Raw genomic sequence first — 72,089 nt, 5'->3', positions numbered from 1 at the left:
ACCCTACTTGGAAAATTTCATGATATCATGGGTGTCACAGCCAAGATAATGGAATGGGAATTTCTGAGCTGAAGTGGCAACAGAAGTTGCAGCTTGGTGAGTGGGAGGGTTACATTTGCTTTGTGGATGATGCTGATGATCCATGGCATGGTGAGATGCTAGTAGCTTGTCCAAGAATGACCAATCACCACTGAACCTCTCTCCCTGTTGTTGCATAAGATTCAGTCCACAGCCACTAGTGGTGAGCCTCAACAAGTTTTGAGAGCACTCAAGGATGTCCATGGCATTCATGGATGTGCCCAAGCAACTACTGCTTGGTGCAACAGCTGATTCTGGACTGAACAACTGTGGAAGCTGCATTGTGCCATCAAAGTTGTAGTCATATAATCCTCCTTGCATATGATGTTTTGGCTCCAGAACATGGCAAGGACCACTTGTTCTCATGTGGGTTAAGTTCTCTTCTTCTTCAATTTCTTGCTGGAAACCTCGATTTTGGTTTTTCTTTTTGAAAACCCTGCATACCACCCATCCATCTTCCTGCTAGAAATACATCACAACTTTGTCATTATATCTGGAAAGTAAGTTGGATCCATAGATCTCGTTATTTGAAGTATGTCTTCTCCTTCACAAATATTTTCGACAGTTTCATTCGTTGGAATTTGTTTCAAATCAATAACTTAAGGATGTTCGAAAGAGTTCTTAGAAAAGCTTCTTCTCGTCTGTAAAAGTTCTTCACGGCCTTCTTATAAACTGTTATTTATCATGGTTATGAAATAATCTTTCATATATAAAACACCGATTGCAGTTTCTTATCATAATGTGTAGTTTTCTCACCTGAACATCCGCATCATCTTCATCAAGGCGATACTCATGCATGATCCAATCAGTCTTCTGGCCGTGAGGAGCACGACCAGTGTAGAAAACTAGGGTTTTCCTCATGCCAATCCTCTTGGAATTAGTGTGGTATATGGATTTGTCTCTTCCAGTTGCTTTCCAAAAACCTGCTGTAGTTGCTCGATTTGTTCTTGTTCCTGTTGGGTATTTCTTATCCTTGTGGCTGAAGAAGTACCACTCATTCTGAGGCCCTGACCCAATCCTACATTTGTCTGCATGCAAAGAAACATCTATATGTTACCTAGTTCATGTTGCAAAAAACTCAAAAAGTACAATAAATTTCATAGTTCAAAAGTTCTTTTGTTTACTTGCCACGATACAATAAAACCCTAGATAGAATAACAGTACAAAGACAAGGATATATGAATGGTTTTCATCTGAACTAATTTAAGAATATTATTTATAAAGTATAGATCAGCTATATATCCCTTGAATTGGTTGCATCAATCATATACATGATGTGTCATGAAGTATATATATATATATATGCTGTGTACCTTTGAGGTCCCAAGGCTCAAGTTTGTTGAGATCCACTTCTCTTATGACATCAAGGTCAATGGCTTCATAAGAAACTTTCTTCCTCAGGTAATAGTAGAGAAGCTCTTCATCGGTAGGGTGGAACCTGAAGCCAGGAGGAACTGTTAACTGTCCATTGCTTGGCATCATTTTGTACTGTCTGCAGGGTTTTGACTCTGCTAAATGCAAAAGAAAAAGAGAAAGAACACTTTGTATTAAGAAGATAAACAATTAAATATGATATAAAATTACACACATTTGTTGAATAAGGGGTACGTGGCTGATAAAGGAATAGATGAAACTGTTTATTCTCAAAAACAAAAAAAAAACAAAATCTCAAGAAGGTAGGAACTACCAGTAGTCCATGATGTAGAAATTTAAAAATGATGGCCAAAGAATGATAATCTCGAGATCACGTAAGTTCTTCGTCTTCATTGTCAAAAAGGTACTTTATGAATATAAATTGAAAAAATAAATAAAATTTAGAAGGAGGAACTCAAAAAATTATATAATATTGTCCAAGATCACTGTTTAGCTACAACCCTAGGTAGTTCTTTAGATCAAAACCAAAGACAAAGTAGAATAATAATAATACGATGAAAAATTTCTATATAGAATGAAACTAATGGGTGTATTGCATATACGAGACATTTCCTGACACGAGGAATTTAAATCTGAGTATAAACCCTAAGAAGAATCTATAAGAAAAGCTAGTTAACTTTTCTGACCATGTATGTCTCTGATTATTGAGAAATTTCAATTTTAGAATATCTAGACCTTTTACATATTCCATGATGTTGAACTGCTTAGAGATTATGAGAACAGTAACAAAAAACAACTCTTTTCTGTCCATGCTTCGTTCCCTGTAGCCATATCACCATGTGTGTATACATTAGCTACAACACAGTTCCTTAGAAACAGCAGTAAGATAGGAATGTGTATGCTGATATTCATTGATTCGTTTGAAAAATTAACAGAAAAGAATTAACTGACATCGGGTTACGTGCATGGAAAGGATTAGGCATAGTTCCAAGAAGAAAATGAAAAAGAGAAAAAGAGAAAAAGAAGGAAAATGGAATAAACCTTCTGGATATTGTTTTGTATGCAATTATATATCTCAAAAACAATATTAGCTCTCAATTTAACATAACTCCTTTAACTGATAACTAAGTGGAATGACATTAAAGGAACCAGTGAAGACCCAACTCGTTGCTTCTCTCTGAAAATTTTCATTTTGAAACACACAAGCAAAAATGTTTTCAAACTAACCTAACTAAAACGAGAGCTAGATGTCTGAAAGAAACGTTTGTGAATTAAGCAAGGGTCAAGAGGTATAATCAAGCACTGATAAAAGATCGAAAGAGGGTTTCTGAAATTATGCAACAAAGGCACAAACAAAAGATGACCTGAGAAAACGAAACAAAAGGAAAAACAGCTAATTAATAAAGCTAAAGGTTTCATGACACACAAGGAATAGTGATGCCAAAAGAAACAGAAAAGAAGCATACAAACCTTTTGTGGTACGCAAGATGAAACCCTCTCAAAGGACAAAGGAAAGCAGACAAAGAACTACTCAGGAAACCAGACAGCTTGGAGGAGTCTTTGGTTGCACTGTTTCTTAGCTTCAAGGGCACGGACGTGGGTTTTAAGAGAGAATGAGAGAGAGAGAGAGAGAGAGAGAGAGAGAGGGAGAGAGAGAAAGATGATAAGATCAATGCAAATGCTAGCTTCACAAATAAGGCCTGACAACCAAGAATGGGCACAGAAATATATAAAAAATATATTTTATTCATTCATAAATATTTAGCATAAGCAAAATGAAGATTAAATTATTAAGTGGTATACATTGAGCTAGCTGTGTTATGATGATATGATGATATCAGAAAGTTACATAAATAAAATGCTAGAAGGCTATAGAGCTTGTTCTTGAAGCCTCTTGTTATGTTATAAACTATCAAATGGGTAATTTATTTTGTTTTCAATATGCAGATATATGCATTGCATTGTATGGGTAAGAATAATATACAAAAATAGGCTTTTGGTAAATGTTCGTTGAATGGGAGACCTTCTCCCAAGTTTCGCCTCATTACAATGAAGAAAATCTTCTTAACTATCAATTACTATATCTAATGACAGTAACTTCTTTGGTTTTTTCCTCACTCTCTTATTGTGTGTGTGTGTGTATATATATATATATATATATATATATTATATGGTGCAAATGTAAAACACAAGTATTTTGTTTTATATATCTTTTGGGTCCATTTAATTACGAGATGAAAATGAATTTGTCTTCAAATTCAATCACGCGGACTAGTCAAAGTCAAAGAAGAATGATGCAGATAGAGGGCATTTTCTGCTCATTCCAATATTCCTAATACATGCACCTTAATGTTATTAAATGATATAATAGTTATTCTTACAAGACTATAGTTTGGCATTTTATTGTTATAAAGAAATGCTATTATTTTTCAATATCATGATTCAAAATGATCGTGTGCATCTTTTTCGGCTGGTTACCAAGCCAGTTTATGTTATGTCTATCAATCTATACACACACACACACAAACATATATATATATATATATATATATATATATATATATATATATATATATATATATATATATATATATATCAAATATCTATTCTGTCAAGATTTTAAGAACACTTCAAACCTTTAAAATCTACAATCTTCAATCTCCAAAATATTCATCTTTTTGTGGGTAACCGTTTTTAAAAAAAACACTCAAACATTCAAGTCAATCTATACATCAACAAGCAATAAAAATAATAATTAATGAACAAAACATTAATCCAAATACAAGTTACTTTCTGAATTATTATAATTAATCATAAACAATTATAAATAAGTATTTTGTGTGATATTTTACTGACTAAATAAGGATCGACTAAATAAGGATAGACTAAATAAAAATTGACATAGTAATCTAACATACGTTCGGTTAAGGATATGATTAAGAAATACTTAATAGTATATAAAAAATAAAGTTACTTAATTATGATTGTAATTAGTTTGTAAAGCTGCAGTGAACTAATCAAAGGATGAGGATCCAGTGGCTATCCTTGAATCATGTCCATAAAAGTGAAGAATTTGCCTCAAATTCAGTGTAAAGTATCAAACTTAGGAGTTCTAAGTCATACAATTTGTACAGATAGTCGTTATTATGAGCATACGCAATATTAGTTAATTGATTGATTGATTAATTAATAGCAATTTAAATCTTTTGGGTTATTGGGATGCAGCAATGGCTACCTATGGATGGTGCATCAGTATTCTGGATCCTAGGTGGTAATAAAAACAAGAGTTAATTAAGCTAAAGCAAGCTAAACGAAAATGACCATTTAAGCCCTACAACTTCCATGGATTTTCTTGCCATAATATTTTGTCCTAATTATTGCTATTTTAACTTCTACATTTGCTTATTTTCTGGTTCTTTCATACAATATATATTTAAATTATCATGTTCCATTGAGAAAGATGGCAAACTTTGGTGGTTACGTGAGACCACATTTGTTTGCTAGTACATAATACAAGGACAAGACAACATGTTCTTGACCACACCTTTGTCTTCAAATTTCTGATCCAATGTGTATTGCCTTTTGTCATACATGCTGACAGCATCTAACTATTACACACATCACGTTAACCATTAACAACACAGTTTGTTTAGCATATGTATATGAATCCGAAATGAAGCAGAAAATATGTGGTGAAATGCATCAAAATTCTCTCTATACAAACAAATGTCATCATTTTTTATAACATACAGAGACAAATCCTTGGTCCTGTGAACCACTTATTCCCAATATCTTCAAAGTGGGTCATGTGGAATTTTCATACTTCTTCTAATTTCATTGACATATATTAATGCACAATCACTTTGTAGTGTACCAAAACTCTTAGTTCAACCATAATCAGAATACTGCAAGTATGTTCAAGTTATTCTGTGAAATTTCTCTTCGAGACAAGATGAGATTGCTGAAGTTTTTTATTTCTGAAATTCTTGTGTGGGGTCACAGGCATGGAATAGGGTTTATCATTGTATTATTTGAACAAGCTCATGAGAAGAATTATTAAAGGAATTTGAAAAACAAAAGGGTGTGTGTATATATATATATATATATAAAAGAGAAAGCAAAATTCCTGAAAGTCCGTGGCTTATACACGTGCTGATCCAACATAGAATACAGAATTCTAGGTCTCGGTGACATAAAAGGTGATAAGAAAATAGGTGCAAAACCGGGATCTGGAAGGCTTTGTTTCACAGTCACAAAATTCACCAAAGGGATTCCCACGCAACCTTCAATATTGCACATGAAAAAAAGTCACACTCTCAGCTACACAGATACCTGGTCAACCACGCAGACGAAGTGTAATGAATGAACCAAATCAAAATAACACTTACCCTCTTTAAACCCCTTCACTGTTCCTATGGCTTCCGATCTGTGTTCAACCATTTATAACAATTTTCCTTCTTACTTGCTTTTTAATTGTAAATATTATACTATCTACACACATGCATCTTGCTTCCTAGTGCTGGTGCCGTTACCTTTACGAACACTGCATGTAACATTAATATTTTTGGCTTCATCAACGGGTATGGGAATCCTATGTCATGCTGTAGCTCTGGATAATGGAGTTCAAGATCACATAACTAGTTTTTGCTGTGAACTCAGTAATGGCTACCTGGTTTGAATTTGAATGATTATTGCTGAATTGGTGAATGCAGGTGTGGATTAGATCAATTTTGACCTAATTATGAATAGGTTAAGAAACCACTATATGTTGTTTGTCAATCATCTATTACAAAATCTAATTAATATAACAAATTTTACTTCTATTTTCGTGGATATCTAATTCATCTATCTAATTTTTTTATATAAGAAAGATAAATATGTTTTTAATTTATTAAATATAATGTAAAATTACAATTCCTCTTTGTTTTAAACTTTGATACCTTTTTATTTCAATTAACTTAATTTTTCATCCAATTAAATTAATTTTTTTGTGTCGAATGTATTTCGGACATACATTTAAGTTGTTTAAACTCTTTCACGTGTCTCTACTTCAATATCATTTATAAGATGTTATTTAACAAACTCGAAAAAATTTTAAGTTTGTAACAGACATAAATTTTAATTTTATAAGTTTTAAAGACTAAACATATTTAATCTCATAAAATGAAATTCAATATAAATTACACACATTTTTACATCCAAACACGGAAAAAATTCAGAACTTGCAGCTTAAAAATCTATGCTTAGGCCTACGAAGTTTAGAATTTGGATTTAGATGCTTCATAATTATTAAAATATATTAGATGATTCTTTAATAATATATATTCATTAAGAAAAAAAAAATGATGATTCAAACACACCAATCCATTCATTTTTGTTTCATAACTGGGATGAATTGAGTGGTTGAATTATGCCTAGATAGATTAAGATGGTTAATATATAATAAAGAGGTTGAATTTTTACTTCTACATCATGATTAACATTACATCATGACATTATTGTGAACAAAACTATTAACAATACTTAGTACATGAGTAGAATGACTATATATATACGTGCTTAAAAACTAATCATGTTTTTTATAAACAAAGATGATTATGACTGGTAATAGGTAGTCAAACTTTGTGCAAAGAGTGTAGAAGCCATCTGCAATATAGATAAGCACAGAAAGAGAATCCTGAAAAGGAAAACTATAATCTACTTAATATTTTAGTATCGAATTATAGGTGATATTACTTTGACATTTAATTTTCTCTTAAACTTCATATAATATTATTTTATTGTAATATTTTGTTTATAATGATTTTTATTATATTATATATAATATTTTAATATAAAACCAATTCTAAAGTGTACATAAATTGGAAAGAAGTGTCAAACAATACCTTTTCTAAATTATAGTTTTTGGTACTAGTAAACTTTAAATCTAACTTAATCCTACCAAACTGGCTTATAAGATAAGGTTTACAGTAACTTATATACTCTGAATTGATCTTATCTTTAGTCGATGTAAAACTTTCAACCCAATTAATGTCTTATAGAAACCATATTACTAAGAAAGTTTAATTTCTTGAAAATCACTTGGACACATGATTACATCTCAATACAAGAGAAACATATGTAGCTGTTGATTGCAATGCAGCAATGTCATAATTCAGAAAAAATAATAATATAATGAATCTACAGCTACCAAAAATAAGTAGGAAGAAGGTTTACACAGTAGCTCATATGTCCCTGCTTTGCCGCTATCTATAGTAAACAAAAATCCAATAAAAAGGTATAGACCGCCGCTTCTTGACTTAGCTTTTGGAGACATTGGAATTGAAAACCGTATTCTCAATCTCACGAACACTTGGTTTCTTCCAGGATTTTCGCACCCATCATATCACAAATAACCACATGTTTGACTCAGATCATCAAAGCCACTATAATATTACTTCATTAGTCACTAATTCTGATCTAAAAAACTACTAATATTGAACTTGCAATCTCTTCTTCGTATTTGATATTTGACGCCCAACCTCAATCATTTTCCCCGAGGACATTGTGTGTGCATCAAGTCTTGGATTTACACTCTTACTCATCTACTTGCATATGGTGCCACCCTGTGTAATACCGTGCTATACATATGTTAATAACGTGTAATACAATTTAGACCTAATTAATTCGACTTTTTTAAGCAAAAAAAAAATTCTAAAATAACACTTTACAAAATTTCAATTGAGCTAAGTAGTACCAATCATCTGTAACATTCTCATAATATTATATATAATCATATACTATATTTCTAAACATTGTAATTTGAAGGATTTGAGAACAATACTACCATCATGTTCTAACAAAAAATGTCACAACCCTTTACTGTGTTGACAAGTTTTTTGTCTGAATAATTTTGAATCAATTTTTATTCATACTAATCAAATAATACAATTGTGAATTTATAGACTGAAATTTCGCTTTCCAATCCCTAACCTTAAAGTTTGCTAATTATTACAAATCAAGAACACGATAACTCTCTTTGACTTTTCCTCTCTAAAACAAAAATACTTCAATACCTATTTAAGTTTTTTCAATGAAATTCTTTCCGTAAATTTAATTTTCTTTTCATCATTTATTTTGATTAATTTTTTATAATCATTGAATAACACATATGAGAATGACTTTGTAAAATTTTGTGCAACTTGATCCCAGCTTCCCACGTCCACTAGCTTCACATTGCCTTCTCTCCCGTTGGATGAAGTGAAAACAAATATCAATATGCTTGTTCTTTTTATGATCGGTTGGTTGTTTGTCAACTCAATTACACACTTGTTACCAACACTAGTAAAAAATCGGGTTTTTACAGCGCACATTATGCCACGGTTCAACGAAAACCGCAGCATAATGGTGCGCGGTGGCAGTTTTGTAAATAAAACGAACCTATATGCCGCGGTTCTACTGGGAACCGCGGCATATACCCCAGTCAACCATTGCCTTTGACGCCACGTATGAATAAAAAATTAAATAACAGAGTATATGCCGCGGTTGTGCAGAGAACCGCGGCATATACCCTGCCAATTTATTGCAGGTGCTGACTGGGTCAGAGAATTCGAAAAGTTACAGGGGGTATATGCCGCGGTTCTCTGGGGAACCGCGGCATATACCCCTGTAACGTCTCAACTTCTCTGCCAGTCAGAGAATTTCAGAAGTTACAGGGGGTATATGCCGCGGTTCCCCAGAGAACCGCGGCATATACCCCCTGTAACTTTTCGAATTCTGTGAAAGGCAGTTGGGGAGACAGTTGTGTTGAACACGTTTCAGGGGTATATGCCGCGGTTCTCTGGGGAACCGCGGCATATTCTCCTATATGAAATTAATTTAATGTTTATTTGAAATATTTCGAGGTTTATGCCGCGGTTAAGTAGTGAACCGCGGTAGATTCCCCCGTTCAGAGTTAAAAAACAAAACTTGGAACAGTGCATCGTCTTCCTCGCGCGTTCTCTCTGTTTTCGCGTTTCTTCTTCCTCCGAACCACCCTTCATCTCAGATTTTGCGTTTTTAACCGTTTAAACTCAAAATTGTTCGGTCATTATTCGTTTTTGACGATAAAAACGAGTTTTAGCCGTTCAAAATCGTGATTTCCTGGCGTTTTTCACCCTCTCCGCCGCCGTTGTGTTGCGTTTTTCACCCTCTCCGCCGCCGTTCCTCTTCCAGGTATTTATGTCCATTTGCATTTTTAACGTGATTTCTTCATTAATTTTTGCATAATGCTATAGTTTTGGTAATGTATGAAGTTTCTATAGTAGTGTAACAGACAAAATGGGTCATATGAGTGTGGATACTATGTAATGTATTGGATGACCCATATTGTTCGTTCTCACATCACAAGAAGCTGGGAAACGGTAATATTTAACTTTAACAAATTTTGATTTTTTAACAAATGTTGAATTCATATACACTAATTAAAATGAATTGTCTTTTGGAGAGATTCAAGACTACTACACCAGTTCCTGAGAAGTCACTACTATTCATTAGGAACGCTGCTGCGAAGTATATAGTTAGATTATACAATAGCTCTTAGATTTAGATTTAAACAATGCATTTGATTAGATAGAATTTTCTTAGACTCTCTACTTTATTTGATGTTGAAATACATTTGAACATGTGTTTGTTATGTTGAAATTGAATTTCTGTAAATGTTTTTATATGCAGGTCTGTTTTTGTGGTAGTGGATATCACAAAAACAGACCTGCAATTTTAAAAAACTGCAGGGGAATATGCCGCGGTTCTAACCACAACCGCGGCATATAGTGCTTCGTTTTTTTTTAAAAACGAGACATATGGCCGCGGTTCCCTAGACAACCGCGGCATATTCCGCAGCCTATATACCGCGGTTCGAACCGCGGCATAAAGTGTCTGACTTACTACCGCGGCTGAATATGCCGCGGTTCAAGAACCGCGACGTATAGTGAAAATCAACCGCGGTAAAAGCCCCTCGCTGCACTAGTGCAAATTGTATCATAGTCTCATCTTTCTGTTTCAGCTCTGACTTGTTTAGCATATTTTTAAATCATAATGCATGACACACACACATAGTGTTGCTACGTACTCAACTTCACACGTTGAAAGTGTTACTATTTGATAGATTGGGTCTTGGGAGCTTAAGCCGTGAATCAGTGAGAATGGAAGCTAATGAGATATGCAAGTTTGGCAGCGGATTCAATGGAAGTTAAATGGATGTTTAATGTGGAGGAGGTGTTGTTTGGTGATATGGTTCTAGCTCAGACGGCCCACAGGAAGCTAGAAGGGTATTAGGGGAAGCACAAGGAGTGACTATCGGTGTAGAGAAAAGCTGGATCAAATACATCAGCATAATTGTTCTATATTCCAAAAGTGATTTCGTTCTGATGGGTGCCTTTTATAATGTATTTAGGCCAACCCAGCTGTGATCTAAGGAGGTTGGTAATCAGCCTTGAAGTGAGGATCGGCCGCCACGTATGCAGGCATGAAGCAGGTGCTGGACACATTGAACACGTGATGTGATTTGTGGAAGGAGTACGCCAGCGCTGAGCGGTCAGAGAGAGCGCTTACGCCACCCGATTGCTTTTTCTCAAGGTTTTTTATCCTTCTCCATGGGTGGCATGGGTTTAGTTGGACTTTCTTGCTGGGCTTCTAGCTCCCATTTAAAGTGTGCAAAAAGGATTTGTCCTTCTTGAGATAGATCTTCAAGGTCTCGTTGAATCTTTTTAATCATTCCGCGGGTAATGGGTCTTTAATTTGGTATTGGGCTTGAACCTCATCTATCATCTCCTCTCCATTTGAAAATGTTTTGTCTTTAAATCTAGTGGATTACCTTTATTATGAAGATATTTTTTATTTTGTTTGTAGAAGAGGCTCCTAATAGTCTTGGGAGTAAGCCATTTGAAAATGACTTTATTTTTGTTGGATTCCACAAAAGTTCCTCCTGGATCAAATGTCAATCTACAATAAACATCAAACATATTTCTAATTAATTTTATTTGACCCAATAGAATATAAAGACAAATATGTTTAGAAGAAGGCTTCTTAATATTGAAGTTTTTCCTTTTAATAGAGTTAAGATGCCTTACTTCTTCTAAAATTTTATTTTTGTCTAGAATTAGTTGTAACCACAAAGGTAACAATAACTCAAGTGAATTGTCACATTTTTTGAAAATTGTAACATTTTAAAAGATGGAGAGACAATTTCATCATACATATATTTAAGTTTAAAATATGAAAGATATTTATAAAATTTTCAATTATTATTAGTTTAATTTTTGTTCTTTTGTGATTTCATTCAAGTGCTATATTATAATTTTTATTAGTGTATAAAAAGGATTTCACTAGAATTAAAGAATGGGAGGAAAAAGACATTTAAAATATTCTTAAATTTGAATATCTATTTTCTTTTTGTAATATTTTAAAAATATTTTTAAATTTTATCAACTTTGCTTCATTAAGGTTTGAAAAATTAATAAATATTTTGGTTTTCATGATATTTTATTTGGTACTCCAATTTCATGATATTTTATTTGGTACTCCAATTTAAAATGTATATAATTATAATTTCTTTCTAAATATTTGAGGAAAATACATTCTTTCAATATAGAATATTTGATAATATTATATTTCCTTTGTAAGAATTTGTTATAATTTTATAAAAATTAATTAATTGATATTAAAACAGTACGAAAGCAAGTAGGCATAAGTAAGGGGTATACCCGTTACCTGATACGGATATAGATAAGACAAAAATGTCATACTCGGTTTAGGAATATGAGGATGAAATTTTTTTGCTTTAGGGATGGGTATCAGAGAGCAAACAAGGGTATGTATGGTTGAAAGGTGATTAAAATTGTAAATAATGTATGAATAAGACGTTCCTATAAGAGGGGGGGGGGGGGGTTGGAGGGGTACGATATTAGGTGGGGGACGTTGCGCATTGAGTAGGGATCCATAATGTCAAATTATCCTAAATTTACTAAGCTCACAAACTTGTATAGAGGACGGAGTTTAGGTGGTAAGAGTTGAGGGAGGTTCCTACATCGAGATCTAGGATAAGAGACCCCTTTTTTGGTAATGCTATAAGTGAATTTACTCTGTCACGAGGGATTGAGACTTAGTAGATTTGGGTCGGTTATGATATTTTACTTCATGATTGCACGACATGTATCTGACTTTACAAGTATTCGACGTTGTATAAATAAATCGTATTTGAGTCTAGAATAAGTGTCTATGAGTCATTTACAATGTATTGATTGTTGATACGAATATAAAATTTATTTTAGTGTTTAAATGTGATATATATTAAAGTGTGAATTTTAAATGCTCAAAATTATCATTAACTTACCTTGTTCTAGTTGGTTGTTATGTTTCTCATATTTATTTATGAGTAAATGAAACTAATTAGCAATGAGATTACGAAATAGAACAATTATTTGGAGTGAATTCTTTTAGTAATAGATCTGTATGTATATAGTATATGTGTTGTGTGGTAATATTCTCTCTTTTTGTATTAATATTTTGGGAGACTAATTGCTTTTAAAAAACTTTAACTCAAAGTATTGTATATATCTAAGTATGCTTTTGCTGGTTTAATCAGGTTTGCATGATATTAATAATGTATGGACTCTAAATATACAATCGTTCTATTTGTAGAAGTTGTTACAATTTTGGATGTTAATGGTTCATATAGGTATTTTTATATTTATTTAGATATTTAACTACGTGTGCATTTTTTGGGTACATATGATAAAAAAAACCATAAAAGGTAATCAAATAAGAAAATTATATCTTTTAAGATTTATTATAACTTTATTTTTTATCGAATATAATAAATATTTAAAAGTTTAATGAAATTACATGTCATTTTTTTATGAGGGGAATTGGAATAAGATATATTGGTTGAAGTGATTTGCTTGAACACTATGATATGATAGTTGGTGGAGTGTAGTGGAATAACTCGGTTCTAAGTTCTAGCAATGCTCCCCAACCTAGTGCTGGTGTGGTCCGTATAATGTGATTTTTTTATAATAATGACAAAATATTTATGCAAATTGTATTACATAAATCTTATAAGTTAAACCGTGCATTTATTCAATCAAGAGTGTGTGGATACTCATAAATAATTTTAAAATATCAAATAATATATTTTAAATTAAGAATATAAAAAAAAATTGTAATTTTTTTATTCATAAGGACATTGACTCATGTTTCTGATTTTAAAGAAAAGAAGCATAGAAAGTTGTAGATTCAATCATAAGATTGAAAAACTACTCCAGTCTTTATTAAGATAGTTTGGTATAGATAATATATATTACAGAACTGAGATAATATCTGTCATGCAAGTTAACATCATCTAGGATTATTGTTTAGACAAGATTATCCTTAATTAATCACGTAGGATTGATTAATCAAGCAGTTAAAAATAATCAATCTAATTAATTTAAGCTCACTCAAATAAAAATTTATTAAAATAATATAAATAAATATTATTCACGAGATAAAAAAAAATCATTCAATTATTATTGTATTTAAATACTTTCTTACTAATTTGAATGTGAAAGTGTTCTTTCATACACCATTAACATCTTCATTCAAAATCAGTTCATCATCAATGAACAGAAGACATTTAAGACTGAAAGGTGCAACGTGTAGAATCTATTTCAAACTTACAAGAACGTCTCAATCTCTTATAAGTAGAAATAATTATAGAAACCAAAGTGTCATTAATCAAAATGTATTATGCATGAAAGCTAGATGATAATACAGAGACAGCAATGATGTATTCATATATAGATAGGTCCTCACCAAGGGCTATTTTCCATTGACTTGTGTGGTACTTATGGCCAAAAGCATGCTATGTATTTTCTCTCGATCATGAAGAAGATCAAGAAACCCTAATAGAGGTGTTCACCACACTATGTCGTAGTAGCTAATTTATTCATGGTTTGCACGTTTTTTTAAGTAAAATGTGTGGAGATATGATTTCATGGAAAACTAATGATTCTCGAGCCATGCATACCTAACATGTAAGGATGGAAAAATGAGTTTATGTCACATTTTATATGTAAAAAATCAACGACAAACGGGTTGTTGTAAGTAGTCACCTAATGAAAATAGACCAAATCTAACCTACCCAAAAACTAGAAAAACAAAAAGAAAATAATTATTTTTATGGATTTAATTTAAAAGAAAATATTTGGTTAAGTAATGCAAAATATATTTATGGTTTAATCTAAATTTCATTTAAATATGAATTTTTTTGTTGAAATTAGAGAAATTAAATTTGTAAAATAATAATAATAACGAGCATGTATTTTAATATTTTAAATGTTAATCTTAAAAAGATTACATGATAACAACTTTTAACTTAATTTTTGAAAATATCTTCTTATTTATTGGAAACAATAACAAGCTCAATCAATTAGTCACATTGGTGTATCAGTCTGAACGAGCCAATTATACGAATAAACGGATGATTGACGAGAACGAGAGTAAAAATTGGATTAAGAGATGTGTCGATGAAGAAGAAAAAAGGATAAATAATTAGAATAATAAATATTGATATGTTTTATTTTTATTATGATAAAAAAGGAAACTTACAGTTTTGTTATTAAAAAAATTAACTCCATTAATTTAATTAAACTCGATTAATGATTAATGGAATTAAAATATATTTTATATATAATAATTATCATGAAAAGAGTAAAACTTACATAAATGATTGATAAAACTTCAACTACTATCCATAGATAGAATAAAAGTAAAAGTTTTAGAATACAAATATTTTAGAAAAAATAAACTTATTCTGAATTGTTTTTTTATCAAATATTTCTTTACCTTGTACCTAGTAGATATGTTCATGGAAAAATTATAAACACTTAAAAAATGGAGGAGATGAGCTAGAGTAAAAAAAGGAAACGAAAAAAAAAACGAAAATAAGAAAGAAAATGAAAATAAAAACAAGAAAGAAAGTGGGCCCTTAACTCGAAGACTTTGTAAATAGATAAAACGTATTAAATTACAAGTGTTTGATAGAACTATCATTTTAGAAGATAAATGTAAATAAAAGTAGACATGTTGATAAAATATCTTTGTATAAAATTTGACTTTTATCGTCACAATATATTTTTCGTGTATTTCTATTTTTAATTTTAATCACTTTACATTCTTATAATATGTTATTTATAGATAAATTCTTTTATTTATATTTATTTTCAAATTTCTTTTAAATCTTACCACAATTTTATTTTAATTTAAAATAAAGTAAAGATAAACATTTTAAATAGACCTAATATATTTAAAATAACATAAAAATAGTTAAAATACAGTATGAAAATTATTTAAAAACAATAATTTATGAAAGTTACTAACGCATCTGTTTATTAAATATTATAAAATCCTCAAAACTCAATGAATTTGAATTATTCATCTTTAACTATTATTCAATGCCAGATATTTAAATTAACAAATCAAGTGAATAATGCTAATATTAAAAAATTTCATATCAATCGGATAGATATTACAAAAGGAAATCGATAAGAAAGAAGTGAGAGGTCATATAATTAAATAAGAGAGAACCGAGGACATAAAATTAATTGAAATAGGGACCAAATTTTGTAGGGACTATCCATATTTACTAAGATTTCTGTCCACCAAATAATTTTTTTTTCTTCTTTTATATTTGGGTTCAGAGTAGCTATTCCTTCTAAATGGAAAATTTTGGAAAAAAAAAACAATGAAGGAATTTAAGTTCAATTAACATTTCTATAATCACTTTTAAGAGAAAATAAGGAACATAACTTCTCCCATGAATTTTTTTTAACCTTTTCAAAATTAAAAGATATAAGTTAATTTTAGTTTATAAAAAATTCAATTCATTTTACCGTTTTACTTTTCTATTTATGAAAAAGCCATTAAAGAATAGCCTACCCTTATAAAAGTTTCAAGAACTTAGCTTATTTGTATTCTGTTATTCCTCCATCAAAAAAGCAAATTTGAGTAACTTTTGTAAGAATTCAACGTAACTTTTGTGGTAATGACAAATTATTATAAAACTCTCCATTTGAGAAATGTTTTTGAGTTTAAAAGATTTACTTTTTAGATAAAAAAAATATATTTGTTATTTTATTTCTATGATTTAAAACTTTTATTTAAGATTCTAGCATCTTAAACTTTATGTACTAACATATACTTCAATAAAAACAGTCTTATAAATTATGACTTATGACCACTACAATAGAATTAGGAATTAATATTATTTTGATATGCGATCATTGCCATTAGTGTATATGCTAAAACATTGTATCATTTATTTTTGCAGTATTCTTTAATTTAATTTATCTCGTGTTTTGGATAATAATTTTTATCTTTCTTACCATCCCAAGAAGGCAACTAGGTTGGACTTTCTATCATAGCTTTGGAAGTATCATTCAAGTATTTACGTCGTCGGATACTATTCCTTAAAGACTACTACTTAGGTTGTTAAATTGTAGCCATCTTCTTAGGACGATGAGATTTAAATAGGTGTGTAAATTTGTTTACATTAGGATCACATTGAGATAACTACGGTTTCATTATTATTCTCATTTTCAAAACAAAAGTTTACTTTTATTCATACTTTTATATGTAATAGAAATTTTTTTCTCTTATCCTTATTTATATCAACGAATGATATATTCACTCATGTAAAACGGTTTTTTAATACTGGTTAAAAAAACTTTTCTATATTGATTTTAGAGTAGATATAAAACAAATAATATAGAAAGTTTTCATTTTTTTTTATAAGGATTCAACAAGTGATATAAAAAGTTTCTTTCTCTATTTAAAATTGAGTTACATATGAATTTTTCTGCAAGTAACGAGAAAAATATTTTTTATTGATTTTCTGTATGAATATTTGGTGCCTTAGGGCGGGAACATTTGCAAAGAACGAGATTTGTAGGTAATGGTATCATATTTGTATGTAAGTAAAAAAAAATTACCTACTGATTTAACATACAAATTTAAATATAATTAATTATTTAAAATAAAAACAAAGGGTTATTTACACGCTACCTGACTTGAAATTTTCATTGCCATGCTCTCTCAAACCCTTACATCTCCATCACTCACTTGAAAATCTCTATCTCACTCGAAAATCACTTAGTCACACTCTTAATTCTTGCTTCTTCGTAGAAAAGAAACCATTGCCGATTCGATGTTCAAAACCCTTGCCGAGCTCCAAACAAGGTCAAAATCCTAGCCAAGGTCCACTGCTCACACCTCAACCACTCACAGTTCCACAACTCACGCTTCCATTGCTCGTGCCTCCTCTGCCTTACCCAATCCCTTGCTGAGCTCGGTGTAGGTTGCTTGACTCGTGAAAACTCACATCGTTGTCGCTGCATGAAAGAGTTTTCCAGATTTAGGTGCTAAAATGAAATATGATGGGCTGTGTGTGAGAAATTTGCTTCTTAAAAGTCCCTTATTCAACTTCACTTTCTACACCAATTATAGGTTTAACTGATATAAAACAACTTGTAATTTATTACAACTTTGTCACCGTATCATTTTCTATATCGGTTCTTGGTCCAATTGATATAGAAGATTCTGCATTATTTAAAAATTGTTACCGCCTCATGTTGTATACCTAGTGGATTAGAACTAGTATAATACATTGTTGTGAAAAAGTATATTTTGCACTAGTAATTCGTACATTGTTTTGATTATCTCTTTACTGAAATATTAAGTACATAATCTTTTTATAAAAATAAAAATTACAACAAAAGACATTTTATCAAATATTTAATGTTTAAAAAATATATATTTTATTTCTTTCCATGTCAGATATAAAAAAATATAATTATATAAATATAAAATAAAAATTAAATAAAGATTAAATAATTATAAAAAAGTTAAAAATTATTAAAGGCATCTTAGAAATAAATTACTGAACTAAAAATTAAAGAAAATTTAATTAAAGTTTTTTGGATTACCTGATTAATGTGTTTTAAAACAAGAACATGTAGGAGAATGAGAATAAAGATATTCATCCTGTCCCCATAAATATTACCTATATCAATATTCAATTAATACGAAAAAATTTCGTGAGATAAATATCACAAACGCGAATTCATTTGTCTTTCCAATATATCAATTGTAGTACTGAATTACTTTATTTCTTTTTCAAAGTACATCTAAGGAAGGATATCATTTGTATATGTTTACCACGATATCATTTGTTTCGGAAGACTCTTAATTAAGTAATTTGGAAGTAAAATGCATTCTGCATTGCGAAAAATCAAGAATTATTCTTCTTAAAAAAATGTTCAATTTGAAAATAACATTTTTCACTTTCACGTTGCTCGAGTAAGCTGATTTTTGGATTATTTGGAATAATTTTTCTGGAATTTTCGTAATATAATTCTCAAAACAGAAATTTTAGAACATTCTGGAATAAGCTTTTCAAAACAACATTTGAAAAGAACTTTCCAAAACAACATTTATGAAACACTTTCCGAAACAAGTTTATTAGAAATAGCTTTTGAAAATAAGTTTTTCAGAATACCAAAAATGCATTCTAGAATGAACTTTTTTTCCACAATGCATTATCTCTCTTCTTCTTCCTCTGTAATAGCAATGGTGCAGATGCAGTGAGAAAGGGTATTTTAATTTTTTTTTCTGTTCATATTTGGTGCAGTTAGTAACTATGAAGTACAGGATTATTTTGTCCAATAAGTGATGTATAGTCCATCTTTGATTGTTGGAACCAATTGCTTTCTGCACTCAATCAAATATGTGGAATGTCAAAAGTGACCATATGAATTTTTTAATATAAACCTAATCCTCTTCTATTGTTGGATCAAATGGACGAGAGAATGGTTGGCGCAATATGCGAAAGGCTGAAACGGACACTGTACCTAGTTGGTGAGATGAGGTGCAATTGATGGGGTGCACGAAGCAATTGCTCCCCTTCATGAAAACATCATTCCACAATAATTCTGAATTATACAACCTAAAATTCTAATTTTAAGTTCCGAAATGTAACATTTACAAGTTGTTTCCAAAACACCAATATGTAAAATGTAATTATATTTTCAAATAGCACAATTCAAAATATATTTTTAGACTGTAGAATTCAAAATATACTTTTAAATCAAAAAATACATTTTAAAGTTATACCATATAAAAATATAATTATGACTTTCTAATTATATAATTTAAAATATATTTCAAGATTATATAATTCATAATACATTTCAAAATCCAAGAAATATATAATCATAAAATGAATTACAAGGATAATTTGGACTATTCCATACTTCATATAAGTGTTGGAATAAATTATGGGGTTCCAGGAAAAAGAAGTCTTTTTGGATAGTGTTTTCCTCCACTTCCATAAATCCCCCCTGCACCTCTCTCTCTCTCTCTCTCTCTCTCTCTCTCTCTCTCTCTCTCTCTCTCTCTATATATATATATATATATATATATATATATATATATATATATAAAATATTTTTGCCATTTTCGGATTGACAATGTGAAATAACTTTTTAATTGTGTAATTCAAAAATTAAAAATAACTTTTATTATGTAATTCGAAAACTATTCCTTTCCTTAACATCTTTTTCATATGTCTTTATTCTCTTAAAATTCTCAGTTAGTCCAAATATTATGGAATGCCATGAATTCTTTAAAACATTTAGTCCCCGTGTAGCATTATTTTCTTTTTAATAATATCTCAGAAATTATGCGTATGATTAATACTGATAAACTTTGAATTAGTTTGAAAAAGGTTTGATTACCAAAATATTTTGTCATTAGCTATGGAGAGGTAAGATAAAATGGAAGAAGCCAGCTCACAAAGGTCTCCAATTCTTCACACTTTGGCTCAGAGGAGAAGGGACACTAGCCGACCAAGAGTTCAAATCAGGCAAAGGTCCTGTTAGTGCCATAAAATTTGCACCATTTTCCTTTGGCATTCTCTTCCAACTTACCTGATAAATTCAAAACACAAACTATAAACATCTTAAAAGATTATCTTAAATATTTGAATTCCAAAATATCAATTTTGACACTCCACAAAATTGATAGAGACAACCACATAAAGAATTAACATCACTCTCTACTCAGAACTTTAAAACAATTAATGGATCTTTACTACTTTCTCATTTTTACCCAATGTGGGACTTAGACTCATATTTAGAATTCTAACTACACAAAACTTCATGTCAGGAGTCACTAAAAAGATATCTTTTAGCTTCACAGCACAGAAAGCACTGGTGTTGTGTAATGCATGAAATAATGAAGAAACAACAACAAAACAATGAGATCAGAAACAGAAGAATTACTTGTCCCGGAAATGCTTTGGATAGTGCTTTCATAGCTGGATTTGATAACCATGATTTACCACTCCACAAAGTTTCAGGATGAGTACTTTCATCTCTGGCACTTGGCCCACCACCAACACCACCACAATTTACCATGAAGCGACCATTGGCCATCAATCTCTCTTCTAATTGCAACCATGTATTAACCTGATGAATGCATTAAAAACTCTGAAACATAATGCTAAAATTACTTGAGACAGTAAAATTTCAATTTTTATCATTCTGTCCTTCTTTATCATGAAAAAGAACAAGTTAACAGATTAAGCAGATCAATGTATGAATTTACTAATATATAATTAAGAAAATTTCAATCTTAATCACTTGTTTTACAATGGTTTAATGATTCATTTCTGCTTTCTAATTCCATATCATCAGTTTAACAGGAATTTCGTTTTAAGTTTACAGATTGTACGTTTCCATAATACTCCATTATATTCTTTGATAACTACTATCCATCCCACAATGATCACAGTTTTAGCCTTCTAAAAGTTTCCAAACTATTTTCCCATGAAACATTAATGCTTTTTCCTCAAATTAATTATTTTATCTCAGTCAAATTAATGATTTATTGAAAAAATGAGGCCATTTTAGAAAAAATTGTTTCACTAAGAGATATACTTGTTGTTCTTCATATGTATGAAATAACCTTAAAGTGCAGTCATTGTAGGCCTGAGAGAGTATCTAGCCTCCATACACTATTTCTACATATTGTACAGAGATTTTATGAGCCTAACATGGCTTAGACTTTCACCTTAACTTTGGATTTCGATTTTTTGGCAAGTTCTTCACATGATCATGCACTTTAAAAACTTCATGAGAACGTTTTGCGTGGTTGTGTGAAAACTTCAAAAATTATCCAAATTCCATTAACTCTCCTCTTCTTGTGTCATAGAAATGCAAAATCCAAAACATACTGTAAATTTGGGCAATAAATGAGATAATGGCAGGACTAAGTAAAAATATTCAAAAGGATACCAATTCAGTTTTATACTTTTCATTTTCGGAAGCTTAAATTTGACACTACTATTGCAGAAAGAGCAAGGTACACGAGCTGTTATTTGACAAAGAAGAGCTTCAGAATCACCTAGAACATGCATATCTATGTGGAGGAAAACTGCATACCTCTTGTAGCTGAGGCAAAACTTTTCCATCTGCGAACAAGTCAACTACAATGCCTGATAATTGAACAAATATAAGTTAGCCAATAATTATAAAATAGTATCCCCTTCAAAAAAATGAGGAAACAAGAGATATCATAAATTGAGCTGAATTGTTGAAATATTGCAAGTGGATGAGAAAACAAACAAGGTGCAGAGTTTCTTTACTAAGAAGTATAGGTAGAAAATAAAAGTAGTATGAGAAGCTAGATAAACTAGGCAATATGCAATGTGAATGACTCACCAGCATATCTTTCGTGAAAATCCTTTGAGGGAACGAAGACATCACCAACATGAATATTTAAAACTCCACCATCTTCTGTTGTCTTCTCCAAATCAGATAAGCCAAAATAATCTCTCACTTTATCAATCAACTATAATATTTGGGTTTTGAAGAAAAAAAAGGGGGTTAGAATGCATGCATCAGGGATCAAAATCAATTAGTGAATATGATTGTAGGATAATAAGGAACGAAATTTAATAAAAAACGTTGATCATAAAAGGTTTAAATAGAAAAGACATTTTTCACCTAGAGTGTACTGAGATCTAGTAAGACTTCCTTTTAACCTAAATATAAAAGAAATAATAAACATTAACAGACAAGGAGAGGACAATATCATAGATTTTTGGTATCCTCAAAAATATACCATAAGATCCTAGAAAGTAGTTCAATTCTTATTTATTGTTCTTATAAATATAAGCAATGCTTATTTTTTTCATGCCTACAAATATCAGTAATCTGATAGCTGAGTGCAAATACATAAGCATTTCACTCAAACTCTGGCTATTTTTTTCTTAGCACTTTTTTCAAGACAGAATCAGAGGCCTATTCATTGAATTATGATTATTGTTTCTGCAATATACAAGTAGAAATGGGATGTTGGTTATTTCGTTTAAGTTATCACTGACTACGATGTTTCAATTTTGATAATCAAGTTTCAGTAGAAATTGTAGTTTCATAGAATTCTACAATGTCAATAGCTCTGGATCACTGAAGTATAGATATAAATTTAATACAGAAATAAATAACCAAAGGGGTAATATATTACAATTTGATCAATCTCCCAGCCATCAAGTTGCAGTGAAGGCCATAAGTCAAGCATCAGATGAGCTGCAGTTCCACCACCCTGCAGGATATAAAAGCAGTATGAGATTACTTACAAGTTCACTGATATTTAGAAATTCCCAGTGTATAATATGTGCCTTCTTAAAATTAAATGAATTACCAAACCTAAGATAGCAATGGGACCTTTCGGAACAATAGCTGGCAAGCTCGCGAATTCATCCTGTTTAATACAACAAATTCAGTAACCCCTGGCATGAACAATTGATCAAACAATGTGCACATAAATGCAAAAAGTACAATGCAGATACATAGCATACAAGTAACAAAGTCAGCAATGATATAACTTATGCACCTGGATTCACCTTAACACTCAAAGAATATGACAACCGAAGATAAATCTGAAAATGATTACACAGTTACTTTCAAGCGCGGTGGCACCCCACATAGAACATTCATATTGACCCTAAAGTAATGTTACTAGATCTATAGTTTAATAGTTTGACTAAATATTCAGTCACATTGCGTAGCATTATTCACAAGCAAGGAATAAATAAAATTGTATATAACACTACAGAACTCAATGGTCATATGATGGCACCAGTTGCTCAGCATGAGAAATGATTGAATTTCATTTTTGATAGGTTTCACTCGACAACAAATGCAAGATCAGAGGCCATGATTGATCTTGACATAGCATTAAAAATGCTTCACCAGTTTCTTGCATCAAATAACAAATTAGACAAACTTTTGCTATTAAATATGACAGGCTTGATCCAGAGACTAGTTTAACACCTTCTTGAACCCTACTCTTCTATTATCAGAAGCTTATACAGCAATGTCAACAAGTTTTCTCAAATTCAAAACTCCTAGGGAGTAAAGTTAGTAGTTTTTATTTAAAATATGTCAAATCCAAATCAATACGATGAGCTGAACAAAGAAAAATTATATAAAAACCAGTATTAGTTTTCAACCTCGTGAATATGTCTATAAACTGCAAGCAAAATATGAACACAACTACACAACATTCTACAATCAATATGAGCGTGAATTTGATGTATGAATCACACAATAAGGGCGAGGAGTGTTTTTAACATCATTTCAAACTTTGACACTAAGCAACCCAAACATCATTACTTTGTAAAAAAGAAGTTTTACTTTTACAGAACATACAACACCCATTACCGTTTGGACGTATGTCTCAAACACACACGCATACAACAAAACAAGCAATGTCAAGGTAGCATACATACCCAATAAGAACATGTCCATTTTGACCCATGGTAAAGAACACTGTGAACACTGTCTGCAACAAAAGAAACAAATTCTGACACGTCAATTACCCTTGGCACACTGCTGAAGGAGACTGATCAAAAACAAGAAATAATAAAAACATTTATAAGGAAATGCAAAACGGCATTTGAATACTTTTCAGACCCAGATGATCCATGAAGTAAAGTTTGAACTTTTAAAAGCAATTCAGACGGAGAGAAGGTGAGAGGAGTACAAGATGAATCAAGGAGTAACATTCTAGCCTTTGGGGTGTCCACTATGAGTATGTCATTGTAATCAGTTTTGATAGAGGAGACTAGTTGAATGTTCTCTTCTTCACCGGGTTGTACTTGTTGTTGAGCAGCAACAGAAAATGAGAAGTGTGAATTGGATTTTGAATGATGGGTTGAGAGGAGAAGAGAGGGTTTTGGTGTTGGGATGAGAGAGTGAGTTGCAGCAATGGAGAAAGCAAAAGACTTGAACTTGATGTCTATGCTCAAATGGGAAGGAGGCAGCAAATTGGTCAAGGACAATGCATACCCTCTCATTGTATTCTCTTGGTTCAGTCTCAAACAAAGGGATAAATGAACTCAAAATTCCACCACCTTATCCAAATTCCAAATTCTTCTTTGCATTTTTCACCTTTATTGTTTGATTTCACTCATTGTTATCTTATTTTAAGGTCTCTACAATTATATTATTTTTAATTATTCAAAATTTAATCACCGTAATTATTATATAATTAATAAAATAGAAATATATTGTTTAGCTTAACTTCATCGTGTATGATTAAGTTGAACAAAATACTGAGATTTAGTGCGTTTCAATTATTTTTCTTTTGAAAATATACCATTTTAAAATTTTTAAAAGCTTTTTGAGTAGTTATTGTTTCCAAAAATGTTCACTTAAATGATATATGCGATGGAATCTAAACTTAAGTTGTTATTAATTTATTTGTACTTTTAGTTTTATTCTATAAGTGATTTTAATTTCCCTAATTTTACATTTTCTCTTTAATTTTTTTTATTTCTCAGTGCATATAAAATTCAAGAAAATATATAAATATTAAAAATTAATTTTAATTTTTGAAATAATAATAATAATAATAATAAGAAGGAGGTTAAATAGTTTTTTTTTCTTGGATATTTTTTCAATATAATTTCAATATTTAAAAAAAAGTTAATTTAGTTTTAATTTTACTTAAAATGAACGGACTTGGTATTTTACGTTAAATTAATTTTGACTCTTCGCAGTAAATAAACCTTCAGCTTTTATGTCGGTTTTAATTTTAAGTAACATATTATTTACGATTATATTACTGTCTAATTTATTATTATAGGTAGATTAAAACCATAGTAATAAACCATCTTAAAATCATATTTTTACAATAAGAAGTAATATCAATTATATTATTATTATTAACTATTAATTTTTCACCTTTTTACATTACACAATCTTAGTACTTCCTCTTACTTCGAAGAGTGTCTTCCCCACTAGGTGAAAGTTCTTTTCTCCTCTTACTTCAGTCCCTGGGAGCAGCAAGTAATGCATCGGTGCGAATCCCACATCGGTAGGGTACAAAGTTTTCAAGTAGTTTATATTTACAGAGCTCCAACGACGGCTTGTCCCTTCGGGGACATCCGATAAAATTGGAACGATACAGAGAAGATTAGCATGGCCCCTGCGCAAGGATGACACGCACAAATCGAGAAATGGTCCAAATTTTTTTTTATTTTAAATTTTCAACCCTTTCTACCACCTTTTTTAATTGATTGTTCACTCTTCTGATGATTGCACAAGAGATAACCTAAATTGCTCTCTAGAAGTAGTACTATGACGGATGTGACAAGATATATTATTAGTTTACGATATTAGAGTTAAACTACATTTTAGTTTGCTGAATTTTGGTTCCAAACCATAAATGTTGTAAATTAAGTGTTCATCATGTTAGTGGCTACTGTGTTCATCATCATGTGCTGCAATGTCAAGATTGAACACAAGCTTTTTGAGATGCATGGAACTTGTTTGCTGCCCAAAATGCTTCTGTTTCCACATTTGCATGGTGCGAAATGATAAAGGTTAAACGTCTTCTGGAATTCATTGATGAAGAAGAATTTTAACTTCTTTTCTTAGATTTTTATCTTCAATATTGAAAGTAAAACTTGAATCTTTGTTTATTTATGGTTTCCAGTGTATGGTGATTACTGTTACCATTTTTGTTGTTACGAGTTCATCTTGAAAACATAAGGAAGGTAAACAAGAAATAAGAGATAATAGAAACTTGAAAAGAATTTTTATTATCTGAAAGAATATGATACACAAGCTTTGGATGAAAGCTTATTTATACACAGAGCAACAAGAAGACAGGTTAACAGAGCTGTGTAAATCAGAAAAGACAGAAAAACAGAATTACGAATGATTACTTTCATTATTAAACAATAATCTAACGCTATATAAATACATAATATTACAAATGATTACTTTTATTTTTTCGTTCTTTTATACGATACTGTGAACCATCCTAAATTAATATTTTTATTTAAAATAATATAATTCATCAAATGTATTTTCTTATTTGTTGTGAAATATTCTTTTTCAAATATTTTTAAATATTAAAATTAAAAACTTTTTGAATGAACTTTCCAGAATACTCGTTTTCCAGCTTCGCACAATTCACAGTATCTATAATCCAATGGGTTTAGCCACCAAATTTGAATTTTGTCACTAATGTTAAAATAAAAAAAGATATATCTAAACTATTTTTCATGTCGTCTTATAAAAAACATGGGACATTAGACGCATCGGAGTAGACATAAACAAAAGCTTTCAGCCTTTAATCCTAGACAAAAGAAATCAAATAAATAAATAAAAATGGCAATTAAAATTTAAAATAATATGGGGGTCAAGATGGGAGGAAGAAGATCTTGAGGGAGAACTAAATTTAATGAACTCATTCTGAAAAATTAACATTAAACTTTTTCGTGAAGTATGAACTTTCACACTTTCGGAAGATTTCACAGTAAGTTTTAAATTGTTATCGTAATGATAAATTTTATTATAAATTTGAAAAGTTATTTTTACTTTAACCAGTTTTTATTACCTTTCAATTGCATCTTCTTTAGTGAAAAATTCACTATTCACTCACCGGACCAGGGCTGTAAATTTGGAATAAACGGGTAGAAGTCCCACCTCGCTTGAATACCGTACTAACCAATTGTTTATAATTCCATAGCCTCGTTGTAGCATTGTCCCTTCGGGGACATCCGATAAAATTGGAACGATACAGAGAAGATTAGCATGGCCCCTGCGCAAGGATGACACGCACAAATCGAGAAATGGTCCAAATTTTTCTACATTTTTTTTTTATTGATTATTGACTCTGATGTTTGCACAGTTTTTCCTTCATGTTCAAATGCATTTTGTTTGTCACACTTACTGATTTGTTTTCTTCATTTATGTATATACCATTTCTTCAGTTACTAAAATAAAATTATTGTGGTTACATTAGTTCTATTGAACTTAGCAACTTTTATTAAGTTCCAAAAAGGGTAATTTGGAGGGGAAGAATTGCACCAATGATAAGGAAACAAAGGAATACATACATAAATTACTTTCTGCTTTATAGTTTGTTAATACTATAGACTGTCAGATGATGCTAGAATTTGTTGGTGTGATGGAAATAACTTCAACAAGGTGGACAGGTGAGAAGGAATGGAAAGTGAAATCTGAAGTTCATTCTTTCTGAGATACAGAGCAAACTCATAGATTCGGGTTTAGGGTTTGACTCAATTCCAAAAAATCAGATTATTAATAAAAACTGTCAAAACATTATAAGCTCTATTTAAGTCAATATCTATTTGATGCAAGGCTAAACCATCATCCTTAAAATTGTAATTATGGCACTCCTCATGGTGATTGAAACTAAGGCAGGCCAGGAGTGGCCACAAATAAAGTGTCTTTTCTTCACAAATGAACAATGAGATGTTGTAAAAGGACCTCCAATCAAAACATGCATAAAAGCTGCCTTTAGTTAAGGATATCATATTGGCTTCCCTTAGTTTGAATCTCGTTGTACATATACATACATTCTCTACATAATTTTTTTTAATATTCCTGACAAATCCTCCATACAAATTGCTGCATAAGTTAAATAACACCATCCAGGGGAGATCGGTATCATATCATTTAAAAGGGGTGTTTCTGTTGGTGTTTCAAATCCCCTGGAGAAATAAATGTCCATTTTTGGCTCTAAGAGAGCTTCTGAAAATAATAAAAGAGATATTCCCATTTGGGCACTTAGTGTTGGAAAATATAATTAACCTTCCTTTTAAATGTAGTATTGTAAAATATTCTTGTTTTACTGCATACTTTCTGAATCATTTTCATTGGGAACCCTGAAATAAGAGCATTCAAGAACTTCTCCCTTCCAGTAGGTTTCTCAATTTTTTTCTTCTGTTTAACAACTTCAGACCTACAAAAAGATCCTCTGAGTCAATTGTTAATACATATCTTTGTTTAGTTTGCTAAATTGAACTAAAGCCAAACTTCCTTTCATTTCATTACTTTTTGAAGTAACATTATACAACAATGACAAAATTAACTGGGGCCTTCCTTGACATGAAGCCTTACAAGAATAATAAACAAAATTTGGATCTTCCCGAAAACAAATGGAAAAAAATTAGAATAAAGAAATAAGCTAATTACAATTCTTCACCTCACCACTCAATTACTCTCTCCACACAAACCCAAATTAAATCAATACAAATCAGAAACTATAACTAATATCAGCAGCAAACTTTCACCAGCTCACTGAGAGTCACTGTCCATTTGTTGCAACAAGAAATGGAAGTCAGACCTTTGCCTGAGTATTGGCGGTGGATCCACATCCATGTCTGATAGGCGGATGTCACTCATGGAGCGAAACATCTCCTCCATCAAGAATGGTATGCTGAGTTTTGTAAAAAGAATCAGTGCATTAGCTTGTCAGAAAATTGTTTCTATTGGCCAGGGAGTGACTTTTGGATTTGAATTTTAAAAGGGGGGAAATCAAAATTGGTTTAGAAGCATGTTAATAGTTACTTACCTGGAATCCACCTCTAGAAGGAATGAGCTATTATGTATGCTTATTGAGTCTTCTGTCATAATCACTCTCATTCTGCTAATGACCTGTAAAAGTCAGAAGGGGAAAAAAAGAATTGAAACATCATTAGTTATCGTGTGTGGTAAGGTCATCTGATGCACGATAAAGTTGTGATACTGATTAATTTAATAATGCCTGTTTGTTTTCTACGGTTATGAAACTTAATAATGGAAGTTGATTGTGAATATGTTTTATAGTATCGTTTGTTTTCTACATCAATGAAACAATCAGTTATGATGCAAATCTTGAGTGTAATATTTTAAAGTGGTAGTTTGACTTCTAATTTCAGAGTTTCTTTCTTTCAGAAGTATCTTTGTTTCTTCTAAAGATATAAATGCATTTTTAAGAAAATTGAATGTTTGCAAATTTTCATCATATTTCAAATGAATTTGTAAGGTTGGACAAACTGTCCACAAAAAAGAGCAAGAGAAACAAAAATGGTTTTGGAAACCAGGACTTACTTCTGCAGATAATCCCTGTGCTCCATACTTGTCATCCCAGAACATAGTTCCAATACGATATATTTGTGGAATACTTAACCCCTGATGTCAGAAAAATTAACAAGAAAACAAGACTTAGGCTCTTTTTAAGTACTTTATATATGTTATTTGGATAAAATTTAAAGTAAAAGCTCTTTCTTAATAGAGATCTACATGTTAGACAAAAGCTAGTTCAATCCAGAGAGGTTCAAGGTAGAAACTATGTAAGATACTCATTGAGCATTGAGATTTCTTTGTAAGTTAGTTAAGTTACCGGGCAGAGTTCATTTGTGATTTCCTCTAAAGATTTTTGAGTCTTTTGATGCAAAACCTGTGTAAATAAAGCATTTCAAAAACTGAATATTGAGGAAAGGGTAATGAAAGAGTTAAGAGTGCAATCTCTTTAATCTTGATCCAAAAAGGTATACCAGAAATCCCACAGCTTGGCGTATATGTTTGAGTTCATCCCAAGATGAACCAGCAAACTGCAAAATAAACCAAATACAAAAGATAAAAAACGTAGAAAAGGCGTCTCTTGCACTTTTTCCTTAGGTTGTTCCAAATATTTAGTTACCTGGTCTGTTGCTTTAAGACACCATAGTTCCAACTCATGCAATCCTGCCTTCAAATATTCTCCATTGCTAAAGGAACAGCACTCACGACGAAGCAACAAACTGCCAGACAAAAGTTTTCAAAAACTTCATGAGAATTTATATTATATTCTGTAAAGATTCACTACTCCAAGATGTTTTGTGCAATTGTTGGAAACTCTTCTCACCTATTAAATAGCTGGATATTCATGAATGAGAAAACCTGACTAAATATCTTTCTTGTAATGATGGGAGGGACCTGAAGTCACAGGATGAAGAATATTGGAAAGTCTCTTCTCTGAAAAGTACAAACTAGCAAAAGCAATATTAAGTGAGTAATTCATGCTTACATAGTTATCGGACAATATACGCAAGGCATGATCTAACTTGTCCACGATTCCCTTCCAGTACATATGTAATGCTTGCTGTTTTGCAACAATATTTGAATGGATGTTTCTGGATGATCCTCTTATTGATCTAGTTCTTATGGATCTTGGTGCCTGCCAGCGATGATGAAAGATTTAACTTAGGCAATACCTAATTTTCCGTTGTACTTTGGATTTGATCTTATGATGCTTACCTGTATACACAAATTTAAGAATGGGCTAATCTCTTTCTTTAGACTATCACGGATCATTCCATATATCTTCTCCACATATGCAGTTAAATGCTGCTTAAACAGAATAGCTGGATATTTGGCTTCTACTTTAGACTGATCATTTGGCTTCTCCACCATTCCACTGTAGCCACTTGAAATCCCCAAGCCCATTGAAGATGAACGCAAACCCTGAATTTGTATATCAAGCACCATTATATTTTAAACATTGATTTAATACAATGCAAAAACTAATTCTTTTGAAAAGCTTACTTGTGCCATTTTTCCAAACAAAGTGGCAGGGGAGTTTCGATTACGTGACACTGCCTTAGTTGTATTGCTGGCCTTCATTGTGCATTGTAGATAAAACAGAAGTGTTGAAATAGTTGAAAGCCAGTAGGCTAGATCATGGATTCCTTCTTGACTCTGCCAGAACATAAAATGCCACTTACTTTCTCACAACAATATGAGTGATTAAATTTAGGCTGAAATGAGGATTTTTATTAAGAATTCCTTAAACTTTGTTAATGTACTAAAGTTCTTGGAGAATATTACCTCTATAGATGATCGGATAGTGTGTGTAATTTTATCAAAAATATGCGTTTTTTCTGCTTCAAGGGATCTCCAATGAAGAAGTGCTTTATATACAATACAAGCAGCTGCTGGTCTGTTTTTCTCAAATCGCTTATCTTCAGCGAGACACTTGAGCAGTGCATCATGACTTTCCTGTTTATAAGAGATGGAAACTGTGAGAATCATTTATTTTAGTGTGAAACTGCATAACTTTCCCTGACTTTGTCTTGCGTTTGAAACATACCTGCTGTCTGTCTGTGAGTGATCTTTGTTTAGTAAGCAAGAAGAGCGGTGCTTTTGATTCCTGTAAACATAATTTATTATTTGAAATGAACATACTGTTATTTATTACACAGCCAGTAATTCTTAAAGAAGTGAGGTAAATTTTAAAATACTTTTCTTGAATGCAATTCTTCCTCTGTCTGAATTCCATTATCCAAATTCTGCCACATCATAAAAGATAAATTTTAAACAGTGAAATATTTCTAAAGCAAAACCTAAGGTAGTTTACCTTGATTTGGGCAGTCACACTATCTGCAATAACTCTTGGTTGCACTTTGATCTTCTCTACAACAGCAACTTCAGGGTTTGGTTCATTTTTTTCTGGATGAACTTTCTGCTCTAAAGCAGCTGCTGAATGGTCTGTTTCTATTTTCTCTGGATGGACTTTCTGCTCTAAAGCAGCAGCTGCTGCTGCCTGGCTCCGTAGGGATTCATTCTCTGATTCTAGATTTGCTATCTGACCCTTGAGGCTAGAGACAACATGTAAATTTTAGTATTTTAATAGAATATATATATTAATTTTAGTTTTATATTTCTTCCATTTGGAAAACAACGTCAATAAGGGATTCTGTTATTATTTTGTTTCATGATATACGATGTTTATATCAGGAACAAATATTTTCTTCTTCATTGTGGAGTATTATCTCTTCTGATTTTTACTAAATAAATTAGAAAATAGTGTTATTGCGTCTTAATTACTTCCAATGGGTATGTATTATTTATAGACATAAGCAGAAGGAATGAATCACCAAAGAGAGAAATTCTCACAATAAAGACCACTTTGGTAAATCAGAACAGGGTAATAAGTATACAAGCAAGAGGTCCATGAATCTGAAGTGCCTAGATACTTTTGAACAAATAGGTCACTCAAACTAAAAGGCCACTCTTTGGACATGATCCATGCACAATTTTATTACTTCCTAAATTTATTATGGCCTGTGTTGTGGAATTGAGTTTATTTGTAGAAACTTGAAAAAATTAAACAGAAGGTGATAAATGCAAAGTAACCATAGAAATGTAGTTAATTAAAAACTTCTAAAATGAAAGGAAGGATCAGTTTACCATAATATGTTATCATATGAATTTTTCAAATCTATTTCATGAACAATTGTTGGACCTACACCAGGCTCATTTTTGGTGTATCATTTGTGTGCCCCCTTTGGCTAAGGGAGTTGTGTCCATCAGAGTAATTAACCCTAAAAGAAGAGACCTCATGTATGCACATAAACTTTTTTTATTGGCTACATTCAACTGCAGCCTTGCTCTGGCTGCTAAATACAAGTAAGATATAGAAATGATAAAAATGGTGGCAATAATATGTTAGAACTTACATTTTGATCTCTTCAAAGAGTTCTTCATTTTTTGATTCTTCCAAAGCCTGCTGGCATAGAACCTGGTTCTCAGACTCCAGGTTTGACAAACTCAATTCCAATCTGAAGTGATAAAGAATAGATAGTCAGTGCCAGTTTATGGTGGAAAAGATATTGAGTGGCTAATATCACTTGTCAACCTTTCAATGGTCTCCTGAAGTTGTGTTGCTTTAAGGTGTGCTTCTTCCGCCTCTTTCACCCTTGATTGATTCTCGTTTTCAATTTCTGAGAATTTCTCTTCAAACTCTTTAATCTTCTTGTTAAGCTCTTCCACTTCAGTCTGTATTTTCAGAACTTCATTGTTAAGTATAGTCATCTTTCTAAGTGTCAACTGCAGAATTTTTATATGTGCTGAGTTGTTTGGATGCTACTGTGACTGTCATAATATATATATCTGCATTTTTCTTGCTATCACTTTCTCCCGCTCTTTACAACATTATTTAAGTACGCTTCATATGCCCCCCACATAGCTGCATTTGTAGTGTTTACTACCTTGCCGAAAATGAGTCCAAATTTATGTTTTCTTATATAAGTTACCTTCTCCATTTTTTCATTTGGAAATGGTTCTGAAATATATACATTGTATGTTAACCACTATTTGTTTTTTCATTTTTCCTATATTTCCTATGAAAAATTTGTTACTATATTTCTTTTAATTTGTTGGTGGTAAAAGATGTAATATTATGGGGAAAAAAATTATAAATGCCTCCCTTAACCTTTGTATGTTTTATTTTGAAGTATCTCATACTTTTATGAATGAAACTTTCAATGTTTCTTCATGTACATAAAATTTGTTTATTATAAGACCATTTTCAGATACTGCTAAATGAACATTCTACTTTTATTGTAACTTGAATAACAAACTGGAACTGTTAATGTAATTTGATTGTTCCATCATTTTAATGCTGGAAGTAAACTTTCCAAATATATAAGAAAAAGCTTTAGATTTACCTCCAGCTCCTCATTTTTATTTGTCAGTAACTCTAGCTTTGTATCGTCCACAACAGGTACCTCTTTAATTACAGGTGGTGCTTGTTCAATTGCTATTTTTGCTGCTTCTCTCTCATGTATAATTGCTGCCTGGGCTTCATCTAGCTGAGCTTGCATTTCTTGTAATGCATTTTGCAATTTTGCAATCTCTTGCCCTTTAGCTTCTTCAAGATCCATCTACAATTATTTTCTCCAGATTAGATGGGGTGGATAAAATGCTTTATGAATGAAAACAAGTTTTTCTTCTCACTACTAACTTAAATAATGTGCACTGTATTAATTTGTGATTAAAATCTGTTACAAAAAAAATTATTTTGAAGGATAATTACACTGTTAAATTTTACAGGGATTAACCATTTCACTGAAATCATTTTGGGCTTTATCAAGGAGAATTAGTCGAGAATCTATACCCTCATGTGCTTTTCAATATCTATTCTCCATGTAAGCTCCTCAACACGCTTCTCCAGCTTGTCCTTTGCCTCCTTAAGTGCCCCAGTTTCTCTTGCAGCCTGCACACAGAGACTTAAAGTTGTTACCATGGCTATACTTTAGAAACATTTTTTTTCATGTAGATATGTTAAAATAATTCGCATGAAATTTTAGAAAATGATACATAAAAGTAGAACTCACCATCCGAAGCTTTCGGAGCTCTTTCCTTGCAATTTTAGCTCTCCAAAGACATTGTAGTGACACAGTTGCTTTCTTCTGCTGTTTGTAATCAGAAAGAGCTTGAACTTTTCTCCATTGGGTCTGTGAGAAAATGGACAATTACAATTATAAAGAGAAGCAACGTAATTTCATTCATATTATGCATATTTAAATATGAAGCATCTTCTAGTTTTTATCTGTGAAACCAAGATGAATTTTGCATTTGCATTCCCATTTTTCCGTTTTGCATGTCATTATCTATGTTGGTGTTATATATTTCTTTTAATGACGTAATTACCTGAATTTTCGTTGAAGCCTTTGTTCTTCTTCTGTACCTATATTCATTTCGTGCTGCAAATGCTCTCAAGCCTGATTGAAGAACTATAGCTGATACTTGTAATGATGTATAGTACATTCTTGCTCTGTGTGCACGCACATGTTTCTGTATCCGGATAGAAGCTGCTTCCCTCCTCATATGTTCATAGAGTTCACGCGCAAGTTTAGCTGAAAAATGAAAGGCATCAAAAGAATAACTCCTGTTATTTCCAGGACAGTACCAAAAATCATGGAGTTAAGGAAAAGGGGGACATGTCTAAAATTGTAATATTGTGAAGAAAGATCACCTCTCCACATCTTCTGGATATATATTGTGGCCTTTCTTAGGGTGATGAACTCCTTTCTGGTTAAATGTGTTCGGATTTGTCTCTGTATGAGTTTAGCTGCTTTAGCTAAGACTTCGGCTCTTCGTGCATCCATTTCAGCCATCTGACCTGCTCTGAGAAATACCTTTGTTTTTCCCATCTGATTGGAACATTAAGGGGGAAAGGCATTACAGATTATAACATATGAATTCCTACAAGTTTATGGACAATAATGCCTTCTTTATCGTCTATGTAACATATTTTTCATACTTACTTGATAGCCTTTTAAGCCCATCTTATCACAGATGGCCATAGCGGCCTTTTTCTCATCAGAACTGCACAGAAGAAAGCATTATTTATCATATGGGTGTATGAAGCTTATCATATATTTTATCAGACATGAAAATGAGAGAGACTTGTGATATTTATTTTTAAGTGATCCTGAATTGATTTTCTATGATGCAAGATGCAAGCGCAAAGTAGATTATTCTTATCTATTGTGTTTAAGTTATGCTTTAAGTAGTTTAACTGAACATGGTTGCATTTCATCTTTGATTCATAATTCTTAACACTATTTTCTATTTTCTTTAAGGTGTGAATGCCATATTAGTGACAATGAAAGTCTAAAAATCATTTTTATTTTCTTGTAGACATGAATAATTTATACCCATCAAGGACATCGGGGGCAAGCATTCCAAAACGATCAAGAAACTCTTCAAAAGTTCTTTTTGTTGGATATCCCGCACAACTAATCCTTATTGCCTCAAGTACTCCCTGAAAGATTTGTGGTACGAATGTTATGCTGGGAAACTTTCTCAAGATCACTGAATAGTCACGTATTTCAGAGACAATTTGGAAAATTAAACTTACCCCACATCTTAATTGGTTCAAGACGTTGAAGTTCTCAAAGATCCCAGGCTGCAAAACTGTATTTGGTTTCACACATCGTATGTAATGTGGTTCTGTTGTATTCAGTGTCTCCATGAGAGATTGCAGTTGTTGCTACATATTAAGATTTGGTCCAGAAGCAATTCATGGATTGATCGTTTCTATAAATAGGCAGAAGTAGTAAATGTTGAAATTGAATTGTTACCTTAAACTGTAAACCAATGGAAGAGAATTTGGATTGCTTTGAAGTTTCCTCTGGTAAAGGAGGGAAAAGATTAGCAACAAATGGGCACTTGGAAGCACATAATAGAGCTTGATGCTCTGCTACAACATAATCTTTGTTTTTATCAAGAAAATAATCTGCTTGATACGTGACCTGTGCATCAAAAGGGTTCTGTGACGATTAATTTCTAATTATTGGTCAATGGCCAAGGAAAAAATTTAGAACTTTCTCACTTACATCTCCAGCATAATGGTTAATTGTGAAATCTGTTCGAGCAAGTTTTGGCTTGCTGAAACGCTTGTGGGATTTATATGTCTGGTACATCTTTTGTGCAAAAGTCTCATGAGTTGATTTTGGGAACATGCTGCAGAAGAAGAAGAAGAACATTAAAATTTCTCCTGTTTTTATAGTTTTCGCTTTTTATTTAGAAAGGAAATAAAATCCATCGGAGTAAGTTGTTCCACCCTATCATAGTGAGGAATTACTTCGCAGGCATAGAATAAGCAAATATGCTCATCTATTCTTTTTCACATTTTTTTGAGTAAAAGGACATACCAGGCTTCATCTAGAAGAGCGATTATTCCCCCTGGTTTCTGCATGATAGACATACAAATAGTTTCATAAGTTGATCTAATAGAAAAAATATTTTCAGAAGCAATGATGATGAAGAATACCTTCTCGATAAGATCAAGAACATCCTGATTATCCACAAACTCTACATAGCTCCAATTGATTTCCTCCTTTGTGTACTCTTCTTGCTCCATCTTGAATACATGCTGTTGAAACAGATGCGTTTTTACATTATGTATTGCAGCAGATAATGCTGCTCAAGTTGTATTTAGAAGTTATTACCATACCTGATTAAAATGTTGTTGCAACTTCTCATTCGTTAGGTTGATACATAGTTGCTCAAAACTGTAAATGGAGACAATGAGATTACAAGATAGAGATGTAGAAACTCTAGTTCTTCTGCTTGTAAAATTATGCTATTTACCTGTTGATTTTGAAGCTTTCAAATCCATAAATGTCAAGGACTCCTATTATGCTTACTGCATTGGAATCTTGACCAATTGAACTGTTAATTTTGTCCACAATCCTGCCAGATTTTAAGAATGCATTTAGAATTTTTCATTCCTTGTCTCAAAACTGAAAATATGCTAATAGAATAAGCCATACAAGCAAAGCACTTCTATTTACAGAAGGTTTAGTTATGTATTATATGGTATTTACAACACGTTTCCTTTACATAATAGCTTTTGGATTTTCAATGTTCTGTACTGCACAAGGTTAGTTACATGTTGGTGTAGTTAGTTAGTTGTTTTTACCAATCAAACAATTTGGAGTACACAGTCTTTGACAAGGCATCTCGACTCAAAGCAGCTGCATCAGGGTCCAGAGGTTTGGTGATGTTACCATCAGGAGTTACAATGACACGCTTGCAAAGTGAATCTTCCAGTGCTTTTGCATCACACCTGAACATAAACATGTTAAGAGACACCAAAGTTGAAGCATATGAATTATACAGTTCTGATGGGCAGATCAAAGCTCGTACATGAATAACTCCGCAGCTGTTTGTAGGTGGAAGAGTGATTTATCATCTTTCAATTTGGAAGAATCCACATCTTTCCCTTTGACAAAGTCAATGTTTCCAAGATGGAGGATTGCAGCTACCACACGGAAGATAGCATCCTGTGAAGGGAAATTTTATTTAACCAATTGTTTGGATATAATCAAATCACTGTTTCATTAAAATGTGGTGCACTTGTGAACTGATCAATACCTGCTCTTCTTGGTTAATGCCCACAATATCCATTGCATTTTTGGTCTCCAAGTATTCTTTTGCGTCATCTACATTTGACACTTCATAACAGTTTGATTGATTAAGATAGTGGAATTGCCTTGGATCCCCTAACTTGTACTTTTTGGCATCCTATTTAGAAACTTTTAACTGTTAGATTTAGTGAGGAAATGGTATGTTACTGAATTATTTTCAGGATAACTATTAAGAAGTCACCTCTGGTGGTGCTGCACAAAGCATGTAAAAACAATGGTAGTTTCTCTCTGGGTCAGAGACCTGGCAAACTCGTGACCTTTCAAGTAGATATGTTCGGATTGCAGCTCCGGAAATCTTCCCATTCTTGTCAAATTGAATTTCAACAAATTTACCAAATCGACTGGCACAAACTCAAATAATTTTGTAAGATAAATTAAAATGGGAATTATTGTAGAAAATGAGACCTGAGAAAATATATCTATACAATGTACCTTGAATTGTTGTTTTTGACAGTTTTGGCATTTCCAAATGCTTCCAACACTGGATTGGACTGCAGAACTGATAATGTCACTACACGTACCTTATTTGGGTTCTAAGAAATTATTTGTAAGTAGTTCAAACTCACCTCCAAAACCTGTTGTTCTACAGTTCTTCCTTCAGTAGCAGATCTACCCCCCATGAATGCTAGATACCTCATGAGCATTTTTGTTGTCTCAGTTTTACCAGCTCCACTCTCTCCACTTACCAAAATGGATTGGCTTCCATTTTCATTTATCATTGCCCTGATACATTTGACTGAGTCAACTCTATGATTGATTTGAGTTTACCTGTGCAAAATATATTTCTACATCGATGGAAACATACCTGTAACATGTGTCAGCTACAGCAAAAAGGTGAGGACTAAGCTCTCCAAATGCTGCACCTTTGTACTGCTCCATCATATGGATGTCATACAAATGTGGCAATCTTCTAAAAGGATTCACTGCAATTAAGATATTCCCTGTATATGTCTGTTTATTTCATTTATTTTCGTCAGATTTTACTCTCTTTTCCTTTACATAACTTTTCTATGAAATATATTAAGAATGACAATGGACAAGTAGATTAACTGGTTGTGACTCACATATATCTCATTGAGAGAAAAACGAGTTGCAAGGTTATGCAGGACTCCTGGCTCATGAAGGTAAGCTAGCTTGGTCATGTCATCAACTCCTGCAGGTGGTGCTTCTGTATCTTTGGGGTATATGCTTGAAATATCTGCCACCATCTGAAATTGAGGTAAATGCTAATGTTTAGTTTTGTATGATCCTTTATGTTCAAGTATAAAAATTGTGAGAATGGTGATATATTCTGGGCCATCCTTCTGAGTGGACAAGGCTGAGTGAGTCAGAATACAATCAAATTATGGTACCTGAGCTTGTTGAAAGAACTAAAATAAACTATAATTTTCTCATTTGAGCAACTAGTTAATTCTTTATTATACTTAATTTGGAAATCTTATTTGAAATATGTGATAGGAAAAGAATAATTTTTTTATTCTGAACAAGAATGTGTTGTGACTTCAGTTCCTGTGCATTCTAAAATTGGTGATGTGATGAGGCTGCAAATTGCGGCTGCAGGTTTTTGTACTGAAATTTCACCTTGGTTTTGTATTATTATTTTTTCTACCTATCTTTTGTCTTCTACCAGGCTAAGAACAAAAACTGATCAAGTTTCAGCTTTATTATCACATAACATAATATTATAGTTTTCACTGCACACAATACTATAGTAAGAAAAATCCACTTACAGAACAAAAAGAATAAAATTTAGGGTTGATGGATCCTCTTATATTATTCTTTAAACAAGTTATTCCGCTTTCCATTAACTTAATAGTACTTTAAATAAATAAGTTAATTTTTTACCATTATCAATTAATATTTATCTCATGTTTCATCTAATATCTGACGAGCATTTTTTACTTCTAGTTTTAATAAAAGAAGACTTTTTGTTTTAATTTTTGTTCACTAAAAAATTCCAAAATAAAAAATAATCTAACTGCAGAAGGACCAAAAGTAATAAAAATTTCTATATGCTGATAAAAGATAATCTAAATGCATAATGACAAAAGAGCATATAAATTCTTTTCACGATAAAAAATAATCCAAGTGCAGAGGTATAAAAGAATTTCACTATAAAAAATAATCTAAATGTAGAGGGAAAAAAGGACTTATAAAAAATAACAGAACAGAGTGAGGGGCGAGGGGCGAGGGGCTGCAAATCAGCGCAGACGCGACCCACTGCTAGCAACGACGACCCACGGCGAGCGACGACGATCTTGGGCGACGGCTAACACGACTTTGGCGGTGGCTAACGGTGATCGCGAGCGACGACGCCAAATTGAGAACTGAGTGCGAGTTCTTGGAATCGCAGTAGGCGAAGGAAGAAGATGAGCTTCGTGAGTGAGCTAAATTACAAAACCCTAATCTGGTAAGCCCTAAAACCAACTTCGTTTTACTTTAAAAAAAATTCTCGACGAACTCGCGAGTTTGATAACCGTGTCTCTACCTATCTCTGAAACGCCTGTTATATATACATCTATGATATGGAGCATTCTAATCAAGTTTCAAAGTGTTTCACCAATCAATGACAATACTTAGAATATTCCAGTTCTATGATCAAGTAAAAGGCTTACAGTTTTCCCATTTGTGGCAGTGATGGTAACATTTTTGCCATTGATTTCTGTGACCTCACCATCAATCCATGCATCCTCAGGATCCTCAACCCAAACCTGTGATCCAACGATGATGTTCACAGGCGTTCCCTGAACCAATCATAACAAGGCATGAAAAGTGTTAACAGACATGATCTGACACCAGAAAAGTTGAGAGGTGATCAGCAACACAGAGAGAACAAATTTTCTTGTTCAGATTCTCACCATGATGTGCTAAACTCTTCTGATCATGAAAATCAGAATGGTGGCTTGTGGAACAAGACCAATATGAATGAATGAATGCTTGTGAAAGAGTTGGTGGATGCAAAAGGGTGGTGGAGTTGTATATGAAAGAATGCTGCTGTGTGTTGCAGAGTTTTCAGAAAGCAGAAAGGAATGTCCAAAAGAAAAACAAAGGCATAGGAAATGCCAGGGTGGTTAACAACTCTTTAAAGCTAAAGGGGAAGAAGTAAGCACCCCCTCACCTCACCTTACCACCTTTTCTTCCCTCTCAGTCCCATGTACTTTTTTTTTCTCCTTCCACGACAGATGCTGACTTGGCACCAACAGAAGCCCCAGAAAAAAATGTGTCACAAAAAATAATTATTCAAATATTCAATTCATGTGTCTGCTGCCTGCAACATGATCACACAGATGGGGCCATGTTGCTTAAGCCATACGTAGAATGAGCCACCGTCCTCCAGCTGATAATTTTGAATAATTTGTTTTTTGTTGCTTCATCATAATTTTGGTTTTAAATAGTTTTGTTATGGATTGGTCAAGTGTGTATTATTTGGTATTATGGTGAGTAGTACTAGTACTGGTAGCATACACAGCTGGTGTTACTTGTCATATTTCATTGTTATAGTAATTACAATCCTCTAGTCACCTTTTACTCATTGTATAGCAGTAACTAACCATATGGGAGAGGGACTCCTACATTTAGTGTCTAGCAGTTCTTTGAATGCTAGGGAAGATACTATACTATTTGAAAGTTACCCTAACTATGATTTTGAATTAGTAGGTAATGTAAACCTTCTTACACTCATAATAATGCATAAAAATGTAGTTGAATAAGTCAGAAAGAAAAGAAGGTTGGGTGAAGATTTCAAATTTAACAAGCTAGAGTTACATTTTAGGGGCAGAGATGACTAGTTGGAACAATGGAGTGTTGGTATATTGCTTGGGGAAAAGGAGAAGATGTGTACATCAAATTCTATTTGAAGCATACCTTATTCCACTATGTCCAAAGTCAAATGTCAATTGAGTTGAAGGAAGGCTCTCATATTAAAGATGCCCAAAAGAAAGGAAAAGAAGATTGTGAAAGTTGATCCACACAAAGGGTTCCACTTGGCATAGTAAATGCCAATGATGGGGACACAAGTTTTCCAACTTTATGTATGTCTCAACCATCCAAAAATAACTTTTTTGTCACCCCTTCTGCTTTCAGCTTTTGAAGTGTAACTACTAACAAAAATACTACCATCTATGATTCTGTGTATCTAGAATCAAGAAATTGAAGGGCAGTTAGTTTTTTTTTTTTTTCCTTTTTTTTCCCTTGTGGGACGGCTGAGGGAGGTGCCACATTTTTTTGCCTATGGTGATTCACATGAGAAAAAGGTCATGTCATGTGGTGTGATGGTGGGACCATGGAGCATAGGGAAAAGCCTTACACAGGCGTGGCTTTCCAACCAAGCTTTGTTCATCATTCTTTTTCTTTTGCTATTTGTTTAAAGAAATTTTGCTGATGTGGGCATCATTAATCATCATTACCCTCTCTTATTAAGGGTTATAAGTTGGATATTTTTGTCAAATGTTCATATGATGGGGTGGCCTATATGGCCCTCATGGAAATTTAGATCTTGCTGTACCAAATAGTGTTGTGTGTAGGGAGATGCTTCTCTTGTCGGTCATTGGTCCAAAGCAGTTTTGTTGAAACGCAACTTTTGGAAGTGCTTTTGACCCAATTTTTCTCAATGTGGAATAAAATCCTCTTTTAGTTGAACAAGGGGAAAGGGAAAGGGTGTAGAGAATTTGAAAATGAGAAGTGTTGCAAATGTGTGTGATGGTGTTTTAATAAGCCCAATTATGTCAAGGCTACCACACATGTCCTAGAAGTTTCCTCATGGACATGAAAAACTATTTCCATCATAACCCATTCAAGCCTATGGTTAAAAAGGCCTCCTTTCCCTCAAACACCCCTAAAAGGAATTATTTTTTTGAGCATTTATTACATGTTATAAAATGGATGGAGACTCTTAGAACAGAAAGTTAATTGATCTATCTATTTATTTATTTATTTATATATATATATATTTATATATATATATATATATATATATATATGATTAATTATGTTGATCAAATGATCTCGACTTAATAGATATTAATATCTTAGCACGATATTATTGAAATCACAATTAGAGCACTAATAAATGTGACAAAGGTACTTATTTCAAACTTACTAGGGTAAAGGTTTATAAGGAGGTTATAAAATTAGTAAATCAAAGGTGGATATTATCCATTAAAGACAAATTTATTATGGTTGGAAGTTCCATATTAATTAGAGATAAGACTAATTTAGAATATATAAGTGAATGTGAACCATATTTTACAAATTGATTTTGTGGGATTGAGTTAGGTTTAAAGTCTATTTCTTAACATGGTAGCAGAGTCGTGTTAGAACCTATTTTAGCGAGATTTGTGTCTGTTAGGCATATAAGGAAAATGGGTGTTGCTTTGGTGGTTTAAAGATTCAGGGATTCAAATATCTAAGGAAGAAAATGTAAATTTCCTTTAAGGGATAATCTATGTTTGTGTTTTAGATTGCATTCTTCTTAGTGTCACTTGATGCTTCATTTGGTAATGTAGTTTGGCATGGGCATATAGGAAACATATTTTCCAAAGAATTAGATATTAAAGAGTAGTTGCTTGAAGACCAAAAGGTGGAGATTTAATGTTTTTGAATATTATGTGTTTGAGAAATAATATAGACAAAACTTTCCTACATGTTACATGAGATGAAGACCACATTAGACTATGTCCTTGGACGTTATTGGAGGGGTATGAGGAAGTTCCTTCGTTGAGAGATGTGAATTACATTTTCTTAATAATCAATGATTAATCAATATTCACATAGATATTCAAGATGAAGTAAAAGTTATAAACCTTCAAGAGTTTCAAGTATTGGATGTTCCTAGTGTTTAACCAAACCAAAAAGATAACGAGTCTCTTAAAATGACTTGAATATTAGCTTTAAGGAGTTTAATAACTTCTATAGAGATAAAAGTATTGTTAGACATTTGATTGTTTGTCATACTTCACAATAAAATGAGATATTGAGAGGATGAACAAAACCTTTTTGGAGAAGATACAGCATCTTGTTGCACTTTAGTATGGATAGGCATTATTAAGGTGGTAATAGGAGTGCTTATTGGCTTAGAGCATTTAAAGACATAAATTTAGATTATTTGGTATTTTGTTTGGTTAAGTTAATTAATCAAGTACTTATAAGTAACTTGTAACGCTATGTAGTCTTATATATAAGGAATGTTCATGCTTGTTGCTAAAATAATAAAGTATCAACACTTTGTAAACTATGTTTATTGTTTTAGTGTGATTCACAATCAATATTCCATAATTATATCACTATTCTTAGGTTCAATTTGACACTTGATGCATAAAACCTTGACTCATACTAGTTTAAACTTTTTTAATTCATTATTATATCACTGGAATCACCACATTTTCAATAACAATGATTAAAATAACAAACTAAATTAAATTATCATAGAATTTAATTGTATAATTATTCACATTAAAATTGAATTACATTACAACTAGAGTGAATTGAAATATTATAAATTTTTATTAAAATACTTGAACTATCTAAATCATTTGAATTATTAATGGTCTCTAATCTTAAAATATATTTTTCTAATCTCATAGGTTATAGTTTAATTTAATTTATATAATTTTATTTAGAAAAGAATCAATTAAAAAAAACTACAATAGAAGTTCTATTCAATTTTTTATACATTGGAGTTAAATAAGATTGTTTAATTTAATATTTCTTTAACACCTCTATCTTCGATTTCTATTAATCATAACGTTAATAAAATAAGAGAGGTAGTCAGCACGTCATTAATGGTACGAATTGACTTTTTCAGTTTATTAACTTATATTTATATACCAACTCAATCAATAACCAGAAGTAGAATGGATTGTCTTATTGACCCTTTTTATAATTGAGAAAAAAAAATTGAATAATTTAATTTTTTTTAATTTATTATTTGAATGATTTTATTTTTTTTTGTCAAAAATAACAAATATGAATTGAAAGAGGAATAGGTTTTCCCAATTCTTATACAAAAAATGAAAGAAAGTAGATAATCATATTTCCATTTGCAAAAACAGATCCTTTACAAATCCAAACAGATTTCTCACAACCATCAAAACAACAAAGCAAAGTAAATAGTCCAATAAAGTAAAACGACTCGAGGTATAACTCCCTCGACCACCACATTTTCTTTCTCCACGTTCCCAATTCTATTACATATTTTTTGAATTACAAAACTAACCTTTTATAATTAAAAAAATAACTTATATATTTTTTAATCCTAATTATTTACTTTAACCCTAAAATCTATCTTTCTATCCCTTCTCACCCACCTTTCTACCCCTTCTCACCCACCTCCCAACTTCTCAGATTCTCACCCAAACTCCATCATATCCGTTTCTCATCTTCCATTTTTCCTCTATATCAGTTTTCTTTCTCCTTCAGCGGTTCAGCGGTGAAGGCAGTGTAAATATAAATAATATATCAAAAAATATAAATTATATTATTTAAATATCTTCAAAATTAATATAAAAAAACTGTAAAATATAAACCGTAATCTTTAAACGGATGTGAGCATCCGTCAACGGATGTCAACATCCGTTTAAAGATTATACGGTTTATATTTTAGGGTTTTATTATGCACCTTCACGCCTCTGAAACTCTTACGCTTCTGAACCGGCACCTTGAAGCACCACCACACTCACAACTGAAGATGAATTGCTTTCCCCACTTTCAATCTTACTAAACACAAAGTCCACCAGACTCTCACATCACAATTCTATAAAAGAGAAGAAGAAGTGGAACATGAGAGACAACCCAAGGATAGTGGAACGTAAGAGACAACCTGAGAAAAATAATAAAGAGAAAGAGGAAAGAATGATAAAGAGAATGAATGTCCACGTGATATTTTAAATAATATTAATCCTAAAATTTTAATAAGGATAAAATAGGAATGAAAAAATAAAAAAAAGGGTAAAAGGAGAATGGGGTGGTGGAGAAAGCAAATTGTGGTGGTGGAGGGAGTAACACCCAACGACTGGTATAGAAGAAAAGGTGGAGTATAAATAGCAGGATATTTTATTTCTGTTTGAACATGCACTCATCTAACGCTAATGCTATTTACACTCCCCTTTCTCAATTTGTCTCCAAAATTTTGTACTGACATTTATTTTTCTTTTCGAAAACAATGACACAGTCTCATATATTTTCATTTATGCTTTTTCTTCAAACATAATAGGAATTTCAACATGCACCCCCTAAAAGTATGAAATAACCAATTTTCTTTTATCCCTTTTGAAAATATTACTTTAGAACAAAATTAACATATTATCTGGAAAATCATTTTAGGAAGAATTCAACACTGTATAATTATGGAACACTTTCCAATGATATTTATAATTAAGAAATGAACTTTCGGAAACGGTACGGAATTTGTTCTTTAATAGATTTTATTTCATCATTTTGACGCTTTTGGGCAGAAAAAAAGCGATGCTATATATATTGCTCGTATTACATAATTTATGATTTTTTTAGTGAAGTATTCTTTTTAAATTATGCAATTTGAAAGTGAATTCATTATAATTATGAATTGTAGATTAAAATGATATATTTGACTTCGAGATTGTATGATCTCCAATCTCATTAAATATGAAAATTTAGGAAGAATGAGCCATAAATTATTAGCTAAAAAGGCCCGAAAGCCCATTTGGATTTTGAAGGGCATATACCCTTAAGGTCAAGTACCTTGAGCATAATTATGAAATATGAACTTTTCAATATACATACACATATAATTAGAATAAGATATACAAACCACTTGAAACATTTTTCCAAAAATTTACAAAGATAAATGAAAAACACTCAATTACCTACACTACACACAATATACACGTGTACAAAAATTCAAAATACAAATAATAATAATAATAATAATAATAATAATAATAATAATAATAATAATAAATATATCACTTGTATTGTGATTGATTTATAATGAAAATTATCCTATAGCACGAGATAAACATTTTTTGAACCTTGACTAATCTTTCTTTTGAAACAAATAAAATATATAAAAGTATTTTTTAGAAAGATTTCTAAAATTATAAGTGTGCTCTCTAAATTTGAAAAATATGAAATTGTACTTCTGAATGAAACTATGATATAATAGATTATGTTTAAAAATAATTGATTATTATATTTTGTAACTATTACGAATCAACATAATTTATTATTAAGCATAATTAATTATTAGTGAATGTGTGGTTGTTTAGAAAAACTTAAATTATGTATAAAATAATTCATTATTTCTTACATATATAAAAATTAGATTTTGGCCTATAATCGATTATTTTTTAATATAATTGATTATTTCCCAACATAATCAATTATTATGTTAAAAAAAGTATAAAATTAATTTTTCAATGTAAATTTGTGTAATACTATCATAGAAATTGATTCAGGCCTTATATTTTTTTATTAAATTAAGATAATACAGACATCATCAAAATTATCATCAAATCAACATATTATGCTTTGTAAATAGTTTAAAGTTTTAATGCAATAACATAAAGTGTTTTCTCTGCCTGTTTCAGTGTATAAATCCCTCCTTTTATTCATGCTTAGTTCTACATTAGGCTCATGTAACACATTTGTGAGTGATTCAGCAGCAATATTCAAGGCATTTTACAATTTATTCAATTAGACATCTTTTTTTTTCTTATTAAAATACAAATTTAGAAGAATTGAGTTGAGTTTCAATGCTTTACTATTTTGAAAACAAATCTAACATAAAAAAAAAATAGTACCAACAACAAAAGCAGGTTTAGGAATTTAAGTGCATCTAAATCATATATTAAGTAAAAAAGATAAGAAAATAATCAAATGACAAAATCTATAAATTAATTTTTTAGAAAGAATTAGAAGTGGTTTCAATTTATGGTTAATTATATGTAAAGAAATGGTAGTAGGTATGAAGCAAGATCTAGGGCTAAGGTTGAATATATATATATATATATATATATATATATATATATATATATATATATATATATATATATATATATATATATATATATATATATATATATATATATATATATATATATATATATATATATATATATATATATATAGTCTATAGAGGTAGCATTAGTCAAAGAAAAGTGGTGTCTGAGTTGGCATGTTGCAACTCACCAAATCCTATTTTATTTTCAACTACATAACATCAAAGGCACCTAATAATCTAAGCATCCTACTTTCTTTATAAATAATGTTTGGCAAAAACCCACATTATATTTTCCCCTTTCTTTAATTACCCTCTTCCATCCTACTTTCTTTTTCATCAGTACATAATTTCTAATATCTTTTCATATAAAAGATATTAGATATGAGAACAAAAAAAAATTAAGAATGGATCCAACCAATTTTATTATAATTAATTATAATAAACTCTATTATTATAATATAAATTATGTTTTCAATTTAATTTAATTTTATAAAATTCACTTTGAAAATGTGCGATTTATACTTATTCATATTTTATACTTTCACCAAAATTTTAATTGATGCAAAATCGATAACAACTTTTTTAATAAACAACTAAAATTTATATATATATATATATATATATATATATATATATATATATATATGGTTTGCTAACGCGCGTACGCCTGTTTTTCAGTTGGTACATTTTAGCAATGTGTACCGGATTTTAGTAGACAAAAATATCCTTATATATTATGGATTTCAAGTTTTAAGGTTAAAGGTATTTTAATAATTTTCATTCTCAAAACTTAAAAAAAAAAAAAGAAACCCCCCAAACCCTTACTCACCTTTCTCATTCCTCTCAATCCTTTCTCTTTCATCTCTCTCACTCCAACCTTTTCTCTGTCATCCCTACTGTAGCCCCAATTGAAAAAAATCAGAAACACATGCCTTTAAAAAATTTTCCTTTGTAAAGAGTTGAGTCATTGACATATTCACCTTCAAGGCAAAGGTTCATTCAAGATCTCTTCAATTTCACCATCTTCACTAACCTCTCTAATTTCATCATCTGTATTTGTTGAATCATCATCTCTAAAAAAACCCTCCAGGCCAATTACCAATTCTTTCGGATGTCATTATGCTTGTGAAAATTAGATAAAATTATATACGACAAAAATTATAAAATGAAAACTCATTATAAAGTCATTTTTTGTAAGAAATTGTTTAACAACTGAGTGTTTCTAATTTTTTTCCAAGCCAATTACCAATTTCTTTGATGTCATTATGCTTGTGAAAATTAGATAAAATTAGATTAGACAAAAATTATAAATAAAAACTCATTATAAAATCATTTTTTGTAAGAAATTGTTTAACAGCGAGTATTTCTGATTTTTTCCAGGTCAATTATCAATTCCTTTATGCTTGTGAAAATTGGATAAAATTAGATAAGACAAAAATTATAAGATGAAAACTCATTATAAAATCATTTTTTTGTAAGATTGTTTAACAGCAAGTGTTTCTGATTTTTTCAATTGGGGCTACAGTAGGGATGACAGAGAAAAGATTGGAGTGGGAAAGAGGAAAGAGAAAGAGTTGAGAGGAATGAGAGAGGTGAGTAAGGATTTGGGAGATTTCTTTTTTTCCTTTTTTAGTTTTGAGAATGAAAATTATTAAAATACCCTTAACCTTAAAACTTAGAATCCATGATATATAAGGATATTTTTGTCTACTAAAACCCGGTACACATTGCTAAAATGTACCAACTGAAAAACAGGCGTACGCGCGTTAGCAAACCCCTATATATATATATATTAAGAATCCTTGGATACTATGTACATAGTGTTTCAAGATATATATTTGAAATTACATTAATATGCCCTAACCAGGCAACAAAGTATTAAATTACTCCTAAAACAAAATAAAAATATAAACTATAAATGTAAGGGAAAAAAAAATCTGGAATGATATATATTTCAAATTAGGTTATCGCTTGAAAGAAAAAAAAATGAGGATTGGATTGAAATCATTTGGTTTAATTGTTGTGTTGTATTATGAACATCTACTAGTCCTAGATATTTCTTCTTACATATTTCTGTACACCATTTGCACTCTTCAAAACAAAAGTGATTCCACTTCCGAATTCATTTGTTAAAATTTTACATATTAGTATAGTTCTCCATCATTGATTTTGTTTTTCACAATATTTAAGAAATAAATTTTAAATTTAATTCAATTTTATAAAATTAAACAAATTTTAAATTTAATTCAATATTATAAAATTAATTTAAAAATAAACTTATAAATAAGATTTACATTTATTTATATATTTTAAATTAACATTATTAAGAATAGAAATTGAACTTCAAAATGGTTATTTTTTTATGTTTCCGTCTATTGAAAGTTGTGTTCACTAATTTGCATGCATGACATGTGTTTGTTAATATGTTAATTCTAAAAGTGCGATAGTTAAATAAATTTAAAAAGTGAACAAGTTACTAGTTTCAAAATTTTGAAATGAAATTAAAATAAAAGACTACAACTTATTTTTAAAAGACTTACTCAACCACTTATATAAATTCCTGCAACATCAATTTTTCATTAATTAGTAATGATCCATTAGATGGTGTTGGTAAGTGTGGTCAACAAAAATTGTACAAAATAAATAGCATTCAACGACATTCATAATTTGTTACTAAAATGTTGATTTAGGTTTTTGTCGTTTTGAGAGGGTTGTTTTCTTTATCTTTCATTTTTATGTATGTAAGCAAAGTGTTCTTTGTCTATTAACACATCAAGATTTGGGTTTCTAAAATAGGAAAATCTAACGTCAAAGCTATTCAATAATTAAGATCATTAACAACCAATAGATCCAATATGTCAAAATATCAAAATATACATTCAACATGTAGAATTATTTCATTTTCCAATAATAGATTGTTGTGAACAAATTTAAAATCTTATTTTTATCAACTTTTAGATAAAAACATACTATAATATATATAAATAAATACATATTTTATTTTAGTAAGAATATTTTATGTTAGAAGATTACATATTTAGCTCAAAATCTCTTTCTCAAATAATGTTAGAATTACTGTGAAGCCCTGATTAATTAACGCACCAAATCCCACACTCTGATCACCATTAATTGCACCGTGCCACGTCAAAACCCACTCACTTCCACTCTACATGTATCTGCCTTGTGTCGCGGCTGGAACGTTTGAAAAACGTTAGTGGAAGACAAGTGGCGTGTGGAGAATGGTGTTCGTTCTGCGTGGGAGGGAAAAGAATTTTTCTGAAAAACTCTTCCCATTCTCTGCATGCATTCACCTTCTTCCTCACGAAACTCTAGCCTTTCTTTTTCTCCAGCTTCTCTCTAAAACTCCTTCATCTTCTCTCTAAGATAACTCACCGTCATCTACTCCGATTCCATTTCAATACCATAGAAACATTCCCTGCACCGTGAGCATCGTTCTGAACCGAACAGAACTGAGATCTGAACTGGTAAGTTCTCGTCTCTGCACATTCGTCCATTTAGTTCATGCGAACCAAAATTCTGGTTGCATGCATGGGTTAGAGGTCTGAAACTGTTTATGATTTTGGTGTATTAGATTAAGTGGAAGTTGTGGAGTGATTCTTTGGGTAGAAAGCTGGGAGGGAACGAGCGAAACCCTTGCATTTGGGAGTTCACTGCTAGACCAGGTAAGGGAAGCTTAGTAATTTAATTTATACTTGTATGTTGTATGTAGACATGATATGAACTGAATGTATGAGATGTATGCTGGTTGAGTATGCATGATCGAACGTTGCTGTACTGGATGAATATGATATGTGTTGGTTGAAATGTATGATATGGGTGATACGTGAGAATATGAAATATACATGTTTAGAAGCGAATGAATGTAAGTGAAACTTGAATATCAACTTCCTTATGATAACGTATGTCCGACATTAAACGGTTCTCGACCGTTTGGTGTTCTAGTAAACTTCTTTGAATTGGAATACTTTCATTTGGGAAGGATTCTGGTTGAGCATGAGCTATGTAGGTCTTTTACTTAGAGCTCATAATGAGCAGTGTCGATCTTACACATAGTAATTGTATTGGGTAGAGCTCGGTCTTACCCCAAGCGCTCTTACTCTTCTCTTGAAAAATCCTTGTAATACATATCCTTCATTTGTGTCGACCGACAGTGTCGAGCACCCTTGGTAATACAGATCATCCACCTGTGTTGACCGATAGTGTCGAGCATCCTTGTAATACAGATCATCCATCTGAGTCGACCGACAGTGTCGAACATCCTTGTAAAACAGATCATCCATCTGAGTCGACCGACAGTATCGAACATCCTTGTAATACGGATCATCCATCTGTGTCGATCAACAGTGTCGAGCATCCTTGTATAACAGATCATCCATCTGAGTCGACCGACAGTGTCGAACATCCTTGTAATACAGATCTTCCATCTGTGTCGACCGACAGTGTCGAGCATCCTTGTAATACGGATCATCCATCTGTGTCGATCAATAGCGTCGAGCATCCTTGTAATACATATCCTTCATTTGTGTCGACCAACAGTGTCGAGCACCCTTGGTAATACAGATCATCCATCTGTGTCGACCGACAGTGTCGAGCATCCTTGTAATGCAGACCATTCATCTGTGTCGACCGACAGTGTCGAGTACCGTGTTAATACAGGTTGTTCATCTATCTGGTAGTCGGTATTACTTTATTTTGGAATGATGAACATTATATGAGATGAATAAATGTTTGTGAAATTCGAACGAGTGTTCCAAGGAGGAACGTCTCCATGATTTGAATATGAGAAATTATGTAGTATGACCATGGTAAAGTTGCTGATGGCTGTTCATTCTGATATTCCGTGAGTGCTCGTCCTCATGTAGAGGGGAGTAGGTCATGCGTGGGAATGGCAGGAGGCCCTAGTCCTATTGAGTACTTTGGACTGATAGGGTTAACCTCGGGTGGCAGCTGATGGACGTTTCCAGTTACTACATCACCCGAGTGCAAGAACGCCTGTAGATACATGGATTCATACAGTCCGGACGGTCGTTATTTATGAGAATTTGGATGAGTTATTCTATGCTTTGATATGTTGTTATGGGTATGGTTTTGTTGATTTTATAAGTTAGATTTTATATTGGGTGTATGAATTTAATTACCTAAGCTTACCCTTGCAATTTCTCGTGTTGTCTACTGTTTATGTACATCCGTCTTGTCAATGCAATGATCATCCGTGTGGATGTGAGCAGATGGAGAGGCGCCACTTGAAGAATTATTGGAAGAAGAAAATTTGGAGGACGCCAATCTGGTCGAAGTAGAGGTTAAAGCCGAGCAGTAGAGCGCTCATTTATTAGTAATAGTCAGTAGTTCTGGAATTGTATTTTGGGACGTTCGGTTACTTAGTTTTGGAAAGCCGTTCGTCCAGAACTTGGAATTTTGTAGATAGATTTTGAACCCTGTATATTTTTGTACATTCGGCTGCTATTTAACTGCTGTAATTAAGACTGCACTGTTAATTCTGTAAATGTGATTAGTTCTAATTTATGGTAATTACTATTTATTGGGATGTTACAATTACTTAGGATAATTTAAAATTTATCCTAATAAGATTAATTATATTTTTTTTATTAAACTATTTGTAAAATATATATTTTCATATTCGATAAGACTAATTTTCAAAGCAAAATAGAAATAAGATTTTATAAGATTGAGTTAATAATAAATTTACTTTTAAATAATTATTAACAAAAAGGAACTTAAAACAAAGATATTTTCTCTTGTATTATATATTACATACTTGCTTGTTGTATTCTAATTGTTTTTAACTAGATGAGTTTTTCGTGCAAAAGAGTTAAACATGTGCTCTTGGTTACATAAACTTTCATACAACTTATATAATTATTATTAATTAAAAGTATACGTGACTGTCTTCCATTAGAATTCGAAGTCAAAGTCGAAAAAACAAACCATAATAGAGGCATTTCAATGGGAATGAGAAAATAGTTTATTTCAGTAAGTAATTTATTAATGAAAGGATTAGATTTGACTTTTACAACTACTATAACATGTATCCTTGAATAATGAAAATGCGAAACTATTATTTTCGTAAATTTTAGTTATATATTCCTAAAAATACCATAAAGAAAAATAGTTAATTAAGAACATTTCAAATTAATATGAAAGTAAATGTTTGCGAAAAAGAAAATTGAAAAACAGTAAAAATATAAAATCGGAAAGACGAGATTACATAGTAGCAATTGTACTTTCATTAACCATATATATATATATATATATATATATATATATATATATATATATATATATATATATATATATATATATATATATATATATATATATATTTTACACTAAAAATAGTATCCAAAACACTTTATTTATAGACCCGTGATATCTATTCCAAAATTAATGTGGTAACACGTCTTACTTTCTTATTCTATGTGAATTATTTATAATATATATATACATGCATATATATATATATATATATATATATATATATATATATATATATATATATATATATAATGAATTTATGTTTTTGAAGACAATTTTACTCTTTTTGATAACTGCATACCACTATTTTTTGTACTTTGTAATATCTCTCTTAATTTATTTAATTTTATCCAAATACCTTGATAATTGCCTTTTTTTTCATTTCTATATTCTCATGGAGCTTCTTCAAAAATATGTTTGATCGATTTTATTTAATGAGTTGACCAACTTTACTTTATGTAACCTAAATCAATTTTTTTTTTCTAAAAAAATAGCATGTTTGACTTCTTTGATCCTTTCATGGAATGTAGTACCATATATATAAAGTTTAGTGTAAGAATTCCTTCCCCGAAGTGACTTCATATGAAACTAAAATACTTTCATATGAGTGTGAAGATTGGAAAAGAAAAATGGATTCACATGCATATGCCATGAAAAGTCAGACTTGTTTATAAGAATAATAGACGAGCATAAGAGAGTTTTCAACCTTTTCACATTATTGCATGAAAAACCAAGGTTGGAAAATTAATTGAAAATTAATTGAAAACGTAGTGAGATAATTAATAGTGATGGTGTCCTACAAGCTGGAAATTTGCTTAAATAGGTAAACGAAAGAAGGCAGCGCCGTTACTGATGTCCATTATTTGACCAAAAAAGTACTTTGGCTCAGCTGGCCATCACCAACATCTACGTTTTTGGAAGGTGAAATTTGGCTACCAAATTTAGGCACCTTTCAATATCAAATGAATTGGCATTTGTTTCTTTCACAATCTAAAAAGGAAAATGTTGGCACCTTATAAATAGGTTTCATTAAAAGTTATTCTATAAATTTCAGTATTTATAATTGAGTTTTTATACTAAGGTTATTATATTTTATTTACTTGTTAATACATGTTAAGAATGAAGAAGTTTTATAAATATTATGCTTAATGTAAAATAGTAAGTTATTGTTTTTGTATCGTACCATGGGAGGCCCACGGTTAACAATCAACATCGTTCAGTCCATCCACTCAGGTCAAATATTGGACTGCAATTGGACCAGTGCTTAAGCTATTGTTGGACCAACAATCCAGCCGATGATAAAATAATCAAAGAATATCTAATTAAAGATATTGATAAAGCAGGTTATAAACAACCAACTGGATTTTCAGGTAATATGTTTATATCTTATTCTGTTTATATTTTATTCGGCTTGTATCAGTTCAGGATTCATGAGATAAATTATAAATACAAAGCCAGAGTCGAAAGCCAGGTACATTCCACTTACGATTCGACTCACACTTCTAAATACTCAATAGTGATAATCATTCACTAAATATTCAACTAAGAGCCGAGACTTTTCAAATCACACGCCTAACTTGAGCGTCAGAGTATCTTTTGCAAGTACATCCCCCCTCCTGGAGCACGGAGGCAACCGATCGGTCAAGATCGACGCGACCGAACGACCAAACTAAAGAAAAGCGAGCGGCTCAAGCGATCCAAGCGTTCGGAGACGCAGAAGACACGTCAGCAAAGGTTCGTCTCTCGGTCCTGTAAAATCCTACGGAAACATTTTTTGTTTTCATTAAAAAAATGTTAGATAAGAAGGAACTAACATGTTGTGACAACAATATAATCTCTTAATTGTTAGAGGTGATAACATATAAGTCCCAGTGGACCATGATGATTTCATTATCCCTAACTCTTTCAATGAAAACAATAAAAATAATATAATTTTATATTAATTATAAAACTTTATATTTCTTAACACAAGAAGATAGGTAAACAAGATGACAAGATAAGATAACAATAATGCCACCAAATTAATGAAACAATTAAATAATAGAAACTCATTTAAAAAATATATAACTTTTAACATTTCAATAAAACAAACAAATTTAATAGGAACTTAATAGACATTATTCAAATTTATGAAAAACTTAAAAATAATTAAGTATATATATAAATAAAGAATGTGATAGTAAGTTATAAGTATAAAGAATGAGGTAATAAGTTATCCGCATATAATTTCTTGGTATAGTTTGTTGAATATTCATTCTAGAATCAAATGGGTGTATATTTGCAAATTTGTGTCAAATTTGTTAAAATATTTTTACTTGTTACCATTATGAGAGAATTAGTTAAATCCAATATTTTATATCAACATTATATTTGATATTTCTTTTTGAAAAAAAAAATTGGTACATGTATGTTAATAAGATTATTGATTAAGGAAATTATTGCAATTCATAATTAAGGTAGAATTTATTATCCAATAATAAAGAATAATTAAGATGTTGTGTCTTGTTTCTTGGTTTCCAAGATATTAAATAAATATAATAAAGAAACAATATTTTGTGATTGACATGTGAGTATTAACTCAAGTTATCATTTGACAAGTCACTCCTGCGTATATAAATATAAAGTTTGAATGATAAACAAATCACGATTTTAGTTCAATAGAAAAGGTAATATCTTTTGATGTATAGAATGATTATGTTCTCTTAGCTAATTTGTTAGTATGAACACAAACAGTGCTCTTACAAAGCTTTAGGGAACTTGTACTCTTTTCGTCATGGAAAATGATCGCTTTGGTTCTTGTACTCTTCTTTTAATAAAGTCTTTATATAATCTTGATAATAGGTAATTGTTGTAAATCATTTTCTATTCATTAAGTAGATTTCAACTCACTTGAATGTTTCTTGTAGCTATTGTTTGTCGAGCTTTGACATGGAGATATGTTGAAGGTGTTCCATGCTGCACTAAATTATCTTCTTCTTTACGTAATTTTTTTATGATAGTTGGTAGTAATTATTTCTCTAGGTTTCATAGTTTTTTACTTCTTTGAGTGATAAAAACATGCATCATACTGAGCAGATAACATGACCAGAGTTGACATAAAGATGTCTAAAATCTTCAAAGATATTTGAATAGTATTTTGAACTTGAAAATAAATCTTTTGACAACAAGTAATCATATTCAAACTTAAGCTTTAGAATATGCTTCATATGTGTCAACTTGAACTCTTTGTTTGTATATATCAGATAGAGTAGAATTTGATATGACATTTTATCATTTGTCAAATAAAATACACGTAGGATCTTATCAGTGTCTTTTAATCGCAACTATATCATGTTTTTCAAGCCCTAAACTTGTTGTGTTTAAACACCATATCATAACATCCACGGTGTTATAATTTTACTCTAACACAATTCTTTATATTGATTATTTAGGCATTAAATATGTTATTGTTAATTATCATAATCATAGCTTATTAATTTGCCAATAAATCTTTTACCCAACTTTATTATTTTCATTCTCCAAATTTCCTAATATAGATCTTGGTTTACCTAGTTATCACACAAGTTTTGGTGGGTATGTCCTTACTGATTACTTTATTACTTACATAATTTACTACTTTTATCAAAGATTCTCAAGCAAATAGTTATTAAGAAAAGTATTCAAATTTTTAACATAAGAAATAAGTAAAACTTTAATTAAAAATTGGTTTAATTATATTATAAATCTATTTTTAACAACCTTCTTTATATGCACTTTTAAGAGAGAAAGAAAGAAAACAAAATTAATGTATGCATAATTTAAAACTAATTTACATATAAGCTAATTAGTTGTAGAAGCTTCACCATATAAATTTTCTATGAACATACTTCCATTATTGAACACCTTTAATCTTAAATTTCTAAATTTGTATTTGTGGTTAAATTCATTTTTGTAATTGGAATTCACTTAATTGAAAATATTTTGAACTTAATTGTAATTGTTGTTTAATTTTGAATTTTAAGCCTATTGACTTACGTATCTTGTTTGTTGGTATTTGGAGTTGTATGACAAATTTTAGTAATTCTAGTGGCATTGGAAAGCTAAGATAGGGCTTTAATTTATATGCTAAATGATATATTTTAATGATAGAATCAAGAGAAATTTAATCTTAAAGTTAGGCTACAAAATTTGAATAGCAACAATTTTGATTTTGAGTTGTATTGGATAATTGCTAATTAGGGCCAAACCTTTATTTTAATATAATTTAAAGGGGTTGGGTAAACTTTTTGGATGCTTGTGGTTGAAGTTGCAGTGTATTTGATGAATCTAATGTCTTTATTGAAGATTGGAGATGTCCATGAAAGTTTAAATGTGTTTTTAGGGCGTGTTGTGTTGATTAGGATATGTTATATTCTCTTTCCTAATTTGATCTTAAAGTTAAAAAACTTTTCAAAATGAATTAAAGTTCAGCTTAGCTTGGTGTTATGAAGTGTTTTAATTGATTACAAGATATTTTTAATCTCTTAACATGTTTTTATTTGTGTTTGAAATAATTGTAGTAAATATTTTGATGGAGTGAATAATCTTTTCAAATCAATTAGAATCACTTAGAACTATAAAAAATTTTGAGCTTATAGTTAAAACACATTTTTAATAGATTAAATTCTCTTAAGCATTATAAAGACTTTGAAGTCTTCTATTTTAATATGTTACAAGGATGAGTTAATTAAATGAAATTAACATATTAAAATACAGTTTTAATTCATTAAATAAACAGTTTGAAATCTAAATATGATCTCAATCAATAAACTAATTTTAATTTATAGTAAAACTCATTTCACTTGTTATTTTTATTATCTTTCTCTTTTATAAATATTTAAGGAGAATTTTGTCTAAAAGCACTCCATTTGTTCAAGCCAAATTAAACATTTTAAAGACACGTTTTGAAAACTACAAAATAAACCATTTATTTAAATTAAATTAAACTAAAACATACATTTAAATTATAGAAATTGGTTTCTTTCGTTCTTCACCGACGATGTACGAACCTAAGATCACAGATGTTCACTATTATACCAACCTCCAATCACAGTAAACATGTGAAATTGATCATTTGGTAGTTTCATGCTCATCCCATCTTATCCCACTTTCGATCAAATTTTAAAACACCCATTTGCATGTTCCACAAAATTATTTTGGCTTGCTTTCAATGTCTTTGAGTCAATTATTAGACAACTACCAATTATTTCCAGGGGAATCTTTTCAATTATAATCCATGTTCTTGTTTTATTCTCACTATTCATCATATACATTCCCCTTCTTTTTTCTAAAGTCAAGTTCATTCAAATAAAATACTGATTATACTACAAAATACACACAAATAAAAATCATAAAAAACATTTTTTGTCACTAGTACATTTAAGGGATATGGCCTCGGTTATTTTCGGTTATAGACACCGGTTCTATAACCGAGGCATATACAAACGAGGTAAAAAGAGCACGCATTTTGCCTCGGTTTTAGACAGAGTCAAAAGGTTTTGAATTCTGCTTCGGTTTCACAGAGAACCGAGTTAGTAAAGTTTTTTAATTTTTTTTAATCTGAACCGAGATCAATTGTTTGTTTCTCATTTTTATGGTTTCTCGTTGTTGCAACACAGGTCAAGATCTCTGCCAACACAGGTCAAGATCTCTGCCAGAGTCCAAGAAATTTCTAACAATCCTTTCATAAATATTTGCATCTCCAATGTCACCATCCAATTCAATGAAAAACCAAAAAAGCATCAATGGAATGGCACTGGAAATGGCACTGATGTTTCTGGAGTCACAAACAAGGTCACTCCTCCTCCTTGCGAATCGTTGCCAGAGAAAGAGCAACTCCAATGTCCTCTTCCAACCAAAAACAAAAAATCAGAGAAACGGAGAAAGCAGATGGAGGAGACGAGAAACACTATCTAAACGAAAAAAAAAAAAATCAGAGACCAATAACGCAGATCCATTTCGCCACACCTGCAGAGAAACTGAACTAAAAACCAAAAACGCAGATCCAACTCCTAAACGCCACCACGCCGCTGCCGCCGCATCCTCGCCGCTCTGTCATCGTAGCCGCCATCGCAGTACCGTCGCTGCTCTCTCGCCGCCTCGTCGCGGGCTCTCTCGCCGCACCGTCGCGGGCTCTCCCGCCGCACCGTCGCGGGCTCTCTCGCCGCACCGTCACGGGCTCTCTCGCCGCACCGTCGCAGGCTCTCGCCGCACCGTCGCGAGCTCTCTCTTCTTCATGGCCGTGGGCACCGTCTTGGGGTACGTCGCAGGGTCTACAGCGGCCTCCACCTCTGAGCGCCAAAACCCTAAGAGCCAATGTCGTTTTGGCGGATGCGGAGGGAGAAGAGGGTGGTGAGGGAATGGTGGAGTTGAGGGAGATGAGAGTGGAGAAAGGAAGGGTTGTAGGAGAGGAAGGGAGGGAGACGGGAGTGGAGAAAGGAAGGGTTGCAGGAGAGGAAGGGAGGGAGACGGGAGTGGAGAAACGAAGGGTTGCAGGAGAGGAAGAGAAGAGGGAAAGTTTACTTCTGAAATTGGGGAAATGAATTGGGGAAGTGAAGAAAAATACGAAAGGCTATATGCCTCGGTCCCCGCCTCAACCGAGGCATAAATGTGGTTTCGCCCCAGCTCTAACTGAACCGAGGTCATTGGCTCTGATTGGACTTCAAATTTCTGCCTTGTCAGACGAAAAAGTAGACTTTTAGGCATCGGTTTTATAATCAACCGAGTTAAAATTCTTTATACGTTTCGGGTCCCCTTGAACCGAGGCATATAAATTCGCCTAAACTACAAAAATGCCACCGTGTTTTAATAGGCTTCGGTTCCTTCTAAACCGAGACCTATAAGACGAGTTAAAAAGCAGTTTTTTTACTAGTGTGTGAAGAAGATATTAACTCCTTTTTTTACTTTAATATTTTGTAATAAGGAAGTTTGTTTTGTAAGTTACTCCTTTTTTTACTTTAATATTTTGTAATAAGGAAGTTTGTTTTGTAAGTTTCTAGGTATGGTTTGTTTGATTCCTATATATTTTTAATTTTTTTACTAAATTATTTTATATGATAACACTAGTGCAAAATGAGGTTAAGAACGCGGGCCATATGTCTCAGTTTTCAGAAAACCGAAGCATATGTAAAGACGATGACATTTTTGCAATTTTAACGAACTTATACGCCTTAGTTACAGTGGAACCGAAGCATAAAAGCAAAATTACCTTAGTTAAAAGCGAAACCGACGAGGCATAATGTTTTCCCACTTCGCACCTAAAACTGGCTATTCAACTGACAACTTTTAGAAATTGCTCTATTGCCTCGGTTCTCTGACCAACCGAGGTAGAAAAGTTATGTAATTTTCCAATATTTTAGTCTATGTCTAAAAGGGGTTAATCAGATTTCATTTTAAAACCCTTGGCCTTCATCATTGGTTCTTCTTCTTCTTCTCACAGATAACCCCACCATTATTGGTTCTTCTTCTTCATTATTTATGGCTCGTGCAAGGGCAATAGACTCGGGGAGGAGGAGACAACGGTGTGGAGATGGCGCGACCAGGCAACGTTCGTGGTGGTTCGCGGTGGCGCATGGGCCATGAGACGCGGTTTCATCTTTGGGTTCTCTTCTTCCCTTCTTTCTTTTCGGGTTCAGACGCGTTTCGCGTAGGCAGGGGCGGCCGATGCGACTTCGTCTCCGTGGCGTGCCTGTTCGTGGAGGTGGCAGCAGTGGCGTGTCGCGATTTAGAGTTTCGATTTGGGGCTTGACGACACTGTGGGAGGCGCAACTCAGGCACGATCTCGCCTTCGTTGGCGACGGCTGGCGGTGGATCTCGCCTTTGTAAGGTATCGTCCTTAACGTAGCAAAGACGCGACAATGGAGCGACAAGGGCGCGATAATGGTGCGGTGGTGGTGTGGTGAGGGCTTCTACGTTTGGCGGCAATGGTTTCGCGACAAAGGTTTCGCGGCGAGTGATTTTTGGTGATTTGAGTTCTCTGTAACCACTGTCTGCATGCAATTGTGATATTGTCTCTAACCATGTTAGTTTAGTATTAGTAAAAAGGTCGGATTATATTCAAATTAAGAATTCAATTAAGAAAAATAAAATAAAATAAAAGGACCTATTAATGTTTAAAAAAATATGGACACCACTTAAATGATTAAAACGAAAGTTTATGACTCCAAATAAAACATAAACACATTGTTGGATGAACATAAACTACTGAATTTTGAACATGAAGCTGTTCATATATTCTGAACTATCAGGAGCTAAATAGTGTCACTATATATGCATCCATGCTATGCTGTTACTATCAACCAATGCACCAATTGTACAATTTATGATGATCTATGGAGTGTGCAATGAGTCAGTGAGATAAATAGAAGAATCACACACAAAAAAATAGAAAATATTCTTTGTCTGGATGTATTAGCTTCATGACAAAGTACACTAAATGTCTGTGTCGGTTATGTATATTTATATAAACAGAATATTACAGTTATACAGGCTACTGGCTCTTAATATCCAAATATGAGGCTGGATATTATTCACTCATAATAATTAAATTATATAATGTTAGAAGATATTATAAGTTTTTTAAATTTTCTCATTTGTACGTTTCTAATTTTGAACATGCTAAAATTATTATTTTTTTGGAACTTTCAGTACTTTTATTTAGTTAAAAAAATATTGTACCCTATAAAATGAAAATTGTAAGAAAAAAAGTCTTATAATAAATTATGGCATTAATACTATTTCTGTTGTCCTTATAAGTTGAATGATTTTTGTATGTTAGTTTCTGTAAAATAATTCCTTTTCTTTTTTGGGTTTCTTCTAAAAATTAAAATTACTATTAAAAAAATAATGTTATGAACTGAAAAAAAGTGGTTCAAAATTTTACAGAATCAAAATCAGAGGAAAATATTTATAGAAAATAAAATAAAATCAAAGTTCACATATTTTTTAAGAATTAAAAACAATCATTTTAATTCTATAGGAATAAAAGCGAAAACAAATTTACAAGAATCAAAATCCAAAACTAACTTCCTATAAAATAAAAATCCATTAAATTATAAATTATACTAAAACCTAGTGGTGGGAGAGGGGAGTAAGAATAAGGTGAATTGTTGAAAGAGGGTTGGATTCTTACGTGTCACTGCGAGAAATCTGGATAGAGTCATATGAAATACATGTGGATTCCTTTTTTCATGGCACTCCTCTATTTTCACTTTCTCTATATATCTATTATCTATCTATCTATCTATCTATATATATATATATATATATATATATATATATATATATATATATATATATATATATATATATATATATTGAATGAATCTTTAGAAAATATTTTGAAGATGTTAAGATAAATGTATACAAATTTTGGTAGTACCAAATATATAAAGTATACTAAATTGTTTTCAAAAATAATATTTATATATTAATTTAAATATATAAAAACTTGGAGTGTTAAAGCCCTTATAGATTTTTTTTAAGATCCGTTCCTCTCTATATAAATATATATTACATCATTTATGAATTATGAATGAATTGTTGGGAGAGAGACATGAATGAGTAATTGTTTGGTGACTTATATTATATTAGAGAATTGTTTTATTAATAAAATTATAGTATTGTAACTTATGAAACTTTTGTATATAATGAACTAGTATCCTTTCATACAGATTAATTATAGGTAATAGTTGGTATATATTAGGAACTTTAATAATATGCATAAAAGTTGGTATATGAAACTTTTGTACATATGGTAATTGTTACTCACATAAAGTTTGTCTTTTGGGGTTAAAATTTTCTCTTGCTTGAGTTGTTATAATAATAATAATTTATATGAAATTACTCATTTTATAATATATATATATATATATATATATATATATATATATATTAAACATTTGAATATTATCTATTGTTTTTTAAATCTTTTTTGTTAATTAACTCTTAATCATGCAATCATTTTAATTTGTTGGGTACAAACAAAATCCCACATCGGATAAAATAAAAGATGAACTTGAGTTTATATACACATAACATACCTCCATTGATAAGAGACTTTTGAGAATGATATCAAAAACAAATTATGAAGCTTTGATCAAAAGTAGATAATATTTTACTAGTAAAGACATTTATGTGTACGTGTGTCGCAACCTTCCTACAATGAATTAATAACTTTTATTAGGAGAAAATATTCTCTCTATTATACGAATTATTATTTTTATTTATGTTACAATGATGATTACATAATAATATTAAATATACGTAATAGATGACGATAAAGATGTTGGGTAATGATGAAAGGGTGTTTAAATAGGGTTAACATATAATAACACAATTGTTGACGGTTGGAATCTTATTGTATGCATGTAAGCAACAAAAAAGAAATAGGAATCTTGCATGTGAATGATAGTTACAATTGCTGAGATGTGACTGGATTTGGCTCTTTTTGGATATGATCATGTGTAATTTTTCACGGGTTAAAAAACAATTCATCAAAACTTTAGTACTTTATCATCATTGTATAAAACTATCCATCCATCACCATGCTTCACTCAACTTGCTTGTTCATCACAAAAAAATATCTATCAGTAACGTAATTCAATTGATCCTTCTTAAGATTCAAACTTTGGCTTCGAACATACAAATTTTCTAAACGATATTGTAATTATTTTTTCAAAATTAATAAATTGATTGATTTATCAATTTTTAATTAATGAATGTTAATTTTTTTAATCATAATTCACCCATATAAATCATGTCAATTGCTTTTTATTTATCATAGATAAAACAAACAATACATTTATTAAGAAAAAATTTTGTTTTAATAAATTGGTTTTTACTAAAATATTTTAATTGTTTGCAGTAGTTTCTCGTAAAAACTTCTAAAAGAAAAAAAGAATTAAATGCGTTTCTTCACTGGTTAAAACTATAATTTATGCACAAGTTAATTATAAAGTTTAAAATTTAGAGAAAGACACAAAATAACTTTTATACAATAGCTTATCCATACATTATGAATTTATTATTATTTCCTGTTCTCAAAATATACATTTTGTAAAATATAAGCTTAGAGTATAAAATAGACAAGAGAATAAGATAAAATATATTAAAAACAATTTCTTGTAACTTACATTGTATAACTCAAGCGTTCTAAGCAACTCAAAATTATCATTTATTTAGTAGTTTTAAGATGTGAATTTCTGTTTAGAATCCGATTTTAAAAATGTATCTATTGAATCTCAAAGTTGTAAAAATTAGATAAATGAAGTCCTCTCCGTTAAATTGGCTTAAACGGAGTTAAAATATGACTTTTTTTCTTCTCTCTCATCTGTTCTTTCTGCAAGTTTCGACTTTTTCTCTCTCTTCTATTTTCAATCATTCATCTCGATGGCTCTCTTCTGCAACTCCTTCTTCTCTCCCTCTCTTCTGCATCGTCCCTCACATCTTCCTCGTCAATTAATTTTGTGTGCAAAGATCATGCTAGATATTTATGAATGTCTAACGAATAAAGAGGAATTATAGTGAGAAATTATAGTGAGTTTCTAGACTCTCAATGTAAAGACAATAGTTTCAAGATGGAAACATAAAGATTAAATAATGACACAAATTTCAATTTCAGATATTTATTACTACTCTTCAATTTCAAACAATACTACTCCCAACAAATCCACGAAAATTTATTGAATTCACAGTGAGTGCATCATGAATTTCCACTAGCATTAAATTAAAGGGTGATGGCGAAGTGCAAGGGCATCATAGTGATGACACTGGTGCATCTGTGGTGGTAGAAGGTTCATCATATAAGCGAAAGGTTTCATATCTAATATTACAACTGGGTGTTGCAACTCTACCACTTATCTTGCCGCTGCTTGCGATTCTTGAGAAAGCATCAACCAAGCACCGGTTGCAGTCTTGTTGAGACAAGTCAGGAGTGCACTGCGCAACACCATATATGGTGGTTTCTAAATTTGTTGCAGTTGCATTTCCGGCAGCATACTTACGACGAGAGTCACTTGATGCAGCAGCTATGCCTGTTAGATTCTCCACCAAGTTGTCCAACACTTGATTGAACCGGTCCACGTTTGTTGCATTCACTAACATCAACGTATAAAACAAAGGTGAAGTTTCCATGAGGCCAAATATTGAGCGGTTTGAGTAACACAACATGCACTTGTCATACCACCCAATTGCCTCTTTCTGGTTTGGACAAAGCTGTGTGAGGAGGACCGTTGAATTATTTATGCAGTTGCGACATTCATCTGCTTTAACATCTCCTCTGCACAACCCAATGTCGTATGATTTCTCATTGTTTTCGTCGTAGGAGCGGTTGTAGAAGCCATAGTCGATCTGTGTGTTGGAGGTGAGATTGGAAAAAAGGGTGTTGAGGTTGGTGTGATAAGTGTTGTTGGATGTGAAGCTGCCTTTATCACTGAGACAGAAGTAATCTAAGAAACTTGGTTGCGCGCTAGCTTGAGATATGATTATGAAAAGGAGGCAACAAACATAGGAATGCAACCTTGAGGAAACAAAAACAACCATTGTGTTTGCGTTCTTTCAGAGATGAATTTGGTGAGTAAGATTTGTGTTGTTGATACTTGTATAAACAAAATTTGTTTGGCACCTGTATGAAACGAAACTTTATCATAGAATTGGAGGAAGAGGTCACATATGTTTGGCCATGCGTGTTCTTAATGCTTTGAATTGTTCTTGTTCAGACGAGGTGAAATGCTTTAAATTTTGATTAACGTATTGTGATTATAATTTGTATCCTTTTTTAAATTCAAAAACTCCTATGAATTCGTTCCTGCTTGTGTTATAAAAACACCATGTCAGCTACATATCACTCTAGGAAGAAATTATTAATTTACTGCTCTTTAAAACAATACCAAGTCCTTACTTTGAATGGGTAGCATCCAGCAAAAAAGTATGTATGAAAATGTTTACTGGATGCTCAAATAATTTTATAAGCAAAAGGGTCAAAGTGTGCATGCTTCATGGGATCTATATGCCGACACGAGTACAATTATTTAAAGTTTAGAGTAAAAAAAATTTTCTTCATCTATTCATTCAAGAGAAACAATGTAAGATTTGTGTGGAAATATTTATCTTGGATTTGTGTGGATAATTTTCTCTCTAAATATGTTTAGGAGAAAAAAAAGTAAAGTATTTTTATAAGTTATAACTAATATTCTTTTATCTATTTACTAAAAACAACTACATATAAGTTCTTCAAACAACCATCTTTGCTTTTTTTATTGTCTACAAAATGAAATGCATCTTTCTATTTATTTAATAAAAGGAATACTATAAGTCATAAGGAGTTCACTTAAGATTTACACTACTGCAGTTTAAATTGGAACCCCTGCCAAAGCCAACGATGTCCTCCACCCATACCCGCCCGCCTTTAATCTTGCATTTCCTAATTAAATACACTAATTAATCAAATAAATGAGTGTATTTAAAATTGAGTGATTGACGAGGAAGATGTGAGGGAGGATGCAGAAGAGAGGGAGAGAAGAAGGAGTTATAGAAGAGAGCCATTGAGATGAATGATTAGAAATAGAAGAGAGAGAAAAGGCTGAAACGTTGCAGAAAGAACAGATGAGAGAGAAGAAAAAAGTCAGATTTTAACTCCGTTTAAGCCAATTTAACGGAGGGGACTTCATTTATATAATTTTTACAACTTTGAAACTCAATAGATGCATTTTTAAAACCGGGTACTAAACAAAAATTCATCTCTTAACATGGGGACAAAGTAAACATTTAAGCCTAGTTTTAAACATGGAAAATAGAAAGTTAATGAAATATGAGAATGATAATTGTAAAAACCCATATTACTCTATACATACATATTCAATTTATTTATGGGCTTTCATAATAATATATCATTTATTAAATAGAAGATAGAAATTGTTGGGAAAGACCTACACATATTAGTATAGATAAATATAAACAGCGCATTATTTATTTTAAAAATGTCTCAATCTTCTCATCCTCATTACCTACATAACCTCAAGTAGGATTATCTACCTTGTCCTTTGTTCAAGTATAGTACATATATGATAATGGTACGTAGAAACCATAATCACAAAATGTAAGAGTAGTTTAATAAAATTTTAGTAAGTTAAAACTCAAATAACACACTCAATATTAATATATTACATAAGATCATAATCCATTTATGTCGCTCGAGAGCTATAATTATACACTTTATATATGAACAACAATCCCTCTAGAGTATGATATTAGTTTTCCAAAACACTAAATCCAATCTTATTTCATATCAAACCTCCAAATGAGAGAAAACCCCCTAGACTCTCACAACTAGATCTCGTCCTCTATGTGAGTCCAATACTAGCAGAGTTAGGATAATTTCTTCAAAATCCCTCTCAATACACCACTTAACTCCACTTAACATATTTGCAATCCTTTTGTAGAAGTTATTACATTCACAACATAAATTCACATATCACATATTCATATGATTATCACACCTTCACATGCATAGTTATCTTTCCTTAAGCTAACTTATCATATACCATCAACTATATTGTTTATTTCAATTTAAATACTAAACTTTTATCTCTACATTTCCATTTCCACATTTTAACTAGTCTTAACTCAAGTTATCAAATACCTAACTCATATTTTCTTCTCATTTACACACCCCATTTTCATACATCATAGTAACTATTATTCAATGAAAATTTATACTGAACAACATCATATACATGCAATCTATTATTCAAATCAACATACTTCACAACTCACGGTCATTCAATCATGATATTTCCAACTTCTGAAATTTTCCTTTTCACATTAATCATGCATTAGAAAATTATTTTGCTATTATTACTCAAGATGACGAAATGTATTTTTCTAACCATAGACCTCTGTTTGACAATCACAACATTCAAATTGAAGAAACATATTTTATGATTTATAAATTAAAATTTTAGATCAATCCAAAGATTAACAAAGTAGGTATCATGGTTTTACCGAGACAACATAAAAAGAATTGAAACAAGGTGGCACTCAAATCTCTCTTGAAACTTTGAAATTGATTCCTCTTACATCAAACATTTATGTGACAATCGTAGCAATCAAAGTAATTAACTATGTTTTAGGAATTACATATCAAAATTTTAGTCTGATCAAACGGTTAACATATTTAGAATTAAGGTTTTACACAGATAATTTAGAAATAGAAATAGTGTAGCGCTCAACTCTTTCAAATATACGAAACTAATTACTCTAATTAAAAATATCAAACCAATAATCCCAACTGTTAGAATGAAGATATATGCATTAGGAACTACATATAAAAATTTCAATATGATCAACGGTCAACCGATTTAAAATTGAGGTTTTATGCATATAACTCAAACAAAAATAGGATAGTGTTTAGCTCTCTCAAATATGAAAAACTACATCTTCTAAATACAAATAACAAACAAATAATCCCAATGGTCAGAATAAAAATATATGTTTTAGAAACTATATACCAAAATTTTAGCTTAATCTAAGGATTGATAAAGTGAGAATTGAGATTTAACCGAAACAACTCAAAGGACATAAAAAAAGAGAAAACATGAACATGAAAATAAGACAATACTAATGTAATTATATGCAATCAAATCACATAAGGAGACCAAATTTATATGATGGCAGTCCACACTGCATAAGAGAAAAAGGATATATGAAAGCATAAAACCTTAAAAATCTAAAACACAACAAATAATACCAACTAAACATAAACATGCATAAAACATTGTTTCACATTTTCCTGACAACTATCATTATCACACCAAACCCAAAATTTTAAGAGCATATTAATCATAAATCAACTCAACATATCACTCCAATAATCATACCATCAAAATCAAGTTATTAATTTTAAAACAAGTCGATTGTTAAAATTAAACTAGCATCCCTCACCCGGATTTCTAATTGGCGTAATATAAGTACTTTAACTTATAGAAAATTTGAGAGAAATGAAAATAAATGAATATGGTGTTATGTGGAAGAGTATCTCCTCTTCCCTTTCTCTTCTATTTATACTTCTCAATTTACACTTTATTACATTATGATAATACATCATTATTTACCTAATTTTTATTTATTATTACGGAACATCATGTGGTGGAATGGAGCAAATAGTGAAGAACAAATGCGACAAATCACTTCCCAAATTTGACACTTTACAAAATTTTATTAGTGCGATCATCTAATATCTTTTTGCCTTCAACAACAAGAGTTGCACAAAATATCTTTCCAATGCCAAATAGTGATCAACAAAATCAATCGTAAGACAATGATCAAGTGCAACAACAAGATGAACCCCAAGATCCAAAAATATCTTTTCCGTGATTATTAGTATTAGGAGTTTTAGACATGTTTAAGTTGTTATCTACTATACACTTTATTTATGACTATTAGATATTTGTAACATATAATGTTTAAATGTTTAGTTTTAGAGATTTTATGTACGAAGATTGTATATTGTTATATGAATATTGGTTTAAGTTTATAATGTTTGCATAATGAGTATTTGGTACAACATTGTTTGTTATTGCATGTGTTTTGGTGTATATGTATATGTAATACAACTTATTTTTACAAATTGTCAATTATGTTATATATTAATTTATCTATATATAATTACATAAAAAAAAATTTAAGTAATTACCTACTAATAAATCTGTATATAATTAATTATAAATTTATTCACATATAACGTTTTTTATGATTATTTTATATATGGATTTTAGTTATAAGAAATGAGCATTGTGGATTAAATATTCATGTCTACTTCTGAACAAGTAGAAACTTACTAAACGATGCATGTGCCGACATCTTTAAATCATGATTTGTCCTAGCTATATAACTAGCATATGATGAGCTAAATCAAGTTCTTTGTGTTTGAGATGATATAATATATATTAAATTATAGTTTATACTATCATTGTTTAAGCATATAGTAAAAATCAAACATAAATGTATTAAACTTGGATCTGATAATAACTACGAGACCAACGATATTTATCACCACAACTATAACATATTTGTTCAATTTATTTACTATTATTCTCTCGCCTTTTTTTTATCGCTTTTCATTATTTTTCCATTTTCAAGTTTCTTCAAAATCATATCCGCAAGCATTTCATCAATTTTATGGTAATAGAGAACGTGAGTTGGACTAGAGTGACAAACATATGCTTTATGCTTTCT

At 31.3% G+C, this 72,089-nt stretch overlaps 3 protein-coding genes, 1 long non-coding RNA gene, 2 other non-coding genes and 1 pseudogene across 10 annotated transcripts in view; 3 read left to right on the top strand and 4 right to left on the bottom strand.

The window, feature by feature from the left end:
* Positions 1 to 3,099, bottom strand: part of LOC124844204 (NAC domain-containing protein 76) — a 3,213-nt gene extending 114 nt beyond the window's left edge. The window contains exons 1-4 of one of the 4 annotated variants that reach the window (XM_047321091.2): positions 2,923 to 3,099; positions 1,392 to 1,586; positions 835 to 1,106; positions 1 to 540 (exon numbers count right to left, since the gene is read on the bottom strand). The exon at positions 1 to 540 is cut by the window's left edge and continues 114 nt beyond it. In XM_047321091.2, the coding sequence (XP_047177047.1) occupies positions 4 to 540; positions 835 to 1,106; positions 1,392 to 1,560 (978 nt within the window). In that variant the 5' untranslated portion in view covers positions 1,561 to 1,586; positions 2,923 to 3,099 and the 3' untranslated portion in view covers positions 1 to 3. Of the gene's footprint in view, positions 541 to 834; positions 1,107 to 1,391; positions 1,587 to 2,187; positions 2,655 to 2,679; positions 2,878 to 2,922 lie in introns of those variants that run through there. The other 3 variants (XM_047321093.2, XM_047321089.2, XM_047321090.2) reach the window with 3 other exon arrangements.
* A 17,091-nt stretch (positions 3,100 to 20,190) lies between these two features.
* LOC124844203 (uncharacterized) lies at positions 20,191 to 24,927 on the bottom strand. The gene is made up of 8 exons (XM_047321088.2): positions 24,553 to 24,927; positions 24,299 to 24,351; positions 23,209 to 23,268; positions 23,032 to 23,109; positions 22,227 to 22,356; positions 21,948 to 22,000; positions 20,787 to 20,972; positions 20,191 to 20,432 (listed from the first exon to the last, which is right to left on the bottom strand). The coding sequence occupies exons 1-8, from the start codon at positions 24,863 to 24,865 to the stop codon at positions 20,295 to 20,297; spliced, it is 1,011 nt and encodes a 336-aa protein (XP_047177044.1). The 5' UTR covers positions 24,866 to 24,927; the 3' UTR covers positions 20,191 to 20,294.
* Positions 24,928 to 25,941: 1,014 nt separating this feature from the next.
* On the top strand, positions 25,942 to 26,044 carry LOC124844210 (U6 spliceosomal RNA). The gene has a single exon (XR_007029352.1). It is a non-coding gene; the product is annotated as a U6 spliceosomal RNA (small nuclear RNA).
* Positions 26,045 to 27,564: 1,520 nt separating this feature from the next.
* LOC124844211 (U6 spliceosomal RNA) lies at positions 27,565 to 27,667 on the top strand. Its single transcript, XR_007029353.1, has one exon. It is a non-coding gene; the product is annotated as a U6 spliceosomal RNA (small nuclear RNA).
* A 1,184-nt stretch (positions 27,668 to 28,851) lies between these two features.
* On the bottom strand, positions 28,852 to 41,568 carry XIF (myosin-like protein XIF). Of its 2 annotated transcripts, XM_047321098.2 has the most exons (40): positions 41,428 to 41,568; positions 41,185 to 41,313; positions 39,634 to 39,777; positions 39,375 to 39,520; positions 39,136 to 39,292; positions 39,002 to 39,060; positions 38,751 to 38,910; positions 38,517 to 38,666; positions 38,289 to 38,425; positions 38,062 to 38,208; positions 37,731 to 37,832; positions 37,594 to 37,651; positions 37,411 to 37,512; positions 37,292 to 37,329; positions 36,974 to 37,100; positions 36,719 to 36,889; positions 36,496 to 36,627; positions 36,293 to 36,399; positions 35,900 to 35,960; positions 35,608 to 35,785; positions 35,283 to 35,488; positions 34,967 to 35,086; positions 34,747 to 34,845; positions 34,298 to 34,513; positions 33,487 to 33,626; positions 33,308 to 33,409; positions 32,206 to 32,446; positions 32,090 to 32,137; positions 31,939 to 31,998; positions 31,677 to 31,847; positions 31,395 to 31,547; positions 31,107 to 31,313; positions 30,877 to 31,026; positions 30,715 to 30,785; positions 30,511 to 30,610; positions 30,365 to 30,421; positions 30,211 to 30,267; positions 29,919 to 29,999; positions 29,401 to 29,483; positions 28,852 to 29,265 (listed from the first exon to the last, which is right to left on the bottom strand). In XM_047321098.2, exons 1-40 carry the CDS (start codon positions 41,428 to 41,430, stop codon positions 29,124 to 29,126), a joined length of 4,812 nt encoding a protein of 1,603 aa, XP_047177054.1. In that variant the 5' UTR covers positions 41,431 to 41,568; the 3' UTR covers positions 28,852 to 29,123. The 2 variants fall into 2 exon arrangements, with proteins under 2 accessions (XP_047177054.1, XP_047177055.1); XM_047321099.2 differs by lacking the exon at positions 32,090 to 32,137.
* On the top strand, positions 40,714 to 42,033 carry LOC124844209 (uncharacterized). The gene is made up of 2 exons (XR_007029351.2): positions 40,714 to 40,979; positions 41,205 to 42,033. It is a non-coding gene; the product is annotated as an uncharacterized LOC124844209 (long non-coding RNA).
* Positions 42,034 to 66,611: 24,578 nt separating this feature from the next.
* LOC124844207 (cysteine-rich receptor-like protein kinase 29 pseudogene) lies at positions 66,612 to 67,397 on the bottom strand (annotated as a pseudogene).
* Between the last annotated feature and the right edge of the window lie 4,692 nt (positions 67,398 to 72,089).

This window comes from Vigna umbellata, chromosome 3 (assembly GCF_029865625.1).
Source record: "Vigna umbellata cultivar VRB3 chromosome 3, Vumbellata_1.0, whole genome shotgun sequence".
Classification (NCBI taxonomy): domain Eukaryota; kingdom Viridiplantae; phylum Streptophyta; class Magnoliopsida; order Fabales; family Fabaceae; genus Vigna; species Vigna umbellata.
The sequence above is the reverse complement of the archived record's forward strand: the minus strand, read 5'-3'. Positions and strand labels throughout refer to the sequence as shown.

What these genes read in the sequence shown, in the direction of transcription:
- LOC124844203 (XM_047321088.2), bottom strand. Translation starts at nt 24,865, where the DNA reads ATGAGAGGGTATGCATTGTCCTTGACCAATTTGCTGCCTCCTTCCCAT. An exon ending in GTTACTCCTTGATTCATCTT is followed by an intron (nt 24,352 to 24,552) that starts GTACTCCTCTCA and finishes CTTTTGTTGCAG; the next exon opens with ACAGTGTTCACAGTGTTCTT. An exon ending in AATGGACATGTTCTTATTGG is followed by an intron (nt 23,269 to 24,298) that starts GTATGTATGCTA and finishes TGTATTAAACAG; the next exon opens with GATGAATTCGCGAGCTTGCC.
- XIF (XM_047321098.2), bottom strand. An exon ending in TAGAACAACAGGTTTTGGAG is followed by an intron (nt 39,061 to 39,135) that starts GTGAGTTTGAAC and finishes TCAGTTCTGCAG; the next exon opens with TCCAATCCAGTGTTGGAAGC. An exon ending in TTCTTGATCTTATCGAGAAG is followed by an intron (nt 37,330 to 37,410) that starts GTATTCTTCATC and finishes TCTATCATGCAG; the next exon opens with AAACCAGGGGGAATAATCGC.